The sequence below is a fragment of the Sitophilus oryzae genome, unplaced genomic scaffold, assembly GCF_002938485.1.
Source record: "Sitophilus oryzae breed Bouriz unplaced genomic scaffold, Soryzae_2.0 scaffold_807_pilon_pilon, whole genome shotgun sequence".
Taxonomy (NCBI): Eukaryota; Metazoa; Arthropoda; class Insecta; order Coleoptera; family Curculionidae; genus Sitophilus; species Sitophilus oryzae.
The window spans coordinates 583,208-655,296 of record NW_022147425.1 but is presented as its reverse complement, the minus strand read 5'-3'; the positions used below and the strand labels follow the sequence as shown (position 1 = coordinate 655,296).

The window sequence follows — 72,089 nt, the reverse complement described above, 5'->3', positions numbered from 1 at the left end:
AACTCGTACCCACTTTTCTTGCTCTTCCGGACACTTTAGGCTGCCTAGTATAATAACTATCCTTAGTAACTATCCTTTCCACCAGGAACACAACAAAGATGAGGCATAGCACCAATAACACACTCCACTTAAGCTTTATTGATGAATTGTTAGAGTCTTAAAAAACACACACAAAAATCACGATAAGTAAAAAATGTATGGGCACTTTTAGGTTAAATCACTTGCACAACGTGTAATTTTTAAAATTTCTATTTTTTTATGCGAAACCGAGAGTGACCATATATCTGGTAGTAGTTTATGTCACTTCAACACCAAAATAATTAGTTTTTTGCACTACAATAATAAATAATACCAAAAATCAAAGAGTTAAAACCAAAAATCAACCGACAAAATATGAAACGGAATCTAACCCAATATCTAAGTATGTACAGCTGATGAAGTAAACAAAAGTCCGCCCGGAGGCTGATCTTTTAATAGAAGGCACTGAGTAGGGTTAGATATATTACTATATCCTATTCTCTGTAGATCAGAGGCGTACCTAGACATAAAAAATAGCAGATCTCTAAATTATATTTTTAGGTTTATTTTTTAAATCACATATTTATTATGTTTTTAAATTATATATTTATTAATTAAATTATTTGTAGGAAAAAGGTACATGGTACATACTAATTACCAATAAGTTAATAACAATTTCTGTTTCCCTTTTAAGAAAGGGTATTGAAAGTTAAAAGTTAAATTTAAGTTCTATAAACGGCCTGTAATTTATAAACAACATCTATTTTCGAAAAACCGTACTTTCTTATAAAAATAAATCTAATCTAGGTACCTACTTGGGTTTGACAAACCATTACCTACCTTTTGTGAAAATTTTATTGGGGTGTACCAGAGATGGAATTTTGCGGCCTTACTTTTTTTGTTGCCGTTACAATTTTATACGGCTTTTGTTTTAAATTTTGGTTGCTATAATGTAAATGGACATCTTTTGACATACATATAATTAATGTTCTTATTACATGAATTTTATGACTTTCTTACATTTTATTGTATTGAAAGTCTTTGCACATGCACTTTTTATTATTTATAAACAATATGAATGTTCTTTTGCAAACAAACAAGAGAAAAAAAACTAAATATTTTTTTAAACTAAGAACCGTTTACTAAACAATCACCATTTTATTTTATTTATGATTTTGTAAAATTATCGTTAGACTTTTCTGATTACTGTGTATTATAATATCAAATAATTTTGTTTAGATATACACATACCGTATGATCGAATAAAAACGGCGTCCAGTTAGCTTGGAAATGACGATCGATGGCATTTCCTATATAAATTTACATATAAAATGACAGCGATCTTCATTTCATAGCCATCGCTGACGCCGTTTTTATTCGATCATACGGTATAATATACATCTTATATTTTCAGTTCTCATTTACTGTGTTTGAAACATCCCGAAAATGAAAGTTAAGGTAAATAAATGTTGAATGTTCTTACTTCTTATTCCCTCATTAATGAACAATTGTGAACTAATAAAAATTATAAGGCATATTTTTAAATTTTATTCACTATTTTTTATTGTAGTTGTAAAATTCATATATATATATATATATATATATATATATATATATATATATATATATATATATATATATATATATATATATATATATATATATATATATATATATATATATATATATATATATATATATATATATAATAATAACGTTTTTATTATTTTATATATAAAATATTGTGTTATTAGGTTAAAATAACTATTTTATTTTGTTATTGCTAATAGAGGGAATCTCATTCGCCGGAGACGGTCAAGGTTTGGAACAAGATATTGAAACTGCATTTACTAAAATACACCTAAAATTTGATATTTTATTTAATAAAATAAAGTAAAAAACGCTTATTAATTTTTTAATCGTTATTCTTATGTGAAAAGCCATCTTATAATAAAAAATGATGCCGGTTTTTATTTTATTTCGCTATCCTCCCTCACCTTATATTTTTTACAATGCGACAAATATGTAAGATGTAAGTTTTATTATTATTTTATTTTAATTTATTAAACAATTATTTTGATTTCCTTAAAATACTGTCGGTCGATCGGCACGCTACTGGAAATTGACCTCAAACGTCTAATCTTTGTACACAACTACATTGTTGCCATCGAGCAGATACCCCTATTTCCTTCTCTATCCATTCTCTCTTGCACTCGTTGATTTTCGCAAACCAATGTGTGATGAAGCTTTAGAGCGTTTTATGAATGGATCATTGTATCTCCCGAGTTTAAATATCTTTGAATCTGACCAATAGGATTGTGCTGGTGCCGTATACATGTAACTATATACGGTATGTCCCGTAGCTACAGAACGGATAGACGTAATGTAAGTACAGACCATCTAAAGTAAATATAAACCTATATTTTTGATATCAGGACCAGTTCTTGTTTATGTTATAAAAATTATTACAGATAAAACATGTGCATCTTTGGCGTAATGATATTATCTTTATAGATACGATAGTGTTTTCTCTGTATATGTATACTGTATTTCAAATAATCTCTTTATGATACGTTATGAAAACATTCAATTAAGTACAGAGAGGCTATACTTAGCGCTTGCATTCTAAAATTATTGTAAGATATTTGTTATATCAAATTATTTTGTAGTTTTATGTCACGTGTACTAAAAATTTAAGAGCTTAAAGAATATAAGCTCGCGTCAAAATTACGATAACATGAACTTTATTAAATCTTAAACTTGACAACATTGTGTATAATGGTCCTTAAATATATTTTTGTAGTTGAGGCAGATACAATGTTATTGTTTTCGACAATACCGGGTGCGTCTCAAAAGTGGCTCACCCCTATAACTTTTTTATTTTTTTGGTTAAAAAACGGGATTTGGTGTATTAGTATATGACATAAATTAGGATTGATTGACGTATTCAATTGTTTTCGGTCACTTCCGGTTTCACCGGAAATGACTACAACGTTTGATTTTTAAATGGCATCCCCGGTATTTTTTTACTTTATTCGATAGAACATGTCACTCTGAATAGAATGACATATCATATGACAACTTTTGACCTTTTCGCATATGGTTTATTTCAAATTATAACTTGCGGTTCGTAACGAAAATTTGACTTGAAATACCAAGAGTGTGGTATCAAATTATTGGTAAATAAATCGGTAAAGGCTCCTTGATGAAGAATTAGTGTTTTTACCATATCCATGGCACAGGGACAGCGGACTAAGGGGAGGGCGGAAGGGGCGGTCCGCCCCGGGCCCCTTCTTCTAGGGGGCTTTCAAATCGTAATAAGTAATTTTTTATTCAACGGGCAAACAGGCCAATATGTGTTCAGTAGTTATAAAGCAATTTGTAGTTAGAGTATGCAAACCATAAGTATACGCAAACTAAACACAGCATAAATGGAAGCAGATATTTACTTAATTATCAATTATTAGGCCCCAGTAATTGTGAATGGCATTTTTCTATTTACGAAATTAAATCAAGGGGTAATTTTCGTTGTTTAGAATATCGAATAATTATTATTTTTTATATTCGAATAATTATTATTTATTCTTGGACCTATATAGTAATATGCCGTGATTTTGTAAGGGGCCCCTTACAAAATTGCGGTATTTACCTGGAACGGTCGCGAAAATAACGCGGCTTATATGTGGAACCGGTATTCCCATCACTTTGTCATCATAAATTGCCATTAAATATATGTAAACATTCGCTCGGGGATTGTTTTATTACGTCAAATTGCATTCGTTTTTCAATTTAAATGTATTATTATAAACATTAAAAAAAAATGATGTTATCGTTTTTGATACCTTTTTGAAGCTGGGGCCCCCGAGGGGGCCCTTAATTCTTTGGTCGGGGCCCGCCGCGTGTCGGGTCCCTACGAAAAACGGCACTGCCGATGAATAACATATTTATATCTACAGTATGTCCGCGGATTGTCTTCATAAAAATTTTTGCTTGTTTCTAAAATGGTAATTCCTGTTTATACTTTTCCAAATTTCTATACCGCTTTAGAGAAATATAAAAAAAACATGAAAATATAGTTGAATTTTTGAACTAGTAAAAATAAAAGGCCTTTCTATGGTAATATAATTTCGTAATAATTTTTTGATAGATTATTATTGACAGAATTTTAATTAAAGTTATATTTTTGGTTGTTTTAAAATGTTAAAGAAGCACAAAATTTATTTAGTTCAATGCTACGGAAAGGGTGATAATAGTTATCGGAAAATGTGATCAAAAAAATATGATCTTAATCAAAATGAATTATAACGATCTATCAAAAAATTAAATCGAAATTATATTACCATAGCGTTTTAATTTTTAGGACTTTTAGTTTTTTTAAGATTTTTTTGGGGAAAATTTACATTAAAAAACTACATTTTATGTTTTTTTTTTGTTTTTTTCTAAAATGGTATGGATATTTAGAAAATTATAAACGCCATTTTACAACAAGCAAAAATTCTTATGAAGAACGCATTTTTTTCAAAAAGTCAATAATTAAAAAGTTTTTCCTCTTGTAAAGACAATCCGGGGACATACTGACTGTAATGTACAGGGTGTCCCAGAAATAAGTTTTTTTCGCGAAAAAACAATTGAAAACTTCGGGAATTTTTTTAGTTTTTAGTTAAAAAACATAATTTCTTGTTAATATGACAATATAGGTATAAGATTAAGTTTACAAGAACAAATTTACAAGAACAAATTTTTTTTTGTATATTTTCAAAGTAAAATAACTCCGTTATTTTGGACTTATTTGAAAAACGATAAAGAAGAAATATTGTTCTTTTATCTACCACCCCTTAAAATACTTGCACTTATTTCTGTAACACCCTGTATAAATATCGATTTTTATTACAATTAGTACAGTATATAAATACTTGAAATTTGTCAACCATTATTCATACGTCATTCAATCTTTACAAAATGTGCAGACCGGGGGCCACATTTAGCTTTGCCGCCCCGAGCCCCCGACAGGCTTAGTCCGCCACTGCCATGGTACTCTTTTATTAAGCGAGGATGTCAAAAGTTGAGATATGATATGTCATTCTATTCAGATTGTCATTTTCTATCGAATAAAGTAAAAAAATAACGAGAGTGCCATTTAAAAATCAAAAATTTTAGTCATTTCCGGCGAAACAGGAAGTAACCGAAAACAATTGAATACGTCAATCAATCCTAATTCATGTCATAGACTAACACACCAAATCTCGTTTTTTTATCTGAAAAAATAAAAAAGTTATAGGGGGTGAGCCACTTTTGAGACGCACCCGGTATAGTGAAGGCGAGACGAGCGAGCCGAACCTTGTTTTCGACAGACCGATGTAATTTTCTAATTATTCGCTTATTAGCCGATGTCTCTGTTAACGATTTAATAGGCATTTAAAAAATAGACTGGGTACGTTTGATGTCTGGTTTTTGTAGTTTAATATGGTGGTACACTGACCCATCTAAAACGATAGCATAACTACCACAGTCTGCACAGAAAACAAACAATGTCTCATCCTTGATAGAAAGAATTGGGAAGATCAAGATATGCAACCTAAACGGACGAATTCGCGACAAGGCTGATTTGATTTCCCCTTATGTCTAAAGCACAGATTAATATAATCTCTAGTCTGGACGTGTTTTTGGTAGGCTCGCCCGACTGCGAGACATTAGGTATGATTTATAAATTTCGACTATTTAAAATTAAATAATCTCAAATTTCTCAAAGTCAGTGGCGTACATGCTTTTTTTAGAAAAAATATTCCAGTGATAACCCATATACACGTCCCTAGTGAATATGTCGACACTTTTTTAGCTTTCAAAATTTCATTCCAAACTCTAAAAGTACTTATAGAGAATAGAAAATTATAATAAATCGAAAAAATATTAAGATTTTAATATCCTGTACAATCCTACGAAACAAAGCAGAATCGGACCTATGTTGATATGAAAAATAATACTTATTTTTAGGTGAGGAACCTCCCCACGAGGGAGGGATGGCACACGTTTTTTGAAACACCCTGTATAAATGGTCACTCTGTAAGAATGGTCATGAAATTAATTTTAGTTAATTTTCCAAGAGAAATAAATTATTTTCTGATTTCTCTCAACCTGCAGCTAATTCATGTAAAATAATTGTTCTTTAACTAGCTTATTAAAAACAAAACAAATATCCTTTTTCGAAAATCATTCAGACTGCTGTCAATAAAAATAAATAATCCAAAAAGAAGACGATTTTCAATCGTATAAAAGGGCAAAAAAATTACCGGCGAGACTGCTTAATTAAACAGACCAAATACCGGTAAAAACTTATTTACGGAGCGCGTAAATCCCCTAAACAGTTTAAATCCACAACAGAGGCAGCGGTGGCTCGACCGAGCAAATAAGCGAATTAAAAACGAGGGAAATTGGAAGCGGATAATTAAAATTGAAAGGCAAACAGCAAGTAATAACTCTAATTATTATTAGAAAATTGGTAAACAGGAATGTCCATGGGCATGGCTGGCTGGATATTTCGTTAATAAAATCGGAAACAATAACAGCGATGGAGACAAAAGTATTATTTTGTCATTATTTCTGTTGTCAAATCATTTTATCTGCTTAATCTCATCTCACACTAGTATAAATTGTGTTTCTGTAAATTCTCCGCCGGTGCTGCCACTGTCAGAGAATATCGTAAACAACCGGCATATACAAATACACGGATTTATATAGCGAGTATACGAAAAAAGTTTATACAGGGTGTCTCAAAAAACATGTGCCATCTCTTGTGGGGAGATTCCTCACTTATATGAACATAGGTCCGATTCTGCTTTGTTTTTATTTAATTTTTACTTAATATTTTTTCGAGTTATTATGATTTTCTTCCAAGTACTTTTAGAGATTCAAATGAAATTTTGAGGGTAAAAGTTACTATAAATGCGACATATTTTAAAGCTAAAAAAGTCTCAACATATCCACCAGGGACGTGCATATAGGTTATCACTGGAATATTTTTCTAAAAAATGAATGTGTAAAGTAAGTAAAGTAAAGTTTATTTATCAAAAAAAAGTACAATGTAAGTAAAAAAAAATAAAACTAAAGTTCCTGAAAAATTAGAAAATAAAAATAAATAAAGCTATTCTTAAGTTACAGATTTCCTAATTTGATAAATAAACTAAGTTGCTCACCAAAGAAATAAATCTTGTCGGTGAGAAAACTATTTCCATTTAGCAATGAAGAAAATAAACAAGTATACAAACATATAAGGGGGATAAAGAAATGACAAAGTTAATTTTTTTTTCGTGTCTAGGTCAGGATTTTTGTGTCAAAAAAAGGTTTTTTATTTCTAGCCAGGAATAAAGTCATGTTCGGGAATAGGATCTGAATTGGGTTATAATTATTTCTGTTTTATTCACTTAATTATAAGACTTTTTAAATTGCTTTTTTTACTTAAATAATTTATTTTTAGACGTATATATGTACGCCACTAACTTTTTTTCTTCTCTTGTTAGCGAATTAGTGTAAGCAGTTTAATGTCGATTAAAAGTTGTCTCTTGATATTTTGTAGATCTCCGCCTCCTCGATGAGATAAACGTAATTTTATTAATTTGCCTTGATCCAAGTTTAATAGCAACATTTAAACATTTTTAAAATCATTAACATAGTTATCCCCTGCCGAGGATAGACGATACTCTAGACACGTTGGCGGGGTCAACGATATTCTCTACGTTAGATCTGAAGAGTGGATATTGGCAAGTCGACATGGCGCCGAAAGACAGCGTTCTCGGTGGGCTGCGGACTATGGCAACTTACCGTCATGCCTTTTGGATTGTGCAACGCGCCAGCTACCTTCGAAAGACTAATGGAGTCTGTGTTAAAGGGACTATCCTGGACTACCTGTTTAGTGTACCTGGATGACATCATAGTGGTTGGGAAATCCTTTGACGATCATTTGAAGAATTTGGAAGAAGTTTTCAAGCGACTAGGGAGCTCTGGTTTGAAACTTAGCCCCAAAAAATGTCATCTGTGTCAAGAAAAGGTACACTACTTGGGACATGTAGTCTCCTCCCAAGGAGTTGCGGTAGATCCACAGAAGACCAAGACAGTTGAAGAGTGGTTAATACCTAAAGATAAACATAAACTACGAAGCTTTTTGGGACTATGCACATACTATCGCCGCTATGTACAGGGTTTCGCCACCATCGCAAAACCACTGACCAGACTTACCGAAGGCGAGAGGCGTTTCTCTTGGGACTCAGATTCTGACGAGGCATTCCGAAAATTGAAGAAGGCCCTGACTAGTGCGTCCATACTTAGCTACCCTCTTGGCAACGGAAACTTTATATTGGATACCGACGCTAGCAATGTTGCGTTAGGCGCTGTTCTGTCTCAGATCCAGGATGGTCAAGAAAAAGTCATTGGTTATTTAAGTAAGACCTTGTCAAAACCGGAAAGGAACTACTGTGTAACCAGACGAGAATTACTAGCAGTAGTTAAAGCAGTGGAACACTTCTACAAGTATCTCTATGGAAGAAAGTTCTTGTTAAGAACAGACCATACTGCTTTGAAATGGCTGTTGCAGTTTAAGAATCCTGAAGGGCAGGTAGTTAGATGGATTGAACGATTACAAGAATTTGACTTCGATACGGAACATCGAGCTGGGGCAATCCATCGGAATGCCGACGCACTTTCCAGAAGACCTTGCGCTAAGGACTGTAAGCATTGTTCCCGAGCAGAAGAGAAAGAAGTGAAACTCCTAAGAACAACTGTGGCTAATGATAGTTGGCAACCCGAAGATCTTGCAAATGACCAAACCAGTGACCCAGAATTAGGTTTAGTAATTAACTAGAAAAACACAGGCCAAAGACCAACGTGGGAAGAAGTTTGTAGATATTCGCCGAACGTAAAGTCGTACTGGGCCCAGTGGAATTCCTTGGTAATAGATAATGGACTACTTCGCCGTGTGATCGAGAGACCGGAGGGACAAGAAGAGAGAAGACAGATCGTCATTCCAAAGAAGAGGGTCCCAGAAGTCTTGGAGAAAGTTCACAATGGAACCAGCGGAGGACATCTTGGTGTTACCAAGACATTGGCAAGCTGCGTGAACGGTTCTACTGGGTGAACTGCAAAGAAGATGTGAGGGCCTGGTGTAAGAAATGTGACATTTGCGCAGCCATTAATGGGCCACAAAAGCGTGGTAAAGCCCCTATGCGCCAGTACAATGTTGGTAGTCCTTTCGAACGAATAGCGATCGACGTGGCTGGTCCTTTCCCGGAGACGGACGATGGCAACAAATACATTGTGGTAGTAATGGATTACTTCAGCAAATGGGTCGAGGCCTACGCGTTGCCAAATCAAGAAGCGTCCACGATTGCTGATGCTCTTGTTAAAGAATGGATCTGCAGGTTTGGTGTTCCCATGGAGCTTCATTCAGATCAGGGAAGAAACTTTGAGTCCAATCTGTTCCAAGGCGTCTGTGAAGTCCTGAACATCCGCAAGACCAGGACGACTGCTCTACATCCACAATCCGATGGGATGGTTGAACGCATGAACAGAACTATCAACCGTTATCTGGCCAAAGTAGTCTCTGACCACCAAAGAGACTGGGACAAATTTCTTCACCTGTTCCTGTTGGCCTACCGTTCATCCGTCCAAGAATCTACAGGGCAAACTCCAGCCAGCATCGTTATGGGACGGGAAGTGCGCCTACCCTGTGATCTGAAATTTGGTTGCCAACCGGGACAAGAAGTCGCCGGAGAAGATTATGTCCACACACTACGTCAAAGGATGGACGACATTCATCAGAGAGTCCGCCTCAATATTCAAAGTGCTAGTGACCGAATGAAGGAACACTACGACATCCAAGCTGGCATGGAGGATACCAACCAGGGAAGTTGGTGTGGCTATACAACCCGCAGAGACGTCGTGGGTTATCTCCGAAGCTACAATCCTCGTGGGAAGGGCCATACGAAGTCATGGATAGGATTAATGACGTCGTATACCGTATCAGAAAATTGCCAAAAGGAAAACCGAGGGTAGTCCATTTCAACCGTTTGAGCCCCTACCAAGGCGAAATAGAAGATCGTGCTGGGAACGTGAGAACCTGCAGCTTTGATCCCCCTGATTCGGAGACGTCCTTTGGCGATTTCATGGCCCGATACAACAGCAGTGAGAAGGCTCGCTATGGTGTAACCAAAGAAGATCAACGAGACCTCTTTTCCGTGCCTCCTGATTATTCGCTCGCTCATTGTGTGGCCCGAGATTTGCGGATGTCTAGTGGAATCGCTGCGACGTTCAATGAGAAGTTTGGGCGTGTCGGAGAACTACGCCGACAGGATCCAGAGGTTGGAAGCGTCTTGAGGCTAACCGACAATGAACATGGTCAAGCAAGGCACATTTTCTACCTAGTCACCAAGGAATGGTCCCCGAGTAAGCCGACTTATCTCAATCTATGGAAGACCCTGATTGAACTGAGAGAAGCCCTGCTAAACAACAACATTGCACGATTAGCCATTCCGAAGCTGGCGTGTGGACTCGATGGTTTGAGTTGGCGTACAATCCGGAACATGATTGAAGTCTTGTTCAGATATACGGGAATCGAGATCCTCGTTTGCTGCTACAACCCAAAGCTGAGATCGGGAGAGAAAACTGTAGACTGCTATTTCTACCAGACTTCGCAATGTACCAGGGGCCAGCTTTGCAAATACCTTTATTCACCGTATACATCTCGGGACGAGCATGTGTCTAAGAAGGGGGCAGTGTTGCGGGCCGGTGTGGACTCGACCTAATCTCATAATATGGCCCGCCCTCGGATGACCTTAACATCGCATAGACACCGCAATGATTCATTCGTTCGAGAAGAATTGAGTCCCGCCGGAATGGACTAGTACATACGAGAACATACGAAAACCTTTCTACGCACCTAACGATCTATGGACTATTCTAGTGTTCTTTACCTGTCGGTATAAAAGCCGGCGGCTGTGGCCTACAGAGGGCAGTTATAAATATACCAGTGCAGTTGACGCGCTAAAATTCAAAATAAATTCTTAGTTATAAATCGTTTGTAAATAGTTCTATAAGTCTTTTATCGTTATTGTTTTTGTTAATTAGTGTTAAATAAATAGTGTTTAAATAAATTGTGACTTTCTATCCACACGGAACCGACGAAAACGTAACATTATTTTGCAATATTTAATTAATAATAATAATAAATTAGACCTTTTCCATATCATTTTTTGTTTTTTTTTAGACTTAGATATTGAAATAAGCCACAGTGATTTGTGAAAAAAAAAACAAAGAATGCTCATCAAGGTTTTAAGGCCTTTAAGACGTTTAAAAGTTAAATAAATTTATTATTTGCTTGTATAAAATGCATTGATCCCCCTCGGCTGATGTCTCGTGCTATAATAAAATCTTTTAAATCTTTTGACAAAATATTATTTTACGTCTTAAGAAAGCATTTAGAAGCAGTTTTAATAGATATGAAATAAAATTAGATTTTTTTTTCGGTATCTTTTCGGGCTCGCTGCCCCACTGTGCGGCGTATAGCTACAGGGTTGCTAAGGCGGTGTACCGCAGCTCGGTGTACTGTCACTGGAGCCCACGGATGTCAGCAGAGGTACAGGTGAAAGGTAGGTGTTGAGATTTCAAATGGTGAACATAAAAACCCTCAATGAGGGTTTATGATGTCCAACGGGTAACTCTACACACGGGCAACAGGAACGGATGGAATTCGGGACTGTTCTGTGCTGTACGGTCTGGATCGGTCTTCTTGCTCTACAATTACGAACAACCAAATAAGTCAACAATACGAATAAAAATCAGTTGAGCATTGACTTAGACTAGGCAGAAGAATTATAGCATACCTTGGAACTGTTCGGGGACTTCTTGGGCACGTGGAATCGGAATATCGGTCGGAAAATTCGGCTATTTAATCCCTTGACGGAAATTTGGTCGGTGGTCCATACAAATTCAACAAAATCCAACCACGTCTCTGACCAAATATGTTTCGGAAGCCTTAATCCTTCTTTACGAAGACCTGCTATTCACCAACAGGGAATGCTTCACGAAACGGCAGCCAGTTCTTCACGACGACACTCTTCAGCCGGGGAGTACACAAGAAGTGATGTAAGGATTCGATTTCCTTCACAAAATCAGATTTGAACCGGAAATCTCCTCCAGGATATAGATAGAGAACTATATATCTTGACTAGTCCAACTCACAAAAAGGCATTAAATAAAAAATGATGTTCTAGATTATTTTCACAGCCATCTTCGATATCCGGTCAATGAACGAACTAAACTCACAAATTCCCACAATTAAATGAACGAATTGCACACTGCGATCCACATCAAAAATAACCAATTTAACTACGAAATTTTATCTGATAATTATAAAATTTCAATAACCAAAATAAATCCAAAAACATCTGATTTGACCTGACAGTTTTTTTGACAAAAATTTTAATGCTGGGCGGTATCCAGTGACAATATTCTGTGGCTCTACAGCGCGGTGTATATCGGGTTGCATAATGTTAAAATACTAAATAAAATAATATTTAACAATAAAATTATAGTAAACATGATGCAAAAATAATAGTTATTTGCGATGATTTATAAGCTAGCACACAGAGGTCGTTGCGAGGAAATTTGACTGTTACACACTTTGCATTGAAATCATTAAAAGTAGGTACTTGGAAGAAAATTATAAGAAATTGAAAGATTATTAAGACTTGACACCCTGTAGATAAAAAACAAAGCAGAATCGGATCTATGTTGATATTGTTGCGGACCCGTGTGGACTCGACCTAACCTAACTATATGTCCCGCCGTCGAACGTAACGAAAAACGTAACAATATGAAAAATAAATATTATTTTAACGTGAGGAATCTCCCCACGCGAGATGGTACATGTTTTTTGAAACACCCTGTATGTTTGGTAGAAAAATATTTATCTTTTGTCCCAATATATTTTTTTACTAAAAATGTCTTCTTGTTAGGGAAACTAAGCAAACAGAATTGTTCATGACTTCCGCTGTAAATTATATCTATTGTTATCTCTGAGGTATAGTTTTTGTAAAAATCCTTCCTCATAATAATGTGTTCATATGAAATAGCTACGTACTACGTACATTCGTGATGGCTGTGCAGCATTAAACCATAAAATATTAAACTATAACCCGGAAATAGGCCAAATTATACCGATTCGGAAGTCCGCACGACAAAATCCAATTATAGTATAATTACAATTTTAGATGCGTTTTTTAAAGAAATATTTATCACACAGCAGGACGGCAAAGCCTCTACCCTAAATTGCTACCCCATTATACTAAATGTATGTATATGCGAATAACTCGATACAAAATGCTTCCATTAGTATATTAGTCATATCATGCTTGATAATTATCATCGGGTTTGCAAAAGGACTATTAAAGACAGACGGTTGCTAGAATGTAGAATGTAGAATGTTTAGGAGGGAGGTTAATCACCGCGACCTTACAGATTTATTGTGTGTTCCCCTTTCTTGAGTTATAACGAATTATAATTCATCAGACAGTCTCAGGGCTTTAACAAAAACTGGTATCTGAGACGGCTCCACAGGGGCGAGCTCTCCATCCTCGACATAAGCCGTACCAAAGTTCATGACACGAATGGTCGTCGTCTCGCCGCACTCAGTGATAAGGTGTTCTGGTGTTTCCCCATTTTCCCCACAGAATCTGCATTCACCGTTGTTTCTCAGCTTCAGCCTACTGAGGTGTTCGTTGAGGAGACAGTGTCCTGTTATAAACCCCGTGACAATCCGAAGATTGTTTTTACTTAAATCAAGGAAAACCTTTGATTCCTCTCGGTCGTAAGTTCTGAGGAACTTTTTCGTGTGTCTTAGACCGTTGGAGGACACCCATTTTAAGTTACGGATGGAGTCTTCAAGATTCTTCAGTTCCGCTTTCAGTTGGTTCCCGTTTGGAAAACAGAACGGTTCTGGTCCAGTTAGTGGAGTGTTTTTCTCCTTTCCTAGCTAGATCATTTGCTTTTTCATTGCCTTCTATCTCTTGGTGAGCAGGCACCCAGAGTAGGAAGACTTCATTTTCTTTGCCTAATTTGTTGAGCTTCTCTAAGCATTCTTTGACCAACTTCGAATAATTGATGGATATTGACTTGATCGCGTTTAGTGCTGCTTGACTATCGGATAGGATGGCAATTTCCTGTTTTCGATAGTTCTTATTTAAGATAAATTGTACGCATCTTTCGATAGCGTAAATTTCTGCCTGAAGGATCCTGGGGTAGGTGCCGATTGGTTCGGAGTATTTAGTTTGACAGACGGTTGCTAACTCCCATATTTTCTTGAAACATATATAAACTTCTTTGAAGTTAATCTTCATTCAGAACCTCGCAATTAGTGGAATAAATTAGTGGTTTCAATTACACTTTATACTTTTTAGTTTACGATAATTCACAATGTCTAAATAAACATAATTAAAATTAATAGAATATCCTAGCAACAGCTTGCGTTAGTCAGTTGTATCCATAGAGAAAGCCTAATATTTACCTGATAAAACAATAAACTTTTGATTTCTAACCCGAAAGATAATCAAAGGCCAAAATGACATTTCTCGCAAAAAGTATAATTAGTGGAAAAGTTAAAAGTTTGATAACTTTTTCTACTAATTGAAAATGTCTACCACTAATTTTGACGTTCTGAATGCTTACATTGAAACTAAAGGAACAAACTTCTACGCTAATTGAAACCACTAATTTATTCCACTAATTGCGAGGTTCTGAATGAAGCTTACAGCTTGTGACATACTTCAAAATTCTTAACTTCAATGGATGTTTAATAATTAATAAAATCTATTAAAAAAATTGTGTTCCTACTAACAGCTATTAAATTAAAGTATTTGAAGAAATTGTTTCAAAAATTGTAGTTTGAAATGCTGAAAAAGTAATAAATTAAAAATTAATAAACAATTTGATTCACTTTTACAAAATATGCAACATAATAACATAAAAATGGCAACAAATGTATTAGATTAAATTTACAAGAAAGAAATCCAGAAAAGATCCAGTGGTTTCTCAAAATTTTAGCAAAAAATCATTTTTTTTTGGAAATTTTCAAAAAAAAATGATTTTCAAACTTAAAATACTTGCACTTATTTCTGGGACACCCTGTGTATAAACAAGTTACCTTTATATTAAACCAAATATAAATACAGTGTTCCATTTTTTAAAATACCAAATAGAAACAAGACATTAGTCATACCTATATTTGGTTAGATAGCTATCGGCATTATACCGCCTGTTTCGCAAAACGCACCCACCGTTAAAAAAACAGATGGTTGACGCTATGAAACATGAAAGCTTAACTGCGATATTGCCATTTTTGTGAGTATTACTTAGTTTAAAAAACTTTGTTTGTCTGATAGTCAAGCAGCGTTAAAAGCGATCAACTCAGTATCAATCAATTCGAAATTGGTCAAAGAATGCATAGAGAAGCTGAATAAATTAGGCAAAGAAAACAAAGTTCTCCTACTCTGGGGCCTGCTCACCAAGGGATAGAAGGCAATGAAAAAGCAAATAATCTAGCTAGGAAAGGAGCCAACACTCCACTAACTGTACCAGAACCGTTCTGCTTTCCAAGTGGTAACCAATTCAAGGCGGAACTCAAGAACTTGGAAGATTCCATCCGCAACCTGGAATGGAAATCTTGCAACGGTCTAAGACACTCGAAGAAGTTTCTGAGGGCTTATGATCAAGAAAAATCACAGATCCTCCTGGGTTTAAGTAAGAACAATCTTCGGATTGTCACGGGGTTTTTAACAGGACACTGTCTCCTCAATGAACACCTCAGTAGATTGAAACTAAGAAGAAACGGCGAATGCAGATTCTGTGGGGAAGATAGGGAAACACCAGTACACCTCATCACTGAGTGCGCCGAGACGACAACCATTCGTGCCATGAATTTTGGTACGACTGATATTGGAGATGGAGAACTACCCTCTTTAAAACCGTCCCAGATACTGGCTTTTGTCAAAGCCCTGGGACTGTATGATGAGTTATGACTCAAGAAAGACACAATGGATCTGTAAGGTCGCAGTGATTAACCCCCCTCCCACTCATTCTAAATTCTAAAATTCTAAATTCTAGTTTAAAAAAATCAAACTTAATAAATTAATAATAATAATTCCCACCATGTTATATGGAAGCGAAACCTGGGGGCCGTGCCGCCGACACATGAACGCATTAAACAAGTTGCAACAGAGACATCTTAGACAACTCTTATAAGAATCAAATTGTTCCATCATGTCTCAAACGTATCGGTCCTTGAAAAAGCTAACTGCGAGAGTATTGAAGTCATGATTACAAAGTCCCGCTTAAGATGGGCCGGTCACGTATGCAGAATGCCAGAAAACCTCATACCAATATCTCTGCTTTACGGTGAGCTTGTAGACGGTAAGAGGAGGCCGGGTGGACAACTCAAAAAGTACAAGGATATTTTTCACGAAAACTTAAAGGGGATTAACAAGCAGAATGAGTGGGAAGAAACAGCTCACAATAGAACGGAATAGAGAAGAGTTGTAAACTCAGTTAACAGCGACAACCAAAAAGTGAGGAGGCAACAGAGTAATGAGATTTTTGAATGTCCGGAGTGCGGTAGACAGATAACACCACCTATCGGGCTTTTCAGTCACAGAAAATCTCATGAAAGAAAACGCCTTGCGTGACCATCTTCTGATGCGTGTCAAATACTCGTCAGCGGGTAATGGCAGTATGTATGTATGTAAAAAATTCAAACAAAATTTAGTTTATAATATAATCTACAGGGTTATTCACTATTTAAAAAATTTGAGATTATTTAATTTTAAATAGTCGAAATTTATAAATCATAACTGATATCTCGCAGTCGAGCGAGCCTACCAAAAACACGTCCAGACTGTGACGCGAGCTTTCTTTGATCGGCTGTCGCAAAACCGACAGGGGACGGATAGCAACGAGGCTCCGTGGATTGTCTCGCGAGGCTCTCGCGAGACCCCTCTACTTAGCAAATTTGGAATGTCTCGCGCTCGTATCACTCTGGTCTCATTACGTCTGGACGCACCTTTATACGTCTTGGTGCAATTACCTGGGTACCTATTCTTGACATCGTTCGCACTTTGCGTATACGCATTTACATATATTGTTATATGGCTTTCTCGGAAATGCGGGTGATAAGAAATAGGTATCCTGGCCACGACACTACAGCCAGGGACAAGACAGTGAGATGCTCCTTAGATCCAGCTAAAGTGCTAGAGGGGATTCCCCCTAGAACTTGATTCCCTACTTTATTATTAAAATTATTAGGTCCTCTTTTAGATAAGTATCACACGGATCATAAGGAATTCCTCTCTAATGTATGTTCTTTAAAAATTTTGGATTAAGAGTCTATTACCCTGTAATGTTCGGGTCGCTCTCAGGGGTCGCTTAAAGCGGGTGTGTGGCCGAAGAAAATATATATTATATTTCAGAAATCTGCTAAGGTTTAGCCAGATCCTGTCGTGTTAAACCACACCCAAAATCCAAACACACGTGCTTTGATAAGGCTTGATTAAGGATTGCAGAGCTTCAGCATTTGCCATAAAATAGCGAGCAATTTGTAACAAAACCATATAGATTATATATCACTGTAATCACAAAACTTCAACCTATTTCCGTATTGTAACGGAATTTCAAATTATGTCGTTATTTTCGAGAAAATTTAGTCCAAACATAAGGAATATTTTGTCGATGTCGGCCATCAAAATGTTAAAAATAAAGAAGTTGTCTAAAAATTTGCTGCAGTACGAATATATTATAATCCGTCATTTTTAGTTTCCTTCTTCATTTGTTTAAAAATACCTAGCCAGTTTTACACAAAACGTTTAATACCGAACGCTTATTTTGCTACTTTTCCGGACTAGTGAAATGGACTCTTAATATAGGTATCAGTAGCTTTAGGGAAGTGGTGAATTTCAGCGTGACTCATGGTAGACATAAAAAAGCCACCCTCACACTGTCTTTTAGCCACATCTAATTAACAATGAAAACCCCTTAATTATAATAAATTAATTGCAAAACATGCAGTGCAGGGTGCAGAGAGCGTGCGACAGTGGCCGATAGATTCCGATCGTGGCCGACCGGACGACGCTTGTGGGAGGGCTCAACTCGCGACGCCAGTATATTTTGTAACGTCGTGACGCTAGTAGGGGAAACCAGCGTGAATAGGACACGACGCGCCGGCAAAAGATCGCCGAATATCTTTGACAGACGCGCGTCCCTGAAATAGAAAAAATTATAACCGAGTTGACCTACGATATAATTTATTGAAAAGCTTGAGTGATCAAGCTAAGTACTTACATATATGAATATATAAACTTTGATGCAGTTTAAGTAAATGAATAAACTTTTTATTTAGTTTATCAAGTACAGTTCGGATTTCTGTCATTAGCTGATAATGAAGATTATTGCTGTGGATTTGGAGTAATTAAGACAGTGTCATTGGATTACTTAGCTTTTAGTGTAGTTTGGAGCTTATTCGGGGGTGTTTGAGATTGTTTTGTTTTCTGGTGAAAGTTTATTAAACATTTTAAGTGGATTTTCAATTTTTGGCGGAAGGCGGTGCAATATGGGGCGAAAATTGTTGGTGTTTCTCCAAGGAATTCTTATTCAAGGTAGTTTTAGTTTAATTGGTTCAGATTATACGATTTATACAGGGTGTTTCAAAAAATATGTGCCATCTCTCGTGAGGAGATTATTTTTCATATCAACTTAGGTCCGATTATGGTTTGTTTTGTAGCTACAGGGCGTTAAAGTCTGTTATTCATTATCTTTCGATTTATTATAATTTTCTTACAAGTACTCTTAGTGATTCGAATGAAATTTTGAAGGTAAAAATTACTAAAAGTGCTGCATATTTTAATGCTAAAAATGTGTCGATAAATTCATCAGGGACGTGCATATGGGTAATCACTAGAATTTATTTTCAAAAAAAGAATATGTGCGCCACTGACTTTTTTCTTTTGATATCAAAATTGTATAGGCCGTTTAGTTTCAATTAAAGGTTATCTCTTGATATTTTGTCAATTTCGGCCTCCTTGATGAGATAAATACAATTTTATTAATCACAATTAATAAAATTAAAATAAAATTAAAAAATTATATATTATTTTACCTAATTTATTATTGAATATTATTACTATTAGTCCAAGATACAGCAATTTCAAATAAATATAATGCTATTTAAAATAATTAAAAAAAAATTAAAACTTTTAACATCCTGTAACCATAGTCTAAAGCTATATAACTCTAAAACTATGCATTTCCATACACATGTTTATAGGAACTTTTTTTCATATTTTTTGATGAGGAGTCAATGAGTAAAAAAGAAATACTTATTTAAACTTTTCGCAAGTTAATGATATTAAAATTTTTAACAGTTGTTATTAGACTTGGATCAAATCAAATTAATAAAATTGCGTTTATCTCATCAGAGAGGCCGATATCGACAAAATATTAATAGAGAAGTTGTAATCGGCATTAAACTGCTTACACTATCTCTCTAACAAGAGAAAAAAAGTCAGTGGCGTACATGCTTTTTTTAGAAAAATATTCCAGTGATAACCCATATGCACGTCCCTGGTGAATATGTCGAGGGATATGTCACTTTTTTAGCTTTAATATACGTCGCATTTATAGTAACATTTACCCTCAAAATTTCATCCGAAACGCTAAAAGGACTTGGAAGAAAATTAGAATAAATCGAAAAAAATATATAGGCTTTAACACCCTGTACCTACGAAACAAAGCAGAAACAGACCTATGTTGATATGAAAAATAAATCTTATTTTAACTTAATGATCTCCCCACTAGAGATGGCACATGTTTTTTGAAACACCCTGTAGTATACTTGTCGTCCAGATTATAAAAAATATACTAAACATGTTTACGTTTTAGATTAATTTTGGCATTATAATTTTCTGTTTTTTTTTCATTTGTTTAAACGGATTGTATGAAAATTCTGTTTCCTGGGTTCCATGTTCCATATCCTTGTTGCATAAATTGAAGTTTTTGCCATTATTAATTTTTGTATTCATAGGGGATAGCACTGGTTTTATCAAAATTTAAAATTTTACTAGATTATTTCAGCTATGTTGTGAACCTGCAAGCGAGGATGTCAGCATATTTAATGTACGAACTAATTTTCAAGGAATACTTTCGAAAGTCCAATATTTTTTGACTGATCTAGTCTTATCAAAATTGCTATCAATTTTGCTTATCAAAAAAAAACTACTATCTCAAAATTGTTATTTATATGTTCAAACTTAACAAAAAATTAAAATTATTATTAGAAATGTTCTTTACATTTTGAAACATTTTTGTTTCTAAACTATTCTATATACAGGGTATCTCAGAAATAAGGGCAAACATTTTAACTTGTAGTATAGTCGACACCAGAAATACACTCTCGAGGTTTTTTTGCAGAAAAATAGAAAAATGTTAAAACTTTATTGACATTTTCCGAAAAATATTGAAAACTTTTGAGTGCCGCTTGTTCAGTTTCGGGAAATTTATTTATAGTGCTTCGGGAGAATGCAATGTTGCCACCTCCTACGTTATACACATTCTGTATGTTATAATTTGACATTTTTAAATTTCTAAAAAAAAACAATACTCTTAAATTAATTTTATTCATTGTAGATTTTTTAATCATTACAGATTACTATTTGGTATAGTGAAACGTCTACTATTTTAAATACCTTTTTTACTGTTTAGTAAACTGAAAAAAATAAAACTTTAAATAATGAACAATGATAGTACCTTTTTCGGCAATATTATGAAATATTTTCAATCGTTTCTCTCCACAGTTATTTTTCTCTTATTATTCTCTCAAAAGTTAAATATTTTGATAGTTATACAGACAGGAGTATCCTACATACTACATATACTGCCATTACTCGCTGACGAGTATTTGACACGCCTCAGAAGATGGTCACACAAGGCGTTTTCTTTCATGAGCTTTTCTGTGACTGAAAAGCCCGATACGTGATGTTATCTGCCTACCGCACTCCGGACATTCAAAAATCTCATTGCTTTGTTGACTCTTTACTTTTTGGTTGTCGCTGTTAACTGAGTTTACAATTCTTCTCCATTGTGTTATATTGTAGGTTGCTTCTTCCCAATCTTGCATGTTAATCCCCTAAGTTTTCGTGGAAAATGTCCTTGTATCTTTTGAGTTGTCGGTCACACGGCCTCTTACCGTCTACAAGCTCACCGTAAAGCAGAGATTTTGGTATGCTTTTTGGTATGATATTTGGTTTTCTTGCATTCTATATACGTGACCAGCCCATCTTAAGCGGGATTTTGTAACCATGACATTAATAATACTCTCGCAGTAAGCTTTTTCAAGGACCGATACGTTTGAGACATGATGGAACCATTTGATTCTTAAGAGTTGTCTAAGATGTCTCTGTTGCAACTTGTTTAATGCGTTCATGTGTCGGGGGTACGGCACCCAGGATTCGCTTCCAATAACATGGTGGGAATTATTATTGCTCGGTACACTGCAAGTTTCGTTTTTGGGCTCAAGTCATGATTGTAAAAAACCCTGTCTTTTAATTTCCAGAATACTCTATACTCTATTATAAGGCTTTTACCAAGCTATTTACTATACTATTTGAGGGGTTTGTTAACAAACACTTAAAAGATGCTTTTATTACTCTTTCTATTTGAAGAAACTCCTGATACAGCGTTAAGACCACTCTGAAGGGATCAATAGTCTATTTTAAATTTATAAAACTTTTGCTCATTTGCGCAATGAAAGGCCGCGAAAATCAAAAAAGAAGTTAAAATTATCCGTTTTCTAAAGTTGGGTAATTTTTATACTTTTTTTATAATCTGAATTTTCCAAGTCGTTTTTAAATCTTTCTAGTCGATGTGGCAACACTGAGCATCGAACAAGTCGAGGTAATTGCTTGGTATTTGCGGTTGATTATCGATTGCCGGCGGCGGCTCTCAAAATGTTGCCATTATTTTTTTTAGCGCTTCTTTAAAAATGTTAAAGAATACTTACACTTATTTCTGGGACGCCCTGTATAAATTACATCCATTTCTAAATATTGTATTTAAAGTTATTATCAATATTCTGGAATCCCAGACGCATCCATTATTATTATTATTTGTCAAAATTCTCGAATGATTTTCATCAGTAAAAATGTAAAAAATTTTGATGTGTGGTGCTGAAAAAAATGTTTTTATAAATAGCAGTTTTTCAATTTATTTTATTTATTCATCCAAGTTTGGATTAGCCTTATTTTACTGTAACACGATAAAGCATTTTCAGGAATAATATTCAGTTAGGGAACGCATATTTTTTTCTTTTATCTGTGGAGGAAAATGTCAGTTCTAAAAATAATACTTCTAGAGCTTAGTGGGGTTTTCGTTGTGTCTTACGATATAAAACTTTATGTGTTGTATTTTTTCCCAAGTTTGATCCTTTCTAATGCTACCTTTTTATATAGAAGTGTCACATATGTATATATAAGGCGCCAAAATTCTTCAGAATTCTCTCTCTAGCAAAAATATAATAATTTTTGGTCTCTAAAGAGACTGGCGGAAAAAAATATACTTATAGAAAAATATTAGTTTTCTCGCATATCTAATGTTGTAACTAATTATCAAAACCATTATATTATAATATTCTTATACAACCACTATACGAAATACACTCACCGGCATCGGCACGAAAAAAAAAAAAAAAAAAACGGGGAAAGTTTTGATGTATTTTAAAGTTTTCTATATAGTCTTCAAGTGGACCGATATTGATGTTTTTTAAGCAATTTGTACCTAAATTATTTGACTTTTTAGTACCTATTTCTAAAGTAAAAATGAAGTTTCCAATCTGTCAATTATACGAGAGAATACAAAATGTTGATATTTTGGTGCAAATTTGGAACAACTTTGGAATATGTTAACAGAGCAAAGAATTTAAAAATATTTATTAATTTTATCATTTAGATGCATCTTTTTTCGACAGTTTGTTTTTTGGCTCATCTCAATAGCTGTATTATTTTTAGAGATATTCGCTTTTGAAGAAGACTTAACATTTTTTCGTAATTTTCACATTAATACCATACCTTTGCTTTTGGTCTTAGCCAGCTGATTTAAAAAATAGTGTTTATGATCATTTATGGAATGTCACTGTCATTGAAAAATATTTTAGAAAGTTTGGCGTAGAATTTTGAACATCCTGTATGATTTATGATTTCCATGTTTATAGCAAAGTAAGTACAGACCATCTAAAGTAAATACCTAATATATAGTTTTGATTTCAGGGCAGTTCTTATATTATTAATAATTTTTTTAAAAAAGGCTAAAAAATATATAATTTTTATTTATTTATTAATATCTCTGAAATTATCAAAATATATTTACTAATGTTTTAGGGCTAAGTAAAGTGATCTGAAAGGAAGCCAAAAATACAATAATATACAAGGTGTTCCATCTTAAAAAAAATCATCCCCGTCCACTCACACTTCTTTGAGCCACCCTATAGAAGTTAAAATATTTTCCTGAAATACCTCCTAGTACAGTACGTCTGCTGGATCTGTGTCTATGAAAGGAATGCGGACAAAAAATATTTAAATAAACAGCAATATATTTTATACGTCGACTTGACGAGTACGTCACTGCAAATCGCTCCGCCCACTCATTTTATTGGCTACTTGCAAATTTGTCGAATTTTTATTGATGGGACGCGTCGTCTAATTTTTTACGAAAAACATTGAGAGAAATATCGTTTCCCCTCTCACGGATACCCCGTAGCTACAGAACGGACAGACGTACTGTACATACTTTAGGTTTGCATTTAAACAAAATTCCCAAGTTTTTAGCCGACCATACCAACAGGTATGGTAGGCTATTAAGATCGACAAAAAAAAGTTTTGTTAATTTCACTCAAAATGAGTTGTTTGGGTCATAAATGACCTAAATACAAAATATTTCCATGGTGTCTGTCTGTCTGTCTATCTGTCTGTCCGTCTGTAACACGATAACTGAAAAACCGCTAAACCGATTTTAACCAAATTTGGCACAAAAATACTGTGGCGCCCGAGAATGTGGCCATTAGTTTTTGGTGGGGGTGGGGGGTTGGTAAAGAGGTATGGGAGTTGGTTAAAAGTTTTAAAAAATCGTAACTCCAAAATTACAGTAGCTCGCGAAACGCGGTTTTCATTTTAAGATTAGGAATAATATTTGCAACAAAATTTGTAATAACATCAAAATCAGTCAAAGTCGCAGTTTTTGAGATATTCCTTGTTTCCGTAGTCCGTTTTTGAGAAAATCCGTGTGGAGAACTCCCATCGGACGCGACCCCAGGTGGCGGATAGGGGAAATAACCGCGGACCGAAATTGAAAAAATTCCTTTAATTTGAAACTAAAAGAACTGCCTACCAACTTTTTATTAACATATTTTAGTATGGGCTATACGTGCTTCCCAGTGCCAATTTTTTATTCTATGAGCTACAGATTAGTGTTGGGAAAATTCGAATTAAATAATACGACTAATTCGATAGTAAATTAAAACTAACTAATTCGATTATCTTTTTCGATATAATCGAGATAAAAATTAGTAGTATTTTATATTATATCTATGGTAATCGAATATCGAATTACAAATGAACATAAAACATAACCTCTTATGGACGAATGTTATTAGTAATTAGTCAGAGAATTAGTACTATTAGTAGTATTCTTTCGTTCTGAACGAACTGAGAATTTTCACTTAAACTGATTTATAAAGGGAATCGACAAAGAAAGGAACGATCCGATATAGAAAAATCCAGAAATCATTGTTATTTCCTATACCACGTAGGAGTAAATCAGTTTAAGTGAAAATTTTATAATATATATTTAAATAGTTAATATTTAAAAAATAATTATATTTAAATAGCCCCTAGACGAGCACTAGCTGGGACGAATTTATTTTTAGGTTAAATTTATAATTCTACTAAATAATTCGAATTATTAATTCGATTGTGAAATATGAATTATTACTAATTATTCGATGGTGAAAATAATTCGATTATTCCCATCACTACTACAGATGCCCGACGCACTATTGCCGGTCCCTGTATACCTTCTCTGCTTGAGTAACTGCCATCAGACAATAACAATATGACTGAGTGATATTCGAAAAACAACAAGCTCTATTTTGTAGGTGTATTGATGAGGACTAAAAGCAAAGGCATGCTTTTAATACTTCTTCTCTTCAAAGGCGAATATCTTTAATAAAAATAAAGCTATCGAGATAAACCAAAAAGCAAACTATCAAAAAACGATGTAATGTTTAGTCAGTTAAACTGCTCGCTCTGGGATCTTGGACTATAAGTTTTTTAAATATTTCTAAAATTTTCTTAATTGTTCTTCTTTTAGGTTAAAGATAAATTGTCTTTGATGGCATTGAAATTGCATGCCGTTTAGCAATAAATTATCCGATATCTTGCCTCGTCATTCGAGATACCTAATTAACGCCGAGGAGGCCCTTTGTCGCAACTACTATGTTTTCTTCGAGACACAGGGTGCATCATCTCCCCGCCGGCTAGCGGCGTCGCACGCTACAATGTTTACCTAACTTTAAGCATATTATCGATGTACCTGAAGGGCTTAAGTTACACGATAAATTTAGGGCTTCCTTTCAGTATACGATCACGTAGTTCGGTTTAGTGTTTCAGTTAGGCGTTAAGGGCACAACATGGTCACGTGGCAACGTTCGGTCTCCCTTACCGCGGGCTGTCCGTCTCGGTGTTGTTCTCGTTTGACTTCTATTTTTTGGGGTCCGAGGGTGTCTGAAGTTATTTATTAACGTTTCATTATAACATGTACACTGAAAATATTAATTTGTGAATTTCATAACAATATTGATGGTTATTTCTTGCCACAGGTTATTGTAGTAAATTTACCATCCGTTCTTTAATTTTACATCTCGTTTGTAAAATCGCTGTATTAAAAAAATTGCGCTCAGTTCGTGTGATTTGCATTTTAAGTTCTAACTATTCGGAAAGGTATACAAATTACGTTGGCACATATGTACATGTTTTTTCATATTGAAGAGGTCAAATTTATTTTAAATGTTGAAAAAATAAAAGAGACAGTTGTTTCATTTTATAAATACAATTTTATTGTCAATTGATATACAGTGTGTCCATGAAATAAATTGACATGAAGAGGAAAAAATAAGATACTTTTATTTTAAGACAAAAAGTCAATCTTTAACTACACGGTATAAGGTCCGTCGGCAATTCGCGGCAGCCAGTGGCAATTAATTTATATGCAATATACTTTAAGCAACAGGTATTATCATGCCGTTTAAGAGGATTTGAAAGGGAAAGTAGTTAAAAGTCTTAAAGAGTGACAAGCAAAAATGTAAAAATACTATTTTTGTTGCCTTCAAATAAATTGCCATAAACTAATATTACTTAAGTTTAATTAAGTGCAAAAAAGAAAAAAACAGTTCTTTTTACCTTCTTTTCGAACGTCCATTACAGAAAAGGCAACAGCTTTTATCAATTTTAATAAAGTAAGTAATTAATTGGCGTTATCTGAAAACTGTTTATGTCAGCTTGATACCAGTAGCAAAAATGTGACATTTCTAATAAAAAATAGAGCTACACTAGGCTTACTTGAATTTGTTATTTATTATGTATCGTTTACAGGGGAATATAAGAAAAGTTTCATGCAACAGTTTCATGCAAACATTTTGAAAATAATATTTCTAAGTAATGACCTATCTGGGAACCACTGTGCAGCGGGGGCTAAAGTTTCATTGGGGTCTGTGTGGCACCACCACGCCAAGAATGTTACATTATTAGGATGGTGGGTAGTCTAAAAAGTGTGCCTCACTGGGACGCTAATTTTGAGGAAGCATTAATTGAGTGGTTTGATGAACTTAAAGAGGCTGAAGTGAGATGAAGACCATCGAAACATTGATTTTTCTCCGAAGAGTAACCATAACTCCGATTCTGAATCTCTTACTTATAGAAGAGAGAAAATTGAATAATCAATACCAGAAAAGAAAGAGATGTGGTATATGGCAACCATATTTCAATAAAGGAATGACAAAAAACAAAAATCCCATAAATCAAATGTGCACGATCCATGTGCGGCAAATGCAGTACCTATACTAGCATGAACTGTATTTGAAAAAGTGGTACATTCAAGGTTTGCACTTTCGTTGAAAATAATTAATGTTTGTTACTTTAGCTTCACATTTCAGTTGTTTGTACTTTTAATAATACGGTAAAATCATAAAATATATATGTTTTTAATTTCTATGGGTTTCTTAGCCAAGTTATATTTCTGTTGTCAAAAATTCTTAAAAAAATGCGTTTTACTTTATTTTTGTGTCTTTTATTAATTTGTTGAAAATTAATGAAATTGTTTGTTCACAAGTTTGAATATATTGTAAACAGTGTTAAAATAACAAGCTTTTTATAAAATCTCTTCAACATGTATTTTAAACTGAAAAAAAAATTGGGGACCCCAGCACGCCATAAGCGTTACAAAAATTCACCACGCCAGTTGAGGGTTAATAAAATTGATAAAACACGTGTTTATAATTATAATATTTATTATAAAGGTTAATAAAAAGTCACAAAACACAACTTATGTATGTAAGATTCTCACTGCCATCTGTTCTTGACTAGAAGAACCTTACTGGAATTCTGAGCCTAACCAAAATAGGAACAAAACTGCCATTAGATACAAAAAAAAACATGCAAGAAAAAGGTATCTAATCAAAAGAGTCAACTCACCAACTTAGAGACTATGGATGTATAGAGTCCTCTACTCTGGTCCTCTATTAAATTTGTCCTCCGAAACACAGTCTGAAAGAATAAATAATACTTGAGATATGTTGATATAGAGAGATCATGGAACAATTAAAATACAAATAATTATAATAAATGGAGATTGTGTTTTCCAAGAGTGCTGGCTTTATATTTACAGACACTACATATAAACATAATTAATATAATCTACTTACCCTTAAATTATATAACCACTAATCACCCACGCTCTGAGACTTTCTCCTGAACTGCTCTTCGTCTTTCCTCCAACTACGTTTTCAATCGAATACTTCACAAGAAGTCACGTGACGTGGCGTCATTTGTCACTAAATATATTATAAAAAAAAATTAAACAAATTTTGTAACGTTTTTAGTTCGTTACATGTCCTTTTTATATATGATATATATGATGTCTGGCGTATCGTTATCGGATTCCGTATCGTTCAGGCCTGATAATTTATTTGGCACGCTTGGCGTAATTTTTACGTTCCCTAGTCGCCAACCCTGTTATCGTTTGACACAACCCTGTCATCGCTCTGAGGAGGCGCTGTCAACGTCGCTTCTGTCAACTCTCTCCGTGCTTAACCTCACTTTGTTTTGCAGCTCTGTTACATCCCGGCTTTTCGAAATGGCAATTTAAATCTCGCTGCAAAATCTGAATCAGCTGCCATTTCGAAGCTACGGGGTAGAGTTTTGGATTGACCCACCTTAACTCGTATTTGTATTTTGCTGACACGTTGGTGTACTTTTGCTGTTGTCCTCCAGAATGTTAAATGGAAGAAAGGACAGTTCTTTTGTTTATTATTGAGCCCCCGGAAGTGTTTCGAGGGTCTTATGGACGGACTGTGTCCAAGGTATGGGCAGGTGTCCCATATATAGTATTGTTCAAGGTACGGGTAGTGTTCCTCTGTACCGTTATCTTATGGACGGACTGTGTCCAAGGTACGGGTAGTGTTCCCCTGTACCGTTATCTTATGGACGGACTGTGTCCAAGGTTATGGTCTAAGTTACGGACATTATCCAAGGTCCTAGTAGTGTTCCAAGGTACGGGTAGTGTCCCCATATTGTCACAGTATGGATACAGCGTAAGCCCCATGCTGCTTCGCTCCCATTTCTAAGCCTAGTCAGTAGCTACTGTTGTATTGATTCATGGTGTCCTCATTCTGGCCCCTTTTGTTGTTTTGGCCAACAGGATCGCCGACACACAGTACAGAGATATGAGCCCACCTCACGCTGCTACTCTTTGAAACAGGATTGCCTCAAGAACAGCTAAGTGTAGATTTAGGTTCAGATTTTCAGTCGATTTTCAGTCTTAACTTAATAACGTACATTTTGAATAATATCGTACAGACTATATTTAGTGGTTAGATTATTAAGAACATTTATGTCGATTTAGTTGTTACAATATGATTTAGATTTTTGGTTTCATTACATTACGCCTTGTAATAGTATTACTTTTTTATAGATATTATTATTGCACTAACATCATATAAAATATATCAAATTAATTAAAGTAATGCTACATTTCATATATTCTCTTAAACTTTACATGTCTTGTATTTTATCATAGTTGTTTTCATAGATATTTAGTACAATTCTTAACACCACTTTCGTTGACATATAACCACTATACTAATTATTAAAATTGCACAATGCTATTTACCATCACAGTCCATCTTGAATAAATATAGTCATTAGTTTTAAGTAATATACAACTGTGTTTTCTTTCTCTGTACATGCCTGGCGCCCAATATCTATATTTTTTTTTGTTTATTGTTATTGATTAATTTTCTCTCTAGTGAAATACCTTATCCACGACTGCTCTCCGATGAAAGGCTGCCGTTCGCAGCGGTAATGTTTTATAAAAAAAACGCTACAATTTTGTGAATATGCTAGACACATGCAATTTTACTACAAGATTGTATTTCTGATTTAAATTTAATTTTCAAACTTACAAAACTCATTGTGAAAATAATATCGTTTGGTAATAATCATTTAATATTATTAAACTGTTTTGCAAAATTACATTTTTTTGTGAAACTATGTAAAAATATCTTATTTTTACAGATTTCTTATTAAAAATGCTATAATATTTCAATATTTTTTTTTGTAAAATTACTTATACTTTTTTCAGTGTACTGTTTTGAATATACAGGGTGTCCCAGAAATAAGTGTAGGTATTTTAAGGTGAGGTAGATGGCAACATTTTGAGAGCCGCCGCCAGCAATCGATAATCAGCCGCAAATACCCAGCAATTACCTGAATCTCGGCTTGTTTGGCGTCCAGTGTTGACACATCTACTAAAAAGACTTAAAAAATTGGGATTAAAAGTAAAAAACTTACTTAACATTAGAAAACAGGTCTCCGATCGATGTAACTAGGCTAGAGCGTCGTTTTATTATAATGAAATGATTGATCCGTATTTATTTTTATAAAACTGTAACTTGCTAGTTGATTTATTGATTTCATGATATAATTAAGCTATTAATCGTTTTAGAAACAAATGTTTTAACTAACTAGCAATATGAAACTTGAGAAATAAATTTGCTTTGTTTAAAATGGCATATAGATATTGCTGGCGAACTTATATATCTCGTACAGCCGTGTTTATCACACTGTTGTAACTTGCGTACGAAACCCTATAACAATCGGTCAGTTGGCCGAGCTGACCGATTGAAATCGAATCGCTGCCTGTTGTGGGCCTCCTTTTACATTAATGAGAGATTCTTTAATGCGTATGGGTTTGTGGTTGATTCGTAATCCATGCGGGGCAACTGCCGCTGTAAATCAATACATAGGGGAGGAACTTTTAGAGGCACTATTAACTTTCTAATGCTATGTTACCGAAGCATGAAATTAGGTATCGTTATAGAGTATTATAGGCTTGGTGCACTTCAGTTGATTTCAACAAATTCCGACCGCAGCGCACTCTACGGCAGAAATTAGAAAATATCAGTATATAGTTCCACGCTGCGCCGTTTTGTCGATCGCATTAAAATAATATTGAAATCGTGGCTTTGTCATAATAAAAAAAAAACAACGCTTTATTGTACAAAAAGCCAAAACAGCTTCATCGACAAAGCAAAACAAAAAAAGCACAAAAACAAATATACAAATAATACAAAAAATGTCATACAATACAAATCAATTCAAAAAAAAATGTACGTCATAAAATTACAAATAAAACATATATGGACATTGCAGAACACAGGCGTATCTAGAAAATTTTACAAAAGGAAAACTGTAAATGGATAAAATCATGTTATAATAACATAAAATCAAGAGTTATAAAATATTAAATACTAGACCTTTAACCAGTGTGTGAGATGATTAAAATATTAAAATTAAAATTCTAAATTGTTCATGATTAAACAAATCATGAAAAAAATAATCAACAAAAAAGTCGTTTACCGCATATAGGGCTCTCTCCAGTAAGTATGATTTCAGAGCTTTGCGAAATGCGGGAAAGAATGAAAGTGACTTGCTATTCGAAGGCAAATGATTGTACATTTTCTTGGCATTGTACAGTATTGAGCCTTAACTAGTTCTGAGCTCTGGGTTGGCAGATAAATATCGTGCTCCGCATTCCTAAGTGGATAGTTGTGAAAGGCCTTTCCGGAATAGAGAATATGTGCTTGCGGATTAAGCAAATGGATTCAAAAATGAATAAGGAAGGAAGAGTCAGTATTTTGAAATTTTTAAAGAAATTCTGGCAGTGAGTTCTACTCTTTAGTCCCAATAAGTATCGAACTGAGTTTTGAAGTTTGAAAATACGATCAAGTTTTGTCGCGCAGCAAGTACCCCCAGAATGGAAGGGCATAACGAAGATGCGACTAAAAAAAGGCATAATAGACCATTCTAGAGGTTGATGAGTTAAGTTCCTTAGACACTGATCTTAGCGCAAAACAGGCATGAGAGCTTAGTTTCTTTGATAAGGCTTCGATGTGCAAGTCCCATTTTAAAGAGTTGTCCACAACAAGTCCTAAGAATCTCACAGAGTCCACGACGTCAATAGTGGTGTTATTAAGCAAAAGGTTGTATAGTACTTTTATATGACAAAACTTTAGTTTTTGAAAGGTTGAGGCATAGGAGATTAGAATCGCACCAATATTTAATGGTGCGTAAGTCACTGGATATAGTATCATATAGTGCCGTAACATCTGGGCCACTCCAAGTGAAACTAGTATCGTCCGCAAAGAGGCAGATTTTACCGCTAATGTCTAGATTTGCAATGTCGTTGATAAACAGAGAAATAAAATAGGGCCAAGTACTGAACCCTGAGGGACACCACATTCTATAGGCTTACAAGAAGACATAGACGTATCAATCCTCACAAGCTGCCTTCTGTTGCCAAGATACGACTTAAGCCATTCGAGCGGCACTCCCCTGAATCCATAGTTTTGCAATTTGTTAATTACTATATTAAAGTATTTTAGTTTTTTGCTAGTGCAGTTATTTAGACCATAAAACACTCAGGTGCGAGGTTTGTGTGATCTAACGCTGTTTTGGGTAGTAAAAAATAAGTAAAAAAGAATTCGAACTAGGCGTCTTGTTGTGTTGTGACAATTTCAAATGTTAATAAAATTGCCTAAAAAAAATGTTAACGCGTAAAGGAGAGCGTAATTGAGGCGTTGTTGGGTGCAATAATATTCAATAACTCAACTTTCCCACATATTCAACTCTCCCGAAACAACATTTTATAGCTTCATAATTTCTTACACCGATTTGATCAATAGCAAAATATGGATTCGAGCAGTTCAACGAAATAAGTGAGCCAACAAAGTTTTTTTTATTTATTTCATTATCCTCCCTCAACTTATTTTTTTTTATAATGCGACAAATATGTAAGTTTTATTATTTTTTCTTAATTTATTAAACATTTATTTTAATTTCCTTAAAATAACGCCACTGGAACGCCACTACAAACGTCTAGATTCTGTACACACCGACATCGTTGCCATTGCGCAGATACCATAGACTTAAAATAAAATATAGACTACACTATTTACATCTCAACGCGGACAAACAACCTTTTTTGTACACATGTTTACTTCTGGGTACAGTCGACCGAGCCTTCCTCATCCAGCCTATGTTGTCACGTCTTTAATATTATCAATATTTTTTTTCTTGTTATACACATATATTGAGATATTAATACTACAGTTTAATAAAGTAGGTTTTAATATTCCATAGATGTATTAAATAGTCCTTATACTACTAAATTATAAGTCGGATACTGTTTAAAAAGGATAAGTTCTTTACAATATGATAACACCGATTAGAGGCGAGGGAGCCTATTCATTCATTTATTACCTTGTAGTACGCGTGGCAAGTGTGCGGTAAAGCTTTGATGCCGCTATGTCCCCGGCTGTATTAACGCATTTTCTTAGTTTGTAGTCCTTAAGTGTTTATTTTATTGACTTTTTCTGTTCAAGAACTATAAAATATGGTTCGCCAGTGCCAAATTTGCAAGAAATTTGACTTAAATAATCCATTTAAGTCTTGAAACGACTTTCGACCGGTAGACAACTCTCAATTTGCCCATTGGGAGCCAGTGGCGTTGTTGTAGAAAGGCGCTTATTTAGATAATATTTTAGTAAAATGTAAAATCTGAATTTTTTCTCATTACATTATTTACTTACTTACATTGTAACAAAGTCATAATTATAACCCTGTTAATAATTAATAATGATTTTATTAAAAATATGGTTTATTCTAAAATTATCTTGAGCATATAAAATAACATACAAGAATTTTAAATTGATATTACATTATGAAACAATATTTTTTAATATACCGGGTCGTCTCAAAAGTGGCTCACCCCCTATAACTTTTTTATTTTTTCAGATAAAAAAAACAGATTTGTATGTTATAGGTATATGACATAAATTAGGATTTATTGATGTATTCAGTTGTTTTTGGTCTCTTCCTGTTTCACCGAAATGATTACATCTTTTTATTTTTAAAGGCAACCTCGGTATATTGCTACTTTATTCGATAAAAAATGACACTCTGAATAGAATGACATATCGTATGTCAACTTTTGACATTGTCGCTTAAAAACATATCCTATTTTAAATTTCAATCCAGGGTGCCATGGTGTTGTTAAAAACACTAAGTTTTAATCAAGGAGCCTTGGAAAAATAGTTTTGATCGCCTAATAGGTTTCGTGTCTTGTCTAGGCCGGTTAAAAGATGTACAAATCGTATTTTTAATCATACATGTGACTCATTAGCATATTTGGAAAAAGCATTTTTTTATAACTAGAAGAAACAATAACTAGAAGATCAATATTAACTAGATTTAAAGAACATTTAGCTCAGATAAGATATGGTAGACCGGATAAATCTTGCGTTGCCGAACATATTGTTGATAATGAACATTGTATAGATCTTAATAATTTAAAATTAATTAAACAAGTCTCAAATTACAGGCAATTAGATGCATATGAAAGCATCAGAATTAATAAATGTAAAGATAGTATGAACAGAGTCAACGGTCCAATTCCTTCAAGTTCTTTGTTCCTACTACTCTAGTGGCGGAAATCTAACTGTTACGCTCAGTTGGCTCTGACTCGGTTGGCTAGATTTTGCCACGCCCACTCGGGGCCCACTGAGCGAGTATATAAACGCTCGCCTTGTAGATTGTACTTTAGTTTATAATCATCTGCTGATGATGCTAACATGGTTAGCGAAACGCGCGTCCAGTGTAAAAGTAAAAGTGTTTTGGTGTATTGTGGTGATTTAGTGTTTTTATTTTGCTGTGTAACACCAAAGGTTCCAACCCTCAACTGTAATCATTTTTTTATGAATATATTGATACCACACACTTGGTATTTCGAGTCAAATTGTCGTTATGTGAACCGCGTGTTACAATTACAATTAAACCATATGCGAAAATGTCAAAAGTTGACATATTATATGTCATTCTATTCAGAGTGTCATTTTCTATCGAATAAAGTAGAAATATACCGAGGGTGCCGTTTAAAAATTAAAAGTTATAGTCATTTCCGGTGAAACAGGAAGTGACCAAAAACAATTGAATGCGTCAATCAATCCTAATTTATGTCATATACTAGCATGCTAAATTTTGTTTTTTTATTTGAAAATATAAAAAAATTATGGGGATGAGCCACTTTTGGGACGCACCCGGTATAATAAACACAGTACCGAGTTAAATAAATGTAGTTTTCATTTTATCCACTTCCTATCACCTTCCTTGCTTTAATGGAACAGATTTATGTTTTCTCTAATTTACATTATACATAAAGACATCACTTAACCAGAGAAAAAATTACAACAATCATATTTTTTTTTCTCTCCCCGTCGCCGATTCTATTATATCTGTGGAATAGATCTTGTTTTGATTAATATTAGGGGTTGTAAATGTTTGACTAAAATTAATAATTTATTATTAATTTCAAAAATTACGTAATTTCGATTATAAAATTTCTTCTATAACGTGTATTTTATTATTTTTATCCTTTTTGGACTCTAAGACGTTTTTTCTAAACTTTTATTTAAAAACCCTGTCCTAAATCTTAATAAAATATAAAAAAGTTTAAATACGATATATTTTTAATTTAATTATAGCTTTATTAAAATAAAAAAATTACTCGGCTATGAGACGGAGAGTTCAGGTGTACTTCAGAAACCAAAGACAGTGTTGTGTTTCTCGGCAGAGTCGTCAGGGAACAACCGTTACGACAGAGACAACCTATCTATCGCTCGTGTCGCACTCGTTATAACCTAAAACAATAACACAACAATAACAAGATATTGTCTGGCCGCATGTTCCAGCTATTTATGAATGAGATGCTCAGTCTATATTTTATTTTAAGTCTATGGCAGATACCCTATTTCCTTCTCTATCCATTCTCTCCCGCACTCGTTGATCTTCGCAAACCAATGTGTGATGATAAAGTTTTAGAGCGTTTTATGAATGGATCATTATTGTATCTCCTGAGTTTAAATATCTTTGGAAAGAACACTTATTTACAAATCTCTCATCAATTATATTTTATTTTTCATCCCTTGGTAGAAATACGCAAAGAAAAAAAAAATTTAAATAACCTTCTTCAAAAGCGCTAAAAATAAAAGAATAAAGTTTAACACGTGCTGGAAAAAAACCCTCTCATATAGCTTTTATTTTAAGATCATTATAAAAATCCTGTAAGGCAAAGAAAACTGTTACTCGAAATATCACTTACCTTTTTTTAAAGAACTTCCAAGTGAAGGCATATAAAATTTCATCAATTTGTTGTTTTTGACAAACAACTTGTTAGTGAGTGTTGAGTGTTGTATAGGGAAATAGAAACCTCAACGATTTTTGTTCTTTTCGTTTTTCTTTTGGGAAATGTATATTTCAACTAACAATATTAGGTTAAAGCAGCCTTTGTACGTTTTCCGGCGGTTTTGTTTATTTAAACAGGACGAGTCTTGAATAAGTGCAAATAATTTTAGTCGTAGTATATAGGGTGGTCTGAACTGTATTCCGGAAACTTCGGCAGCGTATGCTTCAGAAAAAATAAGTAAAAAAGTTCGTATAAATGTATGTCCTAAAATGCTTTCATTTTTATTTCGATTTTTTCCAAATAATTTATGAAGTAACGTAAATATTTGGATGACAATTGGTGTCGGGGAGATTTTTGGCATGAGAAATTCGATTTTAATATCAATATGACTCGTATTTGCAGGGGGCGCCACCTACATGTGTGTACCTGTATGAAACTACTGAGTAAAAAAATATACATTTCCGGGACTTTTTACGTAAAAAATGTCTCTTGGTAAAAATCACTACGAGTAACCGTTCTCCAGATATTTAGAATTGTAATAATCAATACATGTCTTTATTGACAAAAAATAAACACGTGTTGAGTGGATATAGTTATTTGACTGAAATAATAAATTTAGGAAATTTTGGTAATAAAACAGTGTAACGTTTTTAGTTCGTTACATGTCTTTGATTATGATATATGATGTCTGGGCACAACCCTGTTATTGTTTGGCACAACCCTGTTATTGTTTGACACAACCCTGGTATCGCTCTGTGGGAGCGCGCGCTGTCGACATCGCTTCTGTCAATTCTCTGTGATCTAACTTCACTTTTGGTTGGACTGTTTGGCCTCTTAGACGCCATTAGTCCCAGTGTTGAGAAATGGTGGTCATTTAAATCTGGCTGTATTATCTGAATCAGCTGCCATTTCGAAGCTACAGGTAAAGCTGAGTTATTTTCCTTTTAGATTCGATATTATTAGTGAATATTTTTAGGGTAGAGTTACGGATGTCCCAACTTGTATTTGTATTTGGCTGGCACGTTGGCGTCCCTTTGCTTTTGTCCTCCAGAATGTCATTTGGAAGAAAGGACAGATTGTTTATTATTTATTGAGCCCTCGGAAGTATTTCGAGGTAGGTTCATTTTGTTTATTAGACGGTGTTTGATTTTAAACAAGAGTTTCGTGTTCTTAGGGTCTTACGGACGGACATTGTCTTACGGACAAGTGTCCAAGGTATGGACTATTTTTCAAGGTCCTAGTAGTGTTCTCTTGTGCCACTATCTTATGGACGGATGTCCCATGGACAAGTGTCCCCAGTAGGATTGATTTGTCTTACACATAGAGTGCCCCAGCGTGGATGTGGCTTGAGCCCCGTGCTGCTTCACCCCCATTTCTAAGCCTGGATCGCCGACAGACAGTACAGAGATGCTAGACCTCCTCGCGCTGCTACTGTTTGAAGCAGGGTTACATAAAAGAACAGCTAAGTGTATATTTAAGTTCTAGTTTTGCATTTAACATCTAAAATGTTTTCAGTCTTAAACAGTAACGTACATTTTAAACAATAGCGTACAGACTATATTTAGTGGTTAGATTATTAAGGATATTTATGTCGATGCAGTAGTAAAAGTGTGATTTAGATTTTAGATTTCATAATATCACGCATTGTAATAGTATTACTTTCTATAGACATTATTATTACGCTATACTAACAGATGAATAACGAGATAGATTCTAGAATCTACAGGTTGCAACACATCTGATTTAACACCGTATAAATTTAACAATTTAAATAAAGTAATGCTACTTTTCCTATATTTTCTATAACGTTACACGCATTGTATTTTCTTTATAGTCTTTTCATAGAACGTATTTAATATTATTTACATATATAGTTTTACTCAACAAGTAACCACTATAATAATTATATTAATTGTACAATGCTATTTACCATCAGAATTCATCACGAATAAATATAGTCATTAGTTTTAAGTATTATACAACTGTGTTTTCTTTCTCTGTACATGCCTGGCGCCCAATATCTATATATCTTTTGTTTATTATTATTGATTAATTTTCTCTCTAGTGAAATACCTTATCCACGACTGCTCTCCGATGAAAAGCTGGCGTTCGCAGTGGTAGTTGTTTAAAAAACGCTACAAAAGTTTCTGTTGAACTTTTGGTACAAAAACATTTCAAATTTATTATTTCAGTTTCAGTCTAACAACTATTTAGTCAACATGTTTAATTTATGTCAATGATGACAGGTATTGATAATTTCGATTCCAAATATGTTGAAAACCATTACTCGTAGCGATTTTTACCAAGAGACCTTTTTTTCGTAGAAAACGTCGTAAATGTATATTTTTTTACTCAGTAGTTTTATACAGGTACGGACGAAAAGTTTTTACTCTTCAAATCAGTTAAAAAATATGTAGGTGGTGCCCTTTACAAGTAGGAGTCATATTGACATCAAAATCAAATTTTTAATGTCAAAAAACTCCCAGATATCAATTTTCATCCATACATACATACCGCCATTACTCGCTGACGAGTATTTGACACGCATCAGAAGATGGTCACGCAAGGCGTTTTCTTTCATGAGCTTCTCTGTGACTGAAAAGCCCGATACGTGATGTTATCTGTCTACCGCACTCCAGACATTCAAAAATCTCATTGCCTTGTTGCCTCTTTACTTTTTGGTTGTCGCTCTTAACTGACTTTACAATTCTTCTCCATTCCGTACATTCTTCTCCATTCTATACATATTGACGTTACTTCAGACATTATTTGGAACAAATCAAAATAAAAATGAAGCTTCTACACCCTGTATCTTCGAAACTAAGTATTTTAGGATATACATTTAAAGAACTTTTTTACTTATTTTTATCTGCAGAATATGCTGCCGATGTTTTCGGAATACAGTTCGGACCACCTTGTATTTTGACCCCAGAAACACATCTATGTCTATGTTACATCTATGAATTTCTCGACAATAAATGACAACGAATAAGAAATAATTATAGGCTCCTTGCTAATAGAAGAAGAAGAAATCACGAGAAAGAATCGAAAGTTATAGTTTCACAATATTTGCAAAAATCCACATTATTTCCTTATTAATTAACGATGAACTAAACATTTTTCAATATGAGCCATGAAAAATTTGCGAACTTTCTTGGCATATTGAATTTCCAATATCCTCTTCGGCTACCTACGTAGAGTGGAAGGAATTGCGTGTGACGTCAGCAGCACTAGCCGCATTTATCGAAAATCCTTCTTGCCCAACAATGCTGACCGCATTTTGGTCGATGCGATTCGTGCGGCTCTGGCTAGTGTGCGCACCTTCATTGAAAGTAACACAAACAATATTTTTCTTCGGTCGTTGCGGCGCCGGCGCGTGCGGCTCTTGTCAGTGTGCGCGTACTTTTAAACACACATGCAGCAGATACATTTTCCTAATATCATGGTCCCATCTCAGGTTTGGTCTACCCCTAGGTCTCTTGATTCCTCGTGGCTACTATGCTGTAATTTTTGTGGTCCATCTGTTGTCTGTTCTTCTTGCTACGTGTCCAGGTGTATTACAATTATATTTTTTAATAAATAAGAATAATGTCCTTGAAGTTTTAGTGATGATTTAGTTTCTTGTTTAATCTATAGATTACTGTTTAATAAACTTTCATGCAACTTATCTTTGTTTTTGCATGTTTTAATATTATAACTATGTGACAAAGTCTTAAAGATTTCAAATATTTTCATGGAATTTTCGCTTAATAGTATACGCTAGTATTTCCTTTTGATGTCTTGACTATAATGAAATAACCTGCGAAACGATAGAAGTTTTGCTAGTTTGACGTTAATAATTTTAGATTTTATGAGAATTTATAAAATTTTAGTCATGAAGTCAATTTAAAATTTCCAAACAAGATAAAATTACTTAATATCATAGCGTCAAAATATTAATATTAAATTTGTATTGTTATAGAAACAATAGAAATTTAGATACTGAATATAGGGACTATATCAATTTAATTAATAATTGTAAAGATAATCTAATATTTGAGATTTTTCGGCGAGTGTAGTTTCTTTTAGGTTCTCTTTTGATTGCAGTATTATACAGGGTGGCATAATATAGGGTGGCGCACCTCATTCGCCTCGGTTGATTATACGAAAACGGAAAGATGTAGAAACAAAATATTTTATGGGCATATGGAGGCAGGCACTGTGCATAATTTAAAATTATTTTGAAATGTACAAGTTGTGTCAGAACTAAGATCCATAACCATAAGTTATATTTTTTCTTATGGAACACCCGGTATTTTATTTTACTGTTGGATTCTTGAACATAAAATAAGGCATTTATTATAAAGGTTTAACATGTTTAAAAGCTTTGGGTTTTGAGATATTTAAAGATATTTAAATATATATGCTATAATAAAAAAGTTTGTTAACACCTTGTACATTACTTTTCAGAATTACTTCTTGTGCTGACTTTCAAGCCAGAGAAATAAATTTTACTAAAAATTTTGAATGTGTTCTTAAATGTATACAGGGTATCAAAAATTGCTGGTCTACTTTAAATATTTATTTTACATAAAAACTTCGTTATTTCAAATGCAACATTATGTATTTTTTTAAATAAGTCGAATCAGATTTAAATGCTCTTTCAAACTGTATTAAGGTTTCCTCTACCTATCTGGCTCAGATTTTGAAAAAAAAATTTTCAATAAAATTGTAATCAAGATGTCTGGTCTCGGCCTGGCAATTTTCTAGTGACACTTAGAGTAGCTATTTTCAAAATCTACATTAGTTTTTGTGTTTTATTTTAATTTATAACAGGTTATTTTTGTTTTGGTACCTCCAGTAAGTTTAATAAGTAAGCATTTATAATTTTATCAAGAAATATGAAGCAGTATCTGTGCTAGCGGAAGGAATGAATATGTTACTAGTGATTTTATTTTGTGAGGACAACTGCTTGTTGGTCTGAAGGGTTTTTTGCTCAAAGATATCTAAATAGGAATTTTCTTGACAAGCGTTCCTTTGAAAAACTACTTTTCCTATTTCGAGAGCTGATAGTGTGGCATATGAAAAACCTATTAGGCAGAAACCTATCGTTGGAAGTGAAGAAAATGAATTTGCCTTAATTGGTTGTTTTATACAAAATCCAATATATCTACAAGTCGTCGTATTATAAATCAAAGAACTACTTCTTTATTTTTCTTGATAAAATAATAAATACTTACTTATTAAACTATTGTAGGCAAATTAAATATAAAAGTAAATTGTTATAAATTAAATGATAAAGTCCATAAACTAATGTCGATTTTGAAAATAGTCAACATAGTAGTACAGCCATCTTGATTACCATTTTATTGAAAAATCGCTTTTTATTCAAAATCTGAGCCAGATAGGTATAGGAAACCCTAGTATAGTTTGAAAGAGCATTTAAATGTGCTTCGACTTATTTAAAAAATACATAGTGTTGTATTTGAAATAACGAAGTTTTTATTTCTTAGTTTTCTTATTGAATTCGATAATTATTTTTCTGATATTATATGTACTCGATGTGTGCTATACGTCGATACTAGTTTTGTACCTTTTGTTAACATTTTAATAAGTCTTTTTCGTAATTAATTAGTATGATACCATCGTATACACTATAGGCGTAGTCAAAACATTTATCAAAAAATATAAATATCTCTTCAAACAGCTAGGTTGTTTGCTACACTGTTAGGTGACATCGCCACAATTTGCTCTCGGGTGTTATTTGTCCTTGGATTCTTTAGCCATTGGTTTCATCCTATATTTACTGGACTATGATAAAAATGCTATAATATGCTGAAAAAAAATGTGTATCCAAAACATTCTAAATTCATTCCATATATTATCGGGATTGTTTCCATAAATGCAATAGTGTATATGTGCGTCGATGCAAAATTGAATGCGACTTGAACTATTCACTTTATCAACACAATTATACGTTAAATTAATAGTATAGCTATTGCGTTTTGAATATCGAGAACGGTTAGAATGCACAACTAGATAGGATGGAAATAAAATTTAGATAACCGACCCAATATCAAGGGTCAATCGCTTTTGAACAGAATTAAATCGATAGTCATTGTAAATATGGACCTATTTGATGTTTATGAATATGTAAATATTTCCTTTAAAGTTCCATATTTTTTGGTATTGACTATTGACGAATTTCTATTTTTGCTGGGTATATGCCGTATAGTATGTATTTATGCAAGTTGAACAAATAGAAAGGTAATTCTTTTTGGTCATCATTTAGAATAGGTTCCAATATTGGAACCTCTATACAGGGTGGTTACAGATAAAAATAAGTAAAAAGTTCGTATAAATGTATGTACTAAAATGCTTAGTTTCGAATACACAGGGTGGTGTAGATGTTTCTTTTTTATTTCGATTTTTTCCATATAATTCTTGAAGTAACATCAATATTTAGATGAAAATTGCTGTTTGGGAGTTTGTTGACATGAAAAATTTGATTTTGATATCAGCATGACTCCTATTTGTGGGGGGCGCCAGCTACATGTGTTATAACTGATTTAAAGAGTAATAACTTTTTGTCCGTACCTGTATAAAACTACTGAGTGAAAAGATACATTTCAATAATTTTCTACGTAAAAAATGTCTCTTGGTAAAAATTGCTGCGAGCAACCGTTCTCACAATATATAGAATGAAAATAGTCAATACACGTCATTATTGAGAAAAAATAAACAATGTTGAGTAGATAGTTATTTGACTGAAATGATAAATTTGAGAACTTTTTTTTTTTTAATTAATCATAAATTTTTCTTCGAAAAAACAGTTTCTGTTGAACTTTTGGCTTAAAAACATTTCAAATTTATGATTTCAATCTAAGGACACAAACAGAGGCATCTCCATGCGATGCTCGCCAATATGCTGGCCGCGCTGCTCGCCAGGATGGTAGCCGCGATGCAACTACGCGCACTGTTTTAAAACGGTGAATAGGTGCGCGTAGGCATACTGAAACATTTACCATCGCCGTTTTATTAAGCACCAGTTCATGTAATAGTAGTTATTAATTAGTATAGGCTTGGTGTATTTCAGTTGATTTCAACAAATTCCTACTGCAACGAGTCAATGGCAAAAATCAGAAATTATCCCTATCTATTTCACGTCGCTGTCATGTTGATCGCATAGAATAATATTGAAATCGTGCGGTTTTGTTATAATATATAAGTCTTTTAGTTTTTTGCTAGTGCAGTCATTGAGACAAAAAAGAGGTAAAACACTCAGGTACCAGGTTTGTGTGATGTAACGCTGTTTCGGATAATAAAAAATAAATGAAAAAGAATTGGGACTAGGCGTCGGCGTCGTGCTGTGTTGTGACAATTTCAAATGTTAATAAAATTGTCGAAAAAATGTTAATGCATAAAGGAGAGCGCAATTAGGGCGTTGTTGGGTGCAATTATATTCAATAACTCAACTTTCCCGGATATTCAACTCTCCCGAAACAAAATTACTACCCAGATAGCACATTTACGTTCTTTTCATATGCGAAGCAAGTGACTTTGGAGAACAACAATGTTCTATTCACATTCCTTTTTTTCATTGGGAACATATATGGCACATGAATAGCAGAGATTACGTTCCACCCTATTCAAGTGATATAGAAGTGCGTTTCACATTCCAAGATATAATGTATGAACGTGAATTATATGTTCGTAAAAGAATGTATTTAAAAATAATATTCCAATCATATGATATTCATGTTTTTAATATTCTATATTTATGCTTTTCATATTTTTTTATTATCTACAGAGGCAAAATAAAACACTAATTTACCACAATACACCAAAACACTTTACTTTTGCACAGGACGCGCGTTTCGCTAACCATGTTAGCATCATCAGCAGATGGTCAAAATTTAAGTTTTAATCATCTACTGATGACGCTAACATGATTAACCAAACAAGCGTCCAGTTCAAAAGTAAAGTGTTTTGGTATATTGTGGTGAATTAGTGTTTTATTTTGCTGTTGTAACACCAAATATTCTAATCCTCAACTCTGTATCTACAGGGTGTCCTATATAAGGATGCACTGTACCAATATCCTATAAACTATAGATAGACACAATTTTTTTCATATTTAGCAATTTTTTTATCTCTTAAAATCTACAGGATACCTATACAGTACATTCATATCTGGAACACACTACAAACAACTTGCTGAAATTAAATAATTTGATGTGTAATAATAAAAAATTAAGTAATAAATAGAACGGTTAAAAATAATAGGTAAGGATAAAGACGAACTTGAGTAATATATGTTTATTAATTAAAAATATTTTAATATAACAATATACATTGATATTATCTTCTATGTCTATGTTTTTATATTCTCTTGTCTACCCTTCTGAAATAATATCAGCAAAATTATACTGTTCAAATAAATTTGCACAACTTACCTTTGTTTTGTTGATCTTTCTTTTGTTTTTACAAGCCATATTTTAATTATATTGATAATTTCGGTTTCTTTTGACTCTTGAAATTGACCTTTCATGGAGTCAATTGCAAATATCTTTAAGTTCAGATACCTAAAATTGTCTTTGGCCACTAACAATGATTTCAAACTTCTCTTCTGGTTGGCCCCATCCCAAGAATATTTTTGTGCAATTTCATTGCCCAGAACCTTATAAAGCACTTTCCTTGTACTTTGTGCTACTCCTGAACCACCAAGTCTAGATAATTCTCGAACCTATTAATTCTAAAAAATACCTTTCTCTTAAAAAATACACAATAAATGATTATAGAAGAGCCTACATAAATACCTATATAAATACTACATTTTAGGAAATTTCAGCACTGGAACTCCACTTATTAGAACAGATATCTTCGATGATACTACCAGAGATACTACTACTTTGATGATGTACAGAGGATAATAAAGAATCACTTTAGTCTGAATCCAGTTTAATGTACAATATTGAAGTCATATTTGCGTAACATTGTAATAAGATTTTGGCTCCTTTTTTTTGGTTGAATTTTAAAATATTTTTTAGTATAACCTATTTTTTTCGAGGTCTCATGGTTTGAGAACATTAAATTCACTCCCCTTAAAATAGATACTGAAAACACAAACATAACAAGAACTATTTTACCGATTCTATCCTTAAAATAATTATTTGCATCACTTACCTTTACGTTACCTCAGTGTTTTAATTATTAAAATAGTTTGGGTCACGTTTGGATCAAGCACGTTCACTTGTTTTTTTTTGTTAGGTTATGTTATGGATGTACGATTCGAATCGATTTCAATCGAAGATCGATCTTTTTACCCAGAAAATCGATTAAAATCTATCGAGTTTTATCAAACTATCTTTTGGTATAATCGATCTTTTTATTTCATAATGGGGTATACCCATAATGGAAGATCGTTTTTATTTATACAGTTTTACAGGTTTATTTATTTGTTAGAATAAGAAACACTGTATTTTTGCTTGAATATTTGTTTACAGTGCATCTATATACACTAATATATAAAATCCCTAATAATTATATTTAATACACAAAAATTTAATAGTAAGAAAATATACAAATATAATGTATTGTATTTATTTTTTCATTTCGAAATCATTTTTATTCTCCTTTATTTTTATTCAGATATGTTTAGAACGTGAATAGCAGATACTTATAATTTATTGTAAACCATAATTTAAGAAGACATTCTAAGGTCATGCTGATAATATACCTTTAAATCACATTCATAGTAGAATGTACTATTCATATGCCATACTTATTAAAAAAAGAATATACTTATAAGAACTTAGGAGGAATATTCTTAGAATGTAAATGTTCCTTTTGCTGCTATCTGGGTATGGGAGGGTAAAATATAATTTGCAATATTAATGGTATACTTTTTTAATCAACTAGTGATTAAAGTACTTGCTATAAATAAATAAAGTCCATAAACTAATTTCGATTTTGAAAATAGCTACTGTCACTAAAAACTTGCCATGACGACATCAGCCATCTTTGTTGCCATTTTATTGAAAAATTGCTCTTTATTCAAAATCTGAGCTAGACAGGTATAGGATACCCTAATATAGTTTGAAAGAGCATTTGAATCTGTTTCGATTTATTTAAAAAAATACAGGTTGTCGTATTTGAAATAACAAGGTTTTTATGTAAAATAAATATTTAAAATAAATCATTAATTTTTGGTACCCCTGTATAAATTTAAGGGAGCAATACAATTTTTCAGTAAAGTTTATTTCTCTATCTGTAAACTCAGAATTAATTCTAAAAAGTAATGTACAGGGTGTTGATAGTCTATTCCATTGTAGCATGCATATTTAAATATCTTTAAATATCTCAAAAACCAAAGCTTGTAAACATATTAATATATAATAACCCTTATAATACATGCCTTATTTTGTGTCCAAGGATCCAAATATGAAATAAAATACCGGGTGTTCCATAAGAAAAAATATAATTTTGGTGTAAATCTTAGTTCTAACATGCCCTGTACATTTCAAAATAATTTTAAATTATGCACATGGTCTTCCCACATATGCCCATAAAATATTTTGTTTCTACATATTTCCGTTTTCGTATAATCAACCGAGGCGAATGAGTTGCGCCACCCCGTATATAGGCGTTCCATTTAAAAAAATATTCGCGATCCACTCACACTTTTTTGAGCCACCCTTTAGAAGTTCTTATATTTTCCTCAAATACATACAATACATACTTTATGTCTGGACTACAAAATTCATAAGTTTGATAGGTATTGATAATTTCGATTCCAAATATCTCGACAACCATTACTCGTAGCAATTTTTAGCAAGATTTAGCCGATTTAGATTTTTTACGTAAAAAACCGTTGTAAATGTATATCTCTTACTCAGTAGTTTTATACAGGTACAGACGAAAATTTATTACTCTTCAAACCATTACAGTTGAGGGTTAGTACGTTCGGTGTTACACAGCAAAATAAAGCATCAAATCACCACAATGACACACCACCCCCCCCTCCCCAACGAAGGAAAGAAATGTTAAAAATTATTTATCATAATTATGTAGAACCAGGGATAGAAATAGGTGGACAAATTGTATGGGCCTCCTCGATCACCTGACCTATCCATTTTAGATTTTTTTATGCGGTATGGTTAACAACAAGGTTTACAAAAGAACTTATGAATTAAGAGAGGCACTCGAAGAAGCGGTGCAGGAGAAGCTTACACAATACACCTAAACACTTTTAATTTTACACTGGACGCGCGTTTCGCTAACCGTGTTAGCATCATCAGCAGATGATTATAAACTCGGACTTCGAACCTTTTTAAACTTGTCCCTAATTCCATTATAATCTATTTTAGACAAAAATTTTCAGATAAAAGTTGTAGATAATCACATCCCTAATGAGTTTTTCTCCTATTTTTTCTAAAGCCTGTCATTTTTGACGTATGACACAAACATATGTTTGTTTTAAATAGAAACCATAGTTGGCGATGACTTCATAAAAAGCGCCATTTTTTAAGATTTTCAGCGATATAAGCTATAATATGTTTTTTTCACAAAATTATTGAGTTATAGGGGTATAGCCAATTCTCATCTTTCTTGACTAATCTCACTTAGTTAGCCATGGAAACAAGTTCAATCGTCGTTGCTCTCAGAAATGTGAAACTGTCACATCCAAACTTTGTAAATTAAAATAAACAAAAATTGATATGAATTTTTCAAATGAAGAAATGCGTGTATGATTATTGGTTCAACTTTTCTTGGCCATACAGTTTCGAGGATACGTTGACCGGTGAACGTTACTTAGTACGTTTAGAGAACGGTTTTCAAGACATGTTAGAAAAGTTAAATTTAGATGCTCGCGCATTAATAGAGTGGTTTCAACATGACTTTCATTATGACACACCACACCCCCCCCCAACCACCAAGGAAAGAAATGTTAAAAATTATTTATATCATAATTATGTAGAACCAGGGATAGAAATAGGTGGACAAATTGTATGGGCTTCCTCGATCACCTGACCTATCCATTTTAGATTTTTTTATGCGGTATGGTTAACAACAACGTTTACAAAAGAACTTATGAATTAAGAGAGGCACTCGAAGAAGCGGTGCAGGAGAAGCTTAATTAAGTCGACCGGTTGTTCTGTGAGAATAACTAGAAATTCAGTTTTAAAAAGATGCATTTATGTACTCAAAACAATGGCGGTTTTTTTAACATTTTGTAAAATAACTTAAAGTGTATGTAGTGATATTATTTTTTTAAGTTTTAGTTTGTGTAACGTAAATTGCAAAGAGTCCTTTAATAATATATTTTTTCTTTTTATAAGTTATAAATCATAACAAATAATATATTTTTTCTTTTTATAAGTTATAAATCATAACAAAATAAGAACACCATACTAACTAAGTAAAATTAGTTAAGAAAGATAAGAATTGGCTATAACGCAGTAGTTTTTTGGCGACGATTGAATTTGTTTCCATGGCTAAGTAAGTGAAATTATTCAAGAAAGATAAGAAATGGCTATAACCAAAGAATATTTTAATATAACTCAGTAATTTTTTGAAAAAAACATATTATAGCTTATATCGCTGAAGAGCTTAAAAAATGGCGCTTTTTATGAAGTCATGGCCAACTATGGTTTTTATTTAAAAAAAACATATGTTTGTGTCATACGTCAAAAATGAGTCTTTAGAAAAAATCGGAGAACATAAACTGATTAGGGATGTGATTATCTACAACTTCTATCTGAAAACTTTTTGTCTAAAATAGATTATAATGGAATTAGGGACAATTTTTAAAATAGCCAAAATTTGGTTTTTTCGAAATATCTAGTAAGCCATGAACTTTTTCTAAAATCTGAAAGGCGCATATTTATGACCCCAAAAAATTGCAATCCTTTCCCCATTTAACCGACTCTCTATCTCCAGTACTTTCCGAGATACCCATAGAGAACATCGATCGTAGGAAACTCACCCTGTATATGTCATTCTTAACCCTCAACGGCTACACTGAATAATTTTCCCTTAATCGCTACATAGAAGTCTGGTAGACTCCTCCATTAAATTACATATTTTAATAGAAAGTAAAATGTTTTTGTGTCTCTCTATACATTTTTTATGTAACTCTATAATAAGCAGCTACATCCCAATATTGGTACGTTATTTATTAAACAACCCACTCATATTAAGCTACTCTCAAAGTGTAGTTTTTTCTTGGCTACAAATGAAATATAAAAAAAACGTTATCTGACGAACTTTGGATGAATTGTAGCTTATATGAGAAACTTCACGTAACGGTAAACAAGGTTGTCTACGTTCCAGACAATAAATAAATATATATTTGATTTAAAAGATGATTGAACTGTTGTTATATTATGCCTAGGAGCTACTGAAATATGACTGAAAACATTGATTTTATTTTATTAATACAAAATATTTAATAAAATTCCCAGTCCTTTTTAAAATGTCACTGCCTCTAAAGTATAGTTCCTAGGCCCACTCTGCCACTTAAAATGTTACTCTATAAGGAATAGTCACTTTGAAGTATATTTCGAGAGTGACCGGTTAGTGCCTACCTACCATAAAAGTGGAAAATAAAAACCTCGATTGCAAGTCGCAAACATGTAATTTAAAGAAGTGGCTGGAACTATCCGAATCTTCGAATATGACACAATAAAAGACCAAAAACTTTGTAGTAACTTTTCAAAGTAGGGGTTACTAACAAGTGCTACCATAATGCCTCCATTAAGTTTTGTTACTTTATAGTAACAATTTAAGTTACGGGGTAGTTGCGGCCACGACGCGACACTTTGTTATTTTTTACAGTAGCATTGAAAATAGCAAAATGGTTACTGCTACCTTCCTAGGTTACTATAAAGTAACCCTTCCCGTCGCTCATCAAAGAATTGTTGACCATGTAGTTCCAAAAAAGTTATTGTTTCTATAAAGTCGCCTTTGGGAGTTTAGAATTCTTTAGAATTTAGAATGAGTGGGAGGGGGGTTAATCACTTCGACCTTACAGATCCATTGTGTCCCCCTTTCTTGAATCATAACTCATCATACAGTCCCAGGGCTTTGACAAAAGCCAGTATCTGGGACGGTTTTATAGAGGGTAGTTCTCCATCTCCAATATCAGTCGTACCAAAATTCATGGCACGAATGGTTGTCGTCTCGGCGCACTCAGTGATGAGGTGTACTGGTGTTTCACCATCTTCCCCACAGAATCTGCATTCGCCGTTTCTTCTTAGTTTCAATCTACTGAGGTGTTCATTGAGGAGACAGTGTCCTGTTAAAACCCCGTGACAATCCGAAGATTGTTCTTACTCAGACCCAGGAAGATCTGTGATTTTTCTTGATCATAAGCCCTCAGAAACTTCTTCGAGTGTCCTAGACCATTGCAAGATTTCCATTCCAGGTTGCGGATGGAATCTTCCAAGTTCTTGAGTTCCGCCTTGAGTTGGTTACCACTTGGAAAGCAGAACGGTTCTGGTCCAGTTAGTGGAGTGTTCGCTCCTTTCCTAGCTAGATTATTTGCTTTTTCATTGCCTTCTATCCCTTGGTGAGCAGGCACCCAGTGTAGGAGGACTTTGTTTTCTTTGCCTAATTTATTCAGCTTCTCTATGCATTCTTTGACCAATTTCGAATTGATTGATACTGAGTTGATCGCCTTTAATGCTGCTTGACTATCAGATAAGATGGCTATTTCTTGTTTCCGATAGTTCCTATCTAAGATAAGTTGTACGCATCTCTCGATAGCGTAAATTTCTGCCTGTAGGATACTAGGATAAGTGCCCATTGGTTCGGAGTAATTAGCTCTCGGCCCAAACACTCCGATCCCTGTTCCCGTATTGGTTTTGGAGGCATCAGTATACCAAGTTATGGTAGCCTTTGGGAGTTACAATTGTCACTTTATCCATCCAAAAATTTTAAAGGTCCAAATGGGTAGGGTTGGCCTAATATGTTATTGTTCCCGGTACTTTGTGGAAGCATATGGAACTATAAAGTATTTTTCGGATTAAACGGCCATATTTTTTTCATGACTTTTTAGACGAATAGCCAAATGGCTCAAACATTATGCGTTTTCAGGCTAAATATACCTAGGTTAAATCCTTTTTCCTTAAGTTATTTTGTTATTTCTGACGGTGGACTAATATTTTAAAGATTGACCCCAACAGTTTCAAGCAAATTACTATTATAATTTAATTACTACATGAGATTGCAAATAATATAATAATTTGAAATATTTTGAGAGGCGCTCGAGAATTTTGTTTGCTCGAAAAAACCCACTATTTTATTCAGTAAAGTCGATTGCGTTGTGGAATTTACCTAAAAAAGGCGTTAAAATCGCACGGTAAATAACGAAAACGAAACGAAAGTTCCACTTGGCTGCCACGGACCCGCGACTAGGCAGCTTCGTAATAGACAAGTCGTATTCATTGACTTTATAGTGACATCATAGTAACTCTTTTAGTGGCAAAAACTACCCAAGACACTACCCGGCTACTCAAAAGCTTTCCCCATTTTGGTCGTAGTTACTTAGCAGCTACGAATATACGACGTAGCCGCCGATGGTCACCACCCCTTTGTAGTGGCTTTGATAGTAGCAGTTACGTATCTGCCACTATAAATGCTAGTTGGGGTATGAGTACCCTGTCCGTCATACCAGATGCCCTCTACTGTCTGTGGTCATGTACTACGAGCAGAGGATTTGGGGTTTGATGACCAGCTTTGCCAGACCTCAGAATTTGAGGTTGGCGAGTTGGCGAGTCATCAACTCGAGAGAGGAGGCTATTGATTGCCAAGGAGGCTTGGGGTAATTCAAGCTAACAAAATCCTCTTCAGTTTTGTATACACACATGTAAAAAATGACACGTATGTAAAAAATGACACGTAAATAAAATATTAAACTAATTTCAGTCTTCTAACAAAGACATTTAAATCTAAACTACTAAGAATTGGACATCCCTTTTTTAAAATATATTTCGGCCTTGGCCCCGACATTGTTATTTAAACGGTATCTTATCTTCGTATACCTTTGAAGAATTTACCATACGCATCGTTTGAGATGTATCGTTATTAGTAAAGGAACGAATTCAAAGAAACCTATTGTGATTTTCAACAAACGGGACAAAATATAGTATGTAAGAAGATCAACGACAGTATCCTTAAACTGATGCGATAAAAAAAGTCTATAAGCCAAGATTTCTTCAGAATTTGCGGTCGAATTCTCCTCGGAGGAAAAATGTCGCTCTAGAATGTTAAAGAGGTAAATTTGTGTGGCCAACAACAGTTTGAGTCCACTTAACTAGCCCGAAAAAGTAGCAAAATAAGCGTTCGGCATTTAACGTTTTATGTAAAACTGGCTAGGTATTTTTACACAAATGAAGAATTAAATTAAAGATAAAGGATTATACCACTGCACATAAAACAATCGGCACGCCAACTCTACTCAGATTCCATTGTTTAAAATTTCTATAAAATTTGACTAACTACTGGATCTAATCTTTGTATTAAAAAATTTCTCAGAAAATACGACAGGGTCGTATTAAAAAAATACTTTAATTGACTGAAACTGAATTTTATTTTATAAATAAAATTCATTCCGCGCATACTTCTCGAAAAGTAAAAATGAAAAAATCAATTAAATATTTCACTGTAGAGAATAGACAATTAAAATTAAAAAACATGCAACTAACAAAAACATGCCAGGAGTTACAAACAAGAATTAAAAAAATATCAATAAAATATTTATTGAACAATATAAAGAGGCTACGTACAAATTATGCCCATCAATGGGCGTAGCAAATTTTATTAATATTCAAATTTCACAAATTAATAAATCCACAATTTTTTTTGAGAAACTTCTATTTTTTTCATGGCAGGAAACAAAGTAGGTACCGCATTGTATTTTATACGGTTACAAAGCGAATTGGTAAACATTTTAAATTCAATGTGAACAGAACACAACCTGTACTTGTGGGCCTTATTTATATCTTCAACCAAGTCTTCTCTATTAGATGCAATTGCCCATGTTCTTGCCCTAAAAATGTATTGTTAACTTGTTACTAATCTATTGTTATTTTCGATATACTCATTTTATTTATTTTTATAATTTTATTTAAATTAATAATATAATTATTTTTAAATTTAATGTTGAATGTCTAGATACAACATTAAATTTTACTAAATATTTAACATTTTAATCTTGCTAATATTTTATATACATATAGGGTGAGTCTTGAATAAGTGCAAATATTTTCAGGGGTGGTATATTTCGACCCCAGGAACACGTTTATGAGTTTTTTTTCGCTAAAAAAAGATATTGAAAATCGTGCATTTTCTTTTAACTTCCCTGTATATTTTTCGAAAACTTTTTAGAACTGCCTGTTCACCGCAAATTTTCCCACGGTATAATTTCTTAATCTCTGATATTACCATAGTTACGGCTTTACTCTATGGTTGCGGCACTAAAAGGGATGCAAATACAGAAAAATTCCGGTGGCTCTCAACTCAACATTCACAAAAAAAACATTTTTTTTTAAACTTAAATAACTCGGTTATTTTGGATTTATCTGAAAAAGTAAGGAGAAAATATGTTTCTTTATCGAGATCTGCCAGCCCTGAAAATATTTGCACTTATTTAAGACTCACCCTGTATATAAGTTTGTTAACATTTAATATAGATGCTGAACTTGTATATTTTTAATTAGATCTTTCTATTTAGCTGAATGTCCTAATATGTATACTACTGTTTTTTTAACTAAAATATGTTAAAATAATTAATCACTTATGTATATACATACCTAATCGGATCTCTAGGAAATAGAAAGAAACTTTTATTGCAGTTTAGTCCTCTACTAGGGCAGTTTTTTGCTGCACAACTTCGCCCAGGCATTTTAAAAACACGTAAAAATTAACGATTTAAAAATGTTCAGAAAAACAAAAATAAATTATATAACACAAGAAACGAAAATAAACTAGAAAAACCAAATATATAACACAATAAACAAAAATAAAACAACAACTATAAAATATAACTCAAGAAATAAACAAAATAAATTAATCCGTATGCTACTGACTGGAATCAGCCGAAAGTGTGCGCAGTCGATGAAAGAAACTACGACACTGGTTACTTTCTGTTGATGGAAACCCTAATGGCGGCGTGCGCGACGGTATGCGCGTAGCGTTCCCGCCAAAGAGAGTTAGCCTGCCGTGTGATTTATATGCCGTGATTATACTATATCCGTATAGTAGCACATTTTTAAACAACTTTATTTTTAAGATTTTGATGGTCAGTCACCAACAAAATATTCCTTATGTTTGGACTAAATTCTCTCAAAAATAAAGACATAGTTTAAAATTACGTTACAATACGGAAATAGATTGGAGTTTTGTGATTACAGTGATATATAATTTATATGGTTTTGTAACAAACTGCTCGCTATTTTATGGCAAATGCTGAAGCTCTGCAAACCTTAATCAAGCCTTATTCAAAGCACGTTTGTTTGGATTTTTGGGTGTGGCTTAACACGACAGGTTCGGGCTAAGCCTTAGGCAGATTTCTGAAATATAATATATATTTCCTTCGGCCACACTCCCGCTTTACCCGACCCCTGAGTACAGCGTAATAGACTCTTAAAGTGCCATCGCCGTGAATCACTCTATAGAGTTTATTTTAAATGAGGATTATTCGACACCCTAGTGTCTCCATTTTTAGAAAATTATACGATTTACCCTACCCGAAACTGTTCGGAATCTCTCTGTAAAAAAATCCGACCCCGGAGCTAACATTGGCAAGTATGCCGCGATAAAACCAATATCCGTTTCGCAAAATCCCTTTTGTCTTTTGTGTATTTTCAATCCGAACCGAAATTGAAAAACAACCGTAGAGATAATATAATATGTAAACGTGTCATCCTAGCCTTCGTAAAGGTTTCTGGATCACCTGCGTCTGAATTTTCAAATGGTTTCAATTCAAAACCCGTATATATGGTAACATAATATGTATGAAAGTAGCATGAATATGTTTCAAATCAATGTTGAATACAGGGTGTCAAAAAATTGATGGATTTGTAGAATGAGATCACACACTCATCACACAGTCTATGATCTATAACCCATCATATCCCTGTTGTAGAAGGGACAGGGTATTTCCCATCCTCCTCTGACAATAGTTCTTTCTCCGACGGTACACACCCTTCCACGGTTGGAGTTTGGCCCTCCGTGCCCTTCACAGTCGAGGAGCTTGCCTCCGGCTGAGATCACAACCTCTTTGACTTGGTCTCTCCTTACACCTGATACCGCCGGTGTTGTCCCGAATCTACAGGGTGTCCCAGTAATAAGTGCAAGTATTTTAGGGGGTCTTAGATCTCGATAAAAGAAACATATTTTCTCTATATCGTTTTTCGAATAACGGAGTTATTTTACTTTGAAAATTTCCAAAAAAAATGATTTTTTGTTAACAATTTTAGAACCACTGGATCTTTTCTGGATTTTCTTTTTTGTAAATTTAATCTAATACCTATGTTACCATATTATCAAGAAATTATGTTTTTTTTAAATAAAAACTAAAAAAATCCAAAAAGAATTAAAAAAATTCCGAATTTTAAGCTTAAAGTATCACAACACAAATCATTTAAACCAAAAACTCGTAAAACAAAACTAAAGTGTCAAAACGAATGACAATGCCAGAAAATAAATAAATAAATGTGGGAATTTCGCATTTTTTACAGCAGAGCTACCACCTGAATCCCCAGCGGGAAATTTAAATTCCAGTTGGTCAACCTGGCGCCGAATATGTCCATGGTTGGCAACAATGAGTTTAATCATCGCGCCCTCGATTACGTAACTAAAAGTTTAATTGGTATCGCTATGACTATTTTTAAAGAACATTAAGTAAAAATACAGTTTATTTTTTTTTGTTATTAATTTTGTATAGCACTACAAAAGCCAAATTTTTTCGCTGTATAATAATAACTTTAGATTGGGGAATTACAGTTCTGCTTACAATATGAGCATGTATGAATATGTGGGTGTGTCAACATTTGCCTATATCCCAGTCTCCATTTGTTTGTTGATGTTTTTATAGATATTTTTTTGAACTCCAAAAAGTTTAGTGTAAAAATTCTAACGACCATACGATCATCAAAATGTTAAAATAGGCGTATATAGGTGACATTCTCTTACTATAATTTATTACTGTAACTGGTAACAAGAAAAAAAAAATAGAAACAACCAGAACTTAATAATGATATAATTTTATTCATTGAGTTAGTATATTATTTCTTTTTTAGATGGATAATTAAAAAAGTAGCATTTTTTATATTTAAATCATTTCAAAATCTGAATCTTCTGTCAATTTCAATCTGGTATTTTATCGTTTAAAGAGCCACATATTACGAAAGCGTAGAGCTGCCATCGCAACATTGAAAAATATTTTTAGCAAAATTTACACTTTTTCTGTAAATTTACAGATTTTCTGTAAATTTACAGATTTTCTGTAAATTTACACTTTTCCTGTAAATTTACAGATTTTCTGTAAATTTACACTTTTTCTGTTAATTTATTCGTTAGTGGCAACAGTGGTGCGTTATTCTACGAGTAGTTCCCATCGAATTCTGTTCTACGCCAGTTTATTCACAAAAGTCTTTACTAGTAAAGACAGAATTAGGGAACCACTGCGGCAATTAATTGAAGGATTCAAGACATGCGGACTATATGAAAAGATTAAGCAATATCCCAGTATATTCAAAGATATATTTTGTTCTGAAACCACACTCTCTTCAAAAATACTTGAAGATTTATTCCTCATCGTCTATACTGAACCTGGGTCTAACATAGTACAGAAAATCGGGTGATCTCTTATTTTAGGGATTATGTATTAAATTTCGAATGTGTATGATATAATAGTATGGCATTTTTTTGTTTAATATGTTTTCTAATATGCTTTTAATCGACCCGGAAAGTATTTTCACCCTTTCCGATGCATTACTGTTTGCAAGAGGATCTGATGGCCTCCACCTCTGGGATGACGTAAACTGTCGTCTGCAAATGATGTAAACTTAACATAACCATCCTCTAGCAGACATGTCAAAATTTCTTTATGACTTAATCCGATATGAAAGTAGGTTTTAATGTATTCGTCCATAATCTCTGATGAATATCTGTACTACTTAGGCACAATAGCAACTTAATCAGCGGAGAACAATGCTCACTTATAACTAGTGAGTAACGAGCAGGTCGATGCCGAGACGTCATTCTGCTGGGTAGTAAATTTCGCATGCAATTTACAGAAAAAGTGTAAATTTACAGAAAATCTGTAAATTTACAGAAAAAGTGTAAATTTACAGAAAAAGTGTAAATTTACAGAAAATCTGTAAATTTACAGAAAATGTGTAAATTTACAGAAAAAGTGTAAATTTAACACATACAGAAAAAGTGTAAATTTACAGAAAATCTGTAAATCTACAGAAAACGTGTAAATTTTGCTAAAATTATATTTCATTGTTGCGATGGCAGCTCTACGCTTTCGTAACATATACAGGGTGTCCCAGAAATAAGTGCAAGTATTTTAACTGGTAGTATAGTTCAACCCCAGGAATTTTTTGAAAGATTCAGAAAAGATCCAGTGGTTCTCAAAATTTTAGCAGAAAATAATTTTCAAAGTAAAATAACTCCGTTATTTTGGACTTAATTGAAAAACGATAAAGAGAAAATATGTTTCTTTTATCGAGATCTACCACCCCTTAAAATACTTACCCTTATTTCTGGAACACCCTGTATAATAAAAACGCGAATATTAGCGAGTAGAGGTATGAACCGCTTTAAAACAGAAATAAACGGGTTTGTTCTACTAACTAAAAAGCGTTTGAAATCAGTTCAAAAGCGGTTCACAGCGGTTCAAACCTGTTTATTCTTGTTTATTAGCGTATTTTAACTGTTCTTACCTGATTTACGTCACTCTCTCCTCCACCGGGAGGATGCAGAATCGGCCATCTCCCTCTACTTTAGCGAAACCGTTTAAATATAAAAAATGTTCGGTGTGGGCTACTGTAGAAGATAAACTATTTTCCTGAAATACATGTTAACGCATATTTTTTTAGGTTGGCACTTATACAAAATCCCAAGTTTTTTATTTATAGGAGCTACCTTTGAATAAGAAGACTAAGGAAGGAGCATAATGCTATCCATGTATTCATGCATGGTGGGCGGAAAAGCCACCATAAAAGGTCTCTAGGGTGGGGATCCTTGACAGTTCTGTTTGACGATTCATTTGACACATTTGAATTTGATTTGAAATTTTTTGGATTTGTCAGTCTTTACGGAGCTTATTTTATGTTATTTATTATTTATTCTACTACTGATAGTTGTATAAAGGTAGTAAATCTAGATGGAAATTGTGGCAGCACTTAAATTAACAGTGACACTATCGCGATTTATCGAAAAAGACTCGAAAAAATAGTTGGTTGTGTAGCGTGCGGTAGATCTCGGCAAAAATTGAGTGAAATAATGGAACAACTTTTCGCTAGTAAGTGACTATATAATATACATACGTGTAGTAAACCGATCATTTATGAAATTCACTTAAATTAACTAAATTATATATTTTTCTTGCATTTTAGCTTTTATTTATTACTTGTCAAAGATTAGATGTCAAAGAATTTAGATACGTTAATTTGACTTACCTCAGTAGCGTATCGGATGTTTGTGTTAATAAATACTTATTACAACTTATCTATTTTTATTAGAATTATATATTTTTATAACAATTTTAATAACTACCAACATTTATTCACAACGTAAAATAAAACAACAAATTATTGAGTCTACCCCACGTCTACCCTACATCATAGTTTTACATTTTTTAAATAAAATTAGAAAGACACTGATAAACCGGAATTTAAGTCGGCCATATTTGAGGCCCATCGCGGTGTACCTAAGATTTTTGATATGCTCCTTCCTTAGTCTTCTTATTCAAAGGGAGCTACAGATGCCCGACGCACTGTTGCCGGTCCCGTATAAAGTATTAGAAACGACTTTGAATCGTGGCAATTCCTATTTGCGGCAGTTTTTTGATAGGCACCCTTATAACATCATGCACAGAATAAAAATAACTTTCATTTGGCATATAAACGATCAAAAAATTTTGTGAACTTAATGTCATCTCCAAAGTCAGTTAAAAGACACCCTGTTAAAAGTGTATTTACCTGTTCATAAATTACCTACAAATTAGGTTTTGATCAAATCAATGAGGTCATAAGGAATTAAATATACAGGGTCTGGCTGTTATGTATGGGAACGGTTGATTATTAGGTAAAACACAAGAGGTACTGCAAAAAGTTAAATATAAAAGTTACAGAGTTTTTAAATATCTATTAGCGGGTAATAAATTTAAGTATACAGGCTCGGTCATAAAGTCGTGGCACATCAAAGTTTCATTTTTTTTAAATAGAATCCCTTGTAGATTATTGCATATTTCAATTCTTCTTTCAATTCTAAGCAAAAATCGAGATACACACAATGTACCTCAAATCAACCGTTTCCGAGTTATTGACTTTTGGAAATATCACTTAAACAATTCGATTTAATTAATTTCGATTTGTTCGGTTTCATTTAACGATACAGTTCTGCGGAAACTGTGATACTTAATAATATTTGACATTAGTTTTCAAGCTAGCAATTATAGATGACTAAAATGAGATTATATCAAGTCTGGAAATTACAAAATGTTCGTTTAACATTTCGTTGGTTTGAGGTACGTTGTGTGTATCTCGATTTTTGCTTAGAATTGAAGGAAGAACAGAAATATGCAATAATCTACAGGGGGTGGCATTTATGCAGCCGGATCTTATCGACTATTATATTGAGTATCAAAGCTTATTTTACCAAGGGCTATCAGACCCAAAATAAACATTTTTTCATGTACGATATTTTCACGCCCACGTGTTGTTCTTGACAAGCCAACCCACAGTGTTGTTTCACCTGCCCCGAAATCGCACGCGTTCGTCCCTATGCAGTACTTCCAATTATCGGTACAACTGTTCGAGTACGACTGCACTCACAGCTGCTGTGTTCTGGCCCGTGCTCGTCTTTTTTTTCCTTATGTCCCCGTCCCCTAAATCTTCGGCACACCGCATCACGGTCGATATATTAAACGGTACCATCTGCTGGCCGTTGAAAAAAGTACTGAGTCATTCCGATCGTTTATACAGCTAATTTGACAGAGACTATTAGTTTTCTTACACGTATTAATGCTTTTAATGGGCTTGTCATAATCGTAAAGAATATAATGTTGAACACACACACACACATATGGTGGTTGTTTATGTTTTTTCACTGTTTTACTTAATATGTGTCATCACCATCATCATTTTCAGCTTATTCGACTATTTCCAAATATGACTAATAGTAATAATAACTAGTAGTAATATTATTTAATAATAAATTAGGTAAAATATATAATTTGTTATTTTTATTTTTATTTTTATTTTAATTTTATTAATTGTGATTAATAAAATTGTGTTTATCTCATCAAGGATGCTGAATTCCACAAAATATCAAGAAATAACTTTTAATTGGCATTAACCGGCCTACATAATTTTGATATCAAAAGAAAAAAGTCAATGGCGCACATGTTTTTTTTTGAAAAAAAGTGATATCCCATATGCACGTCCCTGATGAATATGTTGACACTTTTTTTAGCATTAAAATATCTAGCACTTCGAATCACTAAAAGTACTTTGAAGAAAATTATAATAAATCGAAACATTATTCAGACATTAACACCCTGTAGCTACGAAACAAAGCATAGCGGACCCATGTTGATATGAAAATTAAATCTTATTTTTACGTGAGGAATCTCCGTACGAGAGATGGCACATGTTTTTGGAAACACCCTGTATACAAATTTATATGGTGAATATCATTGATCGTCGTTCCTTATATGTTTATCTACCATGTTCTAGAAAAAAAGAATTAGAAAAATTAATACCTATAGGAATAAAAAAAATTGTGTGTAACTTATGGCCTAGCTTTATATGATCTAAGCCTGAACTTATATGATCTAAGCTGTTAGTAAATTCAAGTCTCTTATAGACAATCAGCAGTATCTCTCTGGCTATCTATTATTTACCTCCTAATTTCATAAATGTAACGGTATTGTATCAAGACAGATACATTAAATATTTAGATACAATGTGTACGTCTGGCCGTGTTTGGTTTGCCATAAAAACTGCCCCACTTTTCCTTGTCTGATTGCGGTTACGCTGTATGTATGGCCAAAGATTTCTATTAGGACAATCGATTTATCTGGCTTATTGCATCAGCTTGATTTTAGTTATTCTTTTTTTACTGTTTGTTCTATTACTTTTAATAACGCCGATAATATTTTATCGGGATCGAGAAATATAGTCTATCCAGCAGATTCCTTGACAGTGATAGATGTGTCTGTCATTTTAATTTCAAAGTAATTTATTTTATTTGACAAAGAAATAAGTTGGTACAATTAGAACGCATAACAAGAAATTAATACCTATATTTAAAATATAAGTGACAAGTGGTTAACTTCAAATATTGTAAAAAAAACCTGTATAAAACTGAAAGAATCAAATCGAGTTATTTTATTTAAAAAAAAACGGTATGTGTTTTTGCAAAACAAACAAGAACAAAACACCACATACCAAAAAAAATATAAAAAAGAACTATACTTTCAAGCTTCAAGAAACTTCCTGCATTTATTATTATATTTATCAATATGACTTATGTACAAATACAAAATTGTAATATTCCACAGGAATAAATAAAAAACATAAATAAAACAAACTATTTTATTAATAATAACACCGAATTTTATACTTTAAAGGTGATTAATTAACTTTAATCTATTTTTTTTAAACCAGTACCTTTTGACATTATTTTTCTGCTGTACTAAAATCTATTATTTATCTATAATGTGATGTTATTTTACAGCTACTCTAGTTTTTAGTATATGTTTAGTACGATCCTTGCACCATATACGAGATGCACTTATCTATGACGAGATGGTATACAAACTTTATTGATGGTAACCTTATGGTAACATTATTGGTGTATAAGACTTTCTGCCTGGGTACCGAGCATTAACTATAAAACTGTGCTCTGGGTCTCAGTCAGTTAATTAGATTTTTTCTCCACTTGACTTCACGACAAGACACAAAACATACGTAATAACACGAATCAAAATGCATCATCTTTCAAAACGCAGGGTATTTGACATAAGTTGACACAAAATTATAACCTATAATTGGGCAAGACTTTGACAAGCCTCAAAAATCTAAAGGTGAGTTCATACGCATCGGCTGCCGCGGCGTCCGTTTGTCGTTAATCGTTCCGTCAAACCAATAAAATTGAAATATGATCTGTCATTTTTGAAATAAACCAATAAAACTGGTTAAAAACAACAAGAGACGACGCACGACGGATTTGAAACATTGTGGAACCATTAGATCCTTAAGAGTTGTCTAAGGTGCCTGTGCTGCTGAAGAGTTGTCTAAGGTGTCTTGTGGACAACTCAAAAGGTACAAGTATATTTTCCTCGAAAACTTAAAGGGGATAAGCATGGAGAATCACTGGTAGGAAGTGCAGCACAATAGAACTCAATGGAGAAGACTTGTAAACTCAGTTAATAAAGAGTAACAAAAAGTAAAGAAGCAACAAAGTAGTGAGATTTTTGAATGTCCGGAGTACGGAAGAGAGATAACATCACAGAAAAACTCATGAAAGAAAACGCCTAGCATAACAATCTTCTGATGCGTGTCAAATACTTGTCAATGGGTAATGGCAGTAAGTATGTAATTTTCTAGAAAATTCAAATGCATGAAGTCATTGCGGGGTAATCTATAAACCTCTTTTTATATCGGTCAGCTTGCAAGCTCAAATCATGTAGTAATTTATTACATTCGGTAACCTCAAATTACGAATTGTAAAACTGTCATTATACAAAAGAGGAATTTGAATATTTTACGAATAGGTCAATATGTATATCGATCCTTAAATTATTTTAAAATTATTCGTTTTGGCTTCTATGCTATCGTAATACTAATATCCTTACAAGTTTGAAATACCTATTTAGAAATTGGATTAAGTAATTGATGCTCCTTTTATTGTGGTTATAAAAGCCATTTCAAATATTACTAAAAATAAATTTTTCGTCTTTTTATTTATGCAGTGACTGTTCACCATCCATAAACATAAGGATAGATTTATACTAATTTTGTTGTTGTAAGTTATTTTATCGCTAGTCAGGAATAGAATTTGAAGCCACATTTTTGAGATGGAGCTATACAAAATCCACATAAGTGGTTCCTTTTCGTTCAACAACTTTGAACTACGCAAGCGTAAGAAGTGCTTCTCGATTAGTTGATTTATTTCATTCTGACCAATAGAAGTAGTTTTTTAAGTTTCTCTCTACCACGTAAATCAATTTAGCGTCTGACTATTCGCGCCTTTACTTATAAATTTAAATTTAATCTCTGACATATTTAAACAAAAACAAGAAACGAATAGATATGATGAATAACTAAAATAACAAGTTGAAATAATGCCATTACCAATAAGAAAATAATATATTATATGTTATTAATATTGGCAGGTGACAACGTTCAGTGATGAAGTAGACGAATCAAATCGTTTTATTTGGTGCGTGCGTACGAAAATCCTGTTGAACGAAAAGGATAGACTTGTGCATGATTGATATTCCTATTTCTTTTCTTTGGCTTCACTTTCCACTCATTGTGTAAATGCGGTACTAGCAATATATTCAGAATACAGGGTGGCCCATCGAAAACGTTCCGCAAGGCATAACGGCCAGGATATTTTTTTTCAAAAAATCCAAAAACACTTCAATTTTGTTTGTGAGGGGGACAACTTTTGCCCCAAAAATGATTGCAAAATCTTCAAGACTCTAAGCGGGGCAGTCATTCCCCAACGATTTTTTCAAATGGGAAGGGGGGTCAAGTGGCGTTGCAATGAAAAGAGTTTTCTCTTTTCTATATTTCCCCGCTTCGTTTTTGAAAATCGGTCGAGTCATTAAGAAAATATGAAGGATTGAAATTTGAAAAGTTTATTTAAACATTTATTAGAGTAAATGATAAAGATAAATTCCTTCGACCAATTTGCTGTTTTTTATTATTATTTCTAGATGTTTACGCATTTTTTCACTTGCCACAAGGTTGAACGATCACGTGCGGTTGTTGCTAGATAGCTGTTCTGTGACTTGTGCGTTGAAGTTCTTCTCAATATCGTTAAACCGGCCCACAATAGAAATTTCCAAAAATACCAGCCCACACGTTCAATTTCTGAGGGTTTTGTGTGTGCACCACGCGAAAAACCCTGGGATTGTCCTCAGCCCAGTAACGACAGTTGTGCCGGTTAACTACACCGTTCAAAAAGAAAGTACACTCGTCCGAAAAACACACATTCGTTCACTCATAGTTTCTCAAAATTTCCAGCGACGATCAAAATCGTCTTCGTTGAGTTCTTGTGAACTGAATTTTGTACGGATGGAACTTGTGTTTTTTTAATATCCTTTGGACACTTGTCCGATTCACGCCGGTCTCATTGGCTAATTTTCTTGTACTCAGCGTATCCATGGCAACTCGGCCCAATACGAATACCTCCATAGCTTCATTTACTACAGGATTTTTCCTCTGCCTCTTCTTATTCATAATGGAACCAGTTTCGCGAAATTTTGCTACTAACTAGCGAACAATTTTGCCATAAAGGTGTTTGTCAGGATGGCATTCATTGAATATCTGCGCAACCCGATACATTCGTTATTTTTAAAATAAAGTTTGATTATTTCCACTTTTTATGCAAGTGAGTTGTTGCAAACATAATTGTTAAAAAGTTTAACGATATTGAGAAGAACTTCAACGCACAAGTCGCAGAACAGCTATCTAGCAACTACCGCACCTGATCGTTCAACACTGTGGCAAGTGAAAAAATGCGTAAACATCTAGAAATAATAAGAAAAAACAGCAAATTGATCGAAGAAATTTATCCTTATCATTTACACTAATAAATGTTTAAATAAACTCTTCAAATTTCAATCCTTCATATTTTCTCAATGACTGGACCGATTTTCAAAAACGAAACGGAAAAGTATAGAGAATATAAAGCCCTTTTCATTGCGGTATCACTTGACCCCCCTTCCTATTTGAAAAAATTGGGGGATGACACCTCCGCTTAGAGGGTTGAAGATTTTGCAATTATTTTTGGGGCAAATATTGTCCCCCTCACAAACAAAATTGACGTATTTTTGAATTTTCTGAAAAAAATATTACCCTGGCCGTTATGCCTTGCGGAACATTTTCGATGGGCCGCACCTTGTATATTTGGTAATACTGATTAATTCTAGCGGTGTTTTTGCTGATTGAGAAAATAAATACCGAAAATCTTCACTGCCTCCTGGACTAATATAAAATTGGTTCATATTTATGCCATTAACGCGGAGCTTTTTTGGTAATATAAATATGTAATATAAGTTTCTTTGCCTATTTTCGTACGGAATAAATTAGGAAAATGGAAATAGAGGAATGCCGGAAGCCATCGTCTTTTATCGCCTATTCTTAGTAACATTATTTATACAATTAATTAATGATACTTAGTATAATGATTGATTGTTTCGCTGCCTTATACTAATTTGATTTTTAATTACGATTAAAATAACAATTACATGTAATAACTCCTAATAGTTTATTAACTATAGTGTATCGTCAAAATCCGTGACAGTGATATATGCGCCTCTCATTTTAATTTCAAAGTAGTTTATTTTATTTTACAAACAAATAAGTTGGATTACAAAGCTTGAAATTAATATAAACTAATCGAAAAAAGTTAAGGATATTGTGTTTTCGCTAGGAAAAAAATTTTTCAGAAAAAATGTGTTATAACTTAATATAATAGGTATTAATATACCTATGCCGTTTATGTTTAAAAAAATACTGTTTGTAGACATAAAATATTGTACCCAAACAAATAAAAAGCATTATCATCAAAAATGTACATTTAATTTTTGTTTAGAATAGAACTTCTTTGCGTATTGCTAAGCGGCAGTTTGCGATATTGTGGTTATTCTGTCGTCGATAATATAAACAGACGTCATTTAACAATAGAGGAAGCAAATCAAGCCATTGGGTTGGTTCTTGGCGGTGCGCGACAGATCGATGTGGCTGATCGATTTAAAGTCACCTAAAGTGTAATTTCCAGGCTTAAAAACCGATTTAATGAGACTGGATCTGTCATGGAGAGGCATAGAGAGGGTCGACCAAGGTCGACAAATGCTAGAGAGGACCGAGCTTACTGAAAGGAGCTAGGATGGATCCTGCAAGAAACTACACGTTGCTCAGTCAGGACCCTTTCGGCGGCAGCAGAGTACGTATTGTAACAGTCTTTTTTTCTAGAGAGCTCTTTCTAACGCCTAACAGTCGGTCTTTTTTCTCTCGGGCGCCACCCACAAAATTTATAGTGTTTGAGAGATCACTTCGACCAGTACGGGTAGCTTTTCTACAGTAGAGAATCCAGGGAAATGGGGTAAAAGCCAGTTAAAGTCGAATATATTTCATAAGGAGGTTTATTTAAATAAATTAAATATGAATCCAATATCTTCAACCAAATCGAATATGAAGAAAATATTAAAACATGAAATATCGCAAAATCTTTTTTTTTCTGAAGGAAATCGGCGTCGGATCAAACGAAACGGTCTGGTTGTCTGGATCGCCTATAGCAGCCCGGAATCCGGTCACACTAATTATTCACGGTCAGGTATAAAGAAAACTTAAACGCTCGGTTTTTAACTATCTATACTCATAAATCAGAAATACGGTTTATACTTATTTTAAATCAAATCTCTGGGACCACGATTTAAGCGTGATTTTCATTCGTCCGTTGTCCGACGATACGTTGATACGATATTAATTTTATTGGTGGAATTTAAAGACTTTGATTGGTTAGAAAATAACGCAGTTTTTAAATTTATTGCATTTTCATGCCTCCGTTTATCGGATATACGTTGGTGTTATTTTATATTTTCGTTTCCATAACGATTTTGATATTTTACATTATTTACAATTTACATTATTTATTTTTATTTATATTTTTATTATTGTTAGATTAAATTTGTCAAAAAAGTGTCAAAACGTCCGTTATCGTATGAACGGGTCCGTTGACGGGCTTAAGTAAAATATTTACGGATGAAAAGTGGCGCCAAAACGCTATGACCAATCAGAGCACCGTCGGACCAACGTACCAACGTATAACGGATGCATGAAAATCAAGCTTTATACTTATTTAAAATCAAAAACGGATATACGGTACTTTTACTTTAAAACTCAAGAATTCGTTTTTTTACAGAAGCGTTGATAATAAAAAAAAATAACGGATCAGAATTGACTTAAACTCACGAGGTTTACTTAGTAAAGATCACCGGTACTTAGTCTCAACAGGAAGCACCCCGTTTTCGCGCTCCCGTCGCTTAAATAATCTTTCCCGTCGGGAACCACGAACCACGTTCGGTTACCCTCGTCCTACGACCCATCAAGATTCCTTACAGTAAAAAAAACGGTTTTTACCCGTCGATTCTACAAAAAACCATTTGCTGTTTGTACCAAAAAAAACTTCCAACGTATCCATGCAAATCGACGAAATATTTAACACAATCTTATCAGCAAATAATTTTTAGTATTGAAAATATTTTTCGGTTTTAGACTATCATAACAGTTCTAAAAATAAAAATAAACCATAGTAAGCTTGTCTAAGAATTATTTGTTACCATAATCCTTCAAAACAAATGAACATATCAAATTCTACTTATATACAGTATGGTTCATAAATCCACAAACGCTATCCGTTCTGGTGATCAAAAAAACAAATATTTAAACATTTACAATCAGAATATTAACGATAAAAAAAATTATTTTATTATTAAACGTTATGTCCAAAGGCAGGATCGAACCCTGGCTCTTCGGTGTACCAGCGAAGTACTTTCGCGCCGAGCTATCGTGCCGTGTTAGATTTATGTTCACGCCTAGTATTTAACAGATTAAATAAAAAAAATATACGGACTTCATTACAGTATTACTTCTCGGACGGTCTGAAATCGATTAAAAAAAAGCAGGTTTACGTTGCTATAGGCCTATAAGACGCCCTCCGTGGACCGCGAGAGTCAGGTTGAGGTCATAAAGCTCAACGTTTGCTCTGGTGTAATTAAAGAACTAACTGGAATGATGAGTGGCATACCACGATGTTCAGCGACGAAAACCGCTTTTGTATTCGTACTGACAGACGTACAGTTCGTGTGTGGAGACTAAAAAATACAAGACTTAACGACCGATATGTCCAAGAAGGACATCCCTTTGGAGTTTGAGGTGGAATTTTCTACGGAGGCCGAACGGAATTGTATGTCTGTGAAGGGACAATGACAGGTGAAATTTATGCTGACGACATCATTGGAGGATCACGGAGGGCGTCTGATAGGCCTATAGCAATGTAAACCTGCTTTTTTTAATCGATTTAAGACGGTCCGAGGGTAATACGTACCCTGCTGGCAGCCAAAAGGTCCTGGCTGAGCAACGTGTAGTTTCTTGCATGATCCATCCTAGCTCCTCTCATTAAGCTTCGGTCCTTCCTAGCATTTGTCGACCTTGGTCTACCCTCCCTATACCTTTCCATGACAGATTCAGTCTCATTAAATCGGGTTTTAAGTCTAGAAATTTCACTTTAGGTGACTTTAAATCGATCAGCCACATCGATCTGTCGCGCACCGCCAGGAAGCAACCCAATGGCTTGATTTGCTTTCTCTACTGTTAACTTTTAAATGACGTCTGTTCATATTATCGATGACAGAACAACCAGAATATCGCAAACTGCCGCTTAGCAACACACAAACAAATTCTATTCTAAACAAAAAATAAATGTAGATTTTATATAGACATAAACATAAAGATAAATGTAGATAACAATGCTTTTTATTTGTTTGGGTACATTTTTTATGTTTACAAACAGTATTTTTTTAAGCACAAACGACATAGGTATTAATAGCTATAACACATTTTTTCTGAAACATTTTCTTCCTAGCGAAAACACAATATCCTTAACTTTTTTCGAATAGTTTATTTAAAATTTTAGTGATGAATGATTACTTCAAAATATTTCGAAAAAAAAAATTGTATAAAACTGAAAAAATATAATCGAGTTATCATACCTCAAAAAAATTCGTGTCTGTGTTAACGCAAAACAAGTAAATGTGTGTGTTAAAGAAAATATCACATAAAAAATCCATAGGAAATTATTTCTTACTTTCAAACTTAAAGAAACTTCATGCATTTTTTATTATATTTATCATACCGTGCTGGCAACTGTTACTTTTGGGTCGGTATTTACATGTGTGGAAGTAAATCGCATAGGGATCTTATTAAGTCGGAGTGAGAGAAATGCGACGGTGTGCGGTTGCGTTGTTGCCGGTACGCCTTTCCCTATCAAGTAAAGGTAACTAGATAAAATCATTAAATATATTTCTGCGCATCTGAAATGGAATTATAAGGATATAGTTAGAGTGTCCATTTTTTTATAACGAGAAAACCTTATCAGTAATCGCGATAATTTAAAAACTCAACTTTTTAACACATAACACGCCATAACTTAAGAACCACTTTAGATATTGAAGTATATAATGTTTACGTAAGAAAAATTCGACAAGGTTGTTTTTTCCCATTCTAAAATTTAAACAACCCATCCATTTACTTTTAGTGCATAGCAGTTTTCGGCAATCGTGTACCTTTTTTATTAATAAAGATTTTTGCATACTGTCTGCGAAGGCAATTTTTGAAAAACTACAAATAATAATTATTTCTAATAGATTTCGAGATATCGATTTTTGAATTCAGAGTTCTAATAGCGCGACTATTGTCGAACACCAACTCAATTCCACTTATTTTTACCAAAAATGCAAGTGTTTCTAGCTTGCACTTAAACATTTTAAAGCTATAGGGAAAATTACAACGACTTGTTAATAAATGAACAAAAGTAAAGTATCACGAGACGTAATTAAATCGTGAAACTGAACGCATGATGTACACCTTTCTCTAGAACTTTAAGTACTGACAGAGGTACTGATTGGGTCAACCGGCCGACTGCAGCTTTTTTCGGGTTCTTGTTATTACCGATTCTGAACCATCCTAGAACTCTGCAGCGCATGCGCAAATGAAATAATGTCTTCATATTTCCTTCTGCGCATACACATCACAGTTCTCGGACGGTTCAGAATCGGTAATAACAAGAACCCGAACAAAGCTTGCGACAAATCTGCTATATCTCCTTTCATGTCTCTTAGCAATGTGCACAGTTTCTCGGTTTATTTTATACATTTGGCAACGTGTTTACTGTTCCCTCTTTGTTCAGTAGGTACACATTATAAACGCATTGTACTTTTGTACATAAGGAAATCTCGACCCAAGACTAACCTTTGACGGCCCTTAGTATAACTTATGTACAGGGTGGGTCAAATTCGACGCTTTTAAATGGAAACACCCTTTTCTATAGGAGATAGACGAAAACTAATATCGGTGTCTGGAGCTCAATTTTCATCAAAAATATGATGGTGAAAACCGCACATCAATATCTGTTACCGTTTCGGAGTTACGGGGTGTTTTTCAAAAATGTGCATTTTAACAAATCGCTGTAACTTTTTGCTATGGAAAATTTTGTATTTCTATGAAAACATTTCCAAAGCACCTTTTACGTAGAATTTAATGGTTTTAAGTATTTTTTTTAAATTAATAATTTAAGAGTTATCGACAGAAAAATTGATTTTTTATTTGGGACACCCTCTATATTTTTAATTAACTGAAAAGAATTTAAAATTACCTTTCCAAAAATATAGCACACTTGATATTTTGTTATAATCCCCTTTGAAATACAGAATTTTTAAAAGTTCGCCACTTTTAACTAGTAGGCTTTGAACCCCTTATTGATATGCCCTTAATGGAACTGGAAAACATCTTTTTCCAGCAAGACGACGCACCGCCTCTGAACGCTGAAGTTATCAGCAAATTTTTGCAGTCAATTTCAAGAATAATTGAATAGCTAACCAAGATGCCAGCCGTCGGCCGTCGAGGCCGCCTGACTTAGTGCCCATGGATCTAATCCTATGGATATATTTGCGGAAGAATAAAGGTTTCTTATTCTTCAGTATAATCTAGACAAGCATTAGAAATACTTAGCAGCTATGAGAGGGTATCCTTCACCCCCACTGAGTTGGGGAATGAATTCCGCGAGAAATGTTCAAAAACTGCCCCGTCTGTCCATAACAGAAGACGGTCGATATATCGAACAACTGTAGCAAAATCTCATGTCTTGGTTTGTTATTTTTTTTTATTGTCATTAGATATAGTTTAAATGTGTTGTTGTTGGTTAAATATATTTTAAATTGTTATAAAATTCTGCATCTCTCATAGCAAATATTATTTTCGTTTTAATTGATGCTCACAGCAAGAATTTTTTTGCATTACAGCCGGCGCCGTTCAAAGCCTACTTACTTAAAGCGGGCGAATTTTTATATACTCTATATCTCGAAGAGGAATCGAGCAAAATATCAAGTGTGTTATATTTTTGGAAAGGTAATTTTAAATTATTTTTAATAAATTAAAAATATATAGTGTGTCCCATATAAAATATCAAATTTTCTGTTGATAATTCTTAAATTATTAATTTTAAAAAAATTATACTTGAACCATTAAATTCTACGTAAAAAGGTGCTTTGGATATGTTTTCATAAAAATACAAAATTTTCCATAGCAAAAAAGTTACAGCGATTTGTTAAAAATGCATATTTTTGAAAAACACCCCGTAACTCCGAAACGGTAACAGATATCGATATGCGGTTTTCACCATCATGTATTAGA

At 33.6% G+C, this 72,089-nt stretch overlaps 1 long non-coding RNA gene across 1 annotated transcript; it reads right to left on the bottom strand.

Annotated features, from left to right (window-relative positions):
* Positions 1-44,707: 44,707 nt before the first annotated feature.
* LOC115888711 lies at positions 44,708-45,423 on the bottom strand. The gene is made up of 3 exons (XR_004051297.1): positions 45,328-45,423; positions 44,953-45,257; positions 44,708-44,896 (listed from the first exon to the last, which is right to left on the bottom strand). It is a non-coding gene; the product is annotated as an uncharacterized LOC115888711 (long non-coding RNA).
* Positions 45,424-72,089: the final 26,666 nt, after the last annotated feature.